At 34.9% G+C, this 72,089-nt stretch overlaps 3 protein-coding genes, 1 long non-coding RNA gene and 2 pseudogenes across 4 annotated transcripts in view; 5 read left to right on the top strand and 1 right to left on the bottom strand.

The window, feature by feature from the left end:
- Nucleotides 1–5,555: 5,555 nt before the first annotated feature.
- LOC145612125 (CBL-interacting protein kinase 23-like) lies at nt 5,556–26,261 on the top strand. The gene is made up of 15 exons (XM_081667497.1): nt 5,556–6,263; nt 7,345–7,407; nt 10,996–11,067; nt 11,204–11,311; nt 11,493–11,573; nt 11,687–11,740; nt 11,901–12,026; nt 23,210–23,299; nt 23,386–23,505; nt 23,596–23,730; nt 24,065–24,181; nt 24,436–24,492; nt 24,857–24,931; nt 25,634–25,730; nt 25,924–26,261. The coding sequence occupies exons 1-14, from the start codon at nt 6,054–6,056 to the stop codon at nt 25,715–25,717; spliced, it is 1,392 nt and encodes a 463-aa protein (XP_081523623.1). The 5' UTR covers nt 5,556–6,053; the 3' UTR covers nt 25,718–25,730; nt 25,924–26,261.
- Nucleotides 26,262–27,018: 757 nt separating this feature from the next.
- LOC145612393 (transcription termination factor MTEF1, chloroplastic pseudogene) lies at nt 27,019–28,378 on the top strand (annotated as a pseudogene).
- Nucleotides 28,379–41,533: 13,155 nt separating this feature from the next.
- Nucleotides 41,534–44,515, top strand: LOC145610683 (uncharacterized). Its single transcript, XM_081665983.1, has one exon. It carries the CDS (start codon nt 41,534–41,536, stop codon nt 44,513–44,515), a length of 2,982 nt encoding a protein of 993 aa, XP_081522109.1.
- Nucleotides 44,516–45,393: 878 nt separating this feature from the next.
- LOC145612850 (small nucleolar RNA R71) lies at nt 45,394–45,491 on the bottom strand (annotated as a pseudogene).
- Nucleotides 45,492–47,661: 2,170 nt separating this feature from the next.
- On the top strand, nt 47,662–50,089 carry LOC145612152 (uncharacterized). The gene is made up of 2 exons (XR_014106545.1): nt 47,662–48,115; nt 49,702–50,089. It is a non-coding gene; the product is annotated as an uncharacterized LOC145612152 (long non-coding RNA).
- Nucleotides 50,090–68,920: 18,831 nt separating this feature from the next.
- The window catches only part of LOC145610684 (putative disease resistance protein RGA4), a 7,370-nt gene continuing 4,201 nt past the window's right edge, over nt 68,921–72,089 (top strand). Inside the window, exon 1 of the mRNA XM_081665984.1 lies at nt 68,921–69,560. Within this exon, the coding sequence (XP_081522110.1) occupies nt 68,921–69,560 (640 nt within the window). The remainder of the gene's footprint in view (nt 69,561–72,089) is intronic.

Here is a 72,089-nt window from a genome sequence, read left to right on the forward strand (position 1 = left end):
CATATCTTATAAAAGTCGTATAACTTCTTTTGATATATGATATTTTGACATAGAATATCGTTGCTTTGTACAGTTATAACACTATTAGTAGAAATCAATCCCAACATGTTACAACTTCCTCATAAGGCCATGTTCTCTTCAACTTATTTTTTATGAACTGCAATTATATTACTGGATTGAAAATATATTTGCTAAACTTAGATTAGTTTTACCGAACTAACATTAATTTTACTAAACTAAATTTATTTTTTTTTACAGATTTTCTATTAAAACTATTTACAGATTTTTATTCTATTTGCATTTTCAAATTATCGGTTTATACATACTAAATTTGTATTTTGACACAACTTAAATTTTTTTTATAGAACTGAACTTTTATTCTTCAAGATATACTTGAAATTTTACATTTTTCATATTTTACAATTGACCTTGTTTATTGTTTTTTGTGTTTGGTGCGGTGTTGAACTGACTTGCTAAAATTGTAGATAACAATGGCATTGTCACAATAAACAATAGTAGTTTGACGTAGAAGACAATGTAGTTCAAGTAAGAGTCCCTCCAAAAAAAAAGTTCAAGTAAGAGATCACGAAGCCAACAAGCCTCATATATATATCTATCGTTTGTGATGCCTCGATATTCTGTTTATGCCTCGAACGAGACAAAGTAGATTGACGCTTAGATGACCAGGAAGCGAGGTTGTCCACTAGAAAGCAACAATAACTCGATGTTGAACATTGAGTGTTGGGACAACCTCCTCAATCAGTGTTAGTATAAGTAATAATCAATCGAGTACGAGCAGATGGGCATAATATTTATCAATATATTACAATTTTACTTATCTATAATTAGAGATATAAAGAATTAAAATTATGCATTGGCAATATATGTAAGGGTGTGTTCACATTGACTGAACTGAACTGATTGGAGCTGAATTGAATTGAACTGAATTGAATAGAGCTGAAATGAAAATTTTATGAGAAAAGAAAATTAGGAGCTGAGCTGAACTGAACTGAACTGAACTGAACTGATAGGAGCTGAACTAAACTGGACTGGAACTGAAATTAAGCTAAAGTGAACAGGCCCTGAGTGTAACATCAAAGTGTTACAACTAAAAATAAATGCATAAAGTATATAAAAAAAAAAATTAAATTGTTGCAATTATTATAAAACATTATACGTGATATTAAAATTTTGGATTGTTTTCCTATTGTGTTAGGCATGTTTTCTTCACCTTAAAAAAACACTATTAAGTAAAAATAATTTCAGTTCAGTAAAAATAAGTTCCGTTCAGTAAAATTAATTTCAGTTCAGTAAAAATAATTTCAGTTCTGTAAAAATAAGTTCAGTCCAGTAAAATTCAGTTTTCTTAAAGAAGAATTATAATAGAAAATCACTAAAAAAATTCCAGTTCAGCAAAAATAATTTCAGTTAAGTAAAATTAATTTCAATTCAGTAAAAATAATTTAAGTTCAGCAAAAATAATTTCAGTTAAGTAAAAATAATTTCAGTTCAGTAAAATTAAGGTGAAGTTCGGAGCCTTATTATTACAAAGTACATTCTAAGGGCCTGTTCATATTTACTGAATTGAGCTGAACTGAACTGATTGGAACTGAACTGAACTGATTGGAACTGAACTGAACTGAACTGAACTGAATTGAGCTGAAATGAATATTTTATGTGAGAGGGAAATTAAGAGCTGAACTGAACTGAACTGAACTGATTGGAGCTGAACTGAACTAAAATTAAGTAAATGTGAACAGACCCTAATTCTACCATTACTCGTAGCCAAGTAGGCTCCACCACCCCATGATCCATCCATTTTCTATTTTCATCTATGAACCTATGTGACTACGTTTACCAAAACAAGCAAAAAAAAGTAAACCCAAAAAACCAAAATAGTAATACGTAGTACTCCCTCCGTCCCTTTATTACATGCTTGTATTCGTTTTTTGGGTGATCAAAATTAAATGCCTGTTTTCATTTATAGGTTGTACTTTTTCCCAATATTATTCTTGTTTTGATGATTTGTCATCATTTTTATTTTTCTTTTTTGTACTTTACATCAATTCCCAATACTTTCTCTCTCTTAATTCTCAACCACCTTTTTCTCTCTCTATCTCTCTTTAACCCTACATGCATATTTGTACTCCCAATTTTTAGTTTTAAGGAATCTTTAACTTTCTTAATTCCCGTGCAAAATGAGAAATAAACATGTAATAAAGGGACGGGGGAGTAATAAAAAGCCAACTAAGAAAGCGGTCCATTGGTGAGAATAGAACATGGTGGGACCTTTAAACTACAACATTGGAAAAAATTTAGCAAGAATAAAAGGGAATATTTTACAAGTCAACTTCAACTTAGAATGAATAACACCTTCCTCGGACACTACCGGACCAAAATCTACCAACGTCACTACCGAATACAGTCATCGACGACCAAATGTAACAATTTTTGAATTATTTAATTTAATCAAACATGATGACTTTAGAAAAATTAAATTTATCTAAAATATTTTTTAATATCCGGACATGTAACACGTAAACAATTTTTTATTTTTTTTTTAACCAAAACAACAAATTATTTGACGGAGTTCCATTACTCATTTACTTTTTCAGCGTTTTAAATAAATTTCACATTTATGTTTTACTTTTTTTATGTGTTACTTATATGGCCTTAATTAGCTTATTCATTAATTATTGTGAAATGACACTTATAACCTCATTTAATTTAAAATACTATCTAAACTACTTACCCCACAATTAGCTTATTGGTTATTTCACATACTCAATCACCTTTAAACTATCAGCTATTTACCAAACACTTTTATATAATCAGTTAATACAATAAGTTAGTCAAATCAGTTAATAAAATCAGCTAGTCAAAAATCAGCTTCAGCTTTCTCCCAAACAAGGCCTATTACTTGACTGAATAAAATTTTATGTAGTTAAGTTGAATTTATCAAACTATTATGGAGTATGTAGGTGGAAATGAATTTATTGGAGAATAAATTAATGATATAAAAAAGTGATATTTTGAGAATTTATATCTAGATGAATCCAACAATTTCCAACAAAGTACATGATATGGTCTTCACAAACTTTTACAAAATCGGGTGTACAATAATTATTGTACATCTATTATAAATATATACTAAAGTGATCAAAAGTTACCCTTGAAATGAATAAAAGTTACCATGATATGCATAAAATTAATCCAATACAAATAAAAATTATTAGTAAAAAATCATATTTTAAATGACTAAAAATCAATTATTAGTGATTGAATGTAATTAAATTACCATTATAAAACTTTTCTTGTTGTCTATTTATATAAAAATTGTATTATGTTTAAAGTTAACCAAAAAAAGACAATAAGTTACCTTAAAATTAGGTAAAAGTTACCCTTATACTACTCGATGTACATTAATATTAGTGTAAATTTGGTGTAATACAAAAGTTTTGTCTGATCTTTATAGTAGTATAATTTTATAGTTAAAGTTTTTAAACATTGACCACTAAAGTCTGAATATAACCATAAAAAAGTGATGAAGAGAGTGTATACATTTGTGGGTAAAATTTATATATTGAAGCTAGCCTTCTGGCCTGTGCAATGCACGGGTTATTCATATAAAATTGTAGTAAGAGATCAGTGAGGAAATATCGGTAAGTCATTAAGGATATAAAATTTTGGAACTTTAATCGAAAAAGAGGCTTAAATAGAAGGTGGAAGGACTAAAATTAAAGAGAGAATAAGAAAAGGTTGAATTAAAGGGGAGAGATGAAGTGTGTATGAAAGATGAAGTATAAGTTTAATGAAAGAATTTAAAAAATGGTGTAATAAAAAATTAATAGTGTAAGATAACATGTGGCACTATGGTTAGAGAAGTGTAATAGGATGGATGGGGACATGTGTCTTTCTTAATTTCTTGGTTATAGTTTTTAAATACTAAAGTATAGATATAGATATAGATTGGTGTCCAAATGGTTGTAACTTGTAAGTAATGCGTATAAAATGTCAATATACCACGTTGGCATTAATTAGTATAGAGTATGTATTGCCAATTTTGTTTGCATTATACCATAACCCTTTTATCTCATACGAATACTCAGTATTTATACATTTTCAATTACTTTTTCTTACATTTCATCTTTTTGTACTTACTAGGGCAGCTAACGCGCGCGATGCGCGCGTCATACCTAGCCATATCTTGAAGGTTTTTTTGGTTTGGCTTTTAAATCACAAAATTAGTTAAATTAACAATAAGAGAAATTTTTTCTAAAAAAAAAAAACAATAAGAGAAAATATGTATTCAACTATATTTAGGTGGTATAAATGTTCAAGACAACTAACATTTATGAAAGCATAAAAGTACATAAATATTTTAGAGGGTATAGTTGTCTAAACAATATTCATTAAAATAGCATCTACATATTAATGAGGGTATGTATGTAAATATATATTTTGAAGGGTATAATTGACATTACACTATTCATAAGAGTATGATTTAGCATCTACATATTAATGAGGGTATGTATGTAAATATATATTTTGAAGGGTATAATTGACATTACACTATTCATAAGAGTATGATTCTACTTTTTATAAGGTAGGGATATATATTTTGACACTTAATTGATCTTATACTTTATCCGCTTTTTCTTTGACAAAAACACCCAATTATCAAGTCAACATTCTCTTTTCAATTGCCTAATTTATGTGCATTATACAATTTCTTATAAACAACATTCAAAATTGAGATATATTTTATAATTTAAGTCCACATTAATATGATAATTTTATACTATAATATACCCATCATTTATTTTTTTAATTAACCATACTTTACATCTTTACTTTATATGCTTTTATTTGATGTACTCATTTACATTTCCCATTTTTCATTCTTATTTTTTACGGAGTAGTAACAATATATGTGATGATTTATACAATTATACTCATTTGATACCTAGAATTATGACAATCTGACAAGATCAAACTGAGTACTCCTTAATATTTTTGTCATATTCATAATTAATTTATTGTTTTTCAAAAGAGATATTTCAAATCTATAATAATTTATATATTTTTTTTGTTTATGTTAATTTATATCTTTATTTATATTACAACGTAATCAATAATTAAATTTTTTATTCTCTATAACTCTATGAATAATGTTTGGACAATTATACCCTTAAAATGTATTTACTTATTTGCCCTCTTTATGATTAATTGCCTTTTTTTTACACTTAAAAATAGTGTACGGACATTTATATCTCTACATATATTTGTTTATTAGTTTTCTTTATTAATGCCACCAATAACTAAAGTTGTTATACCCGTCAAAAAAAAAAAAGTTGTTATAAGACCAAACCGAAACATCGAACCTCTAAATATGGCTAAATATGATGCACGCATCGCATGCATTAACCACCCTAATGTTGACTCAAACTAGGGCTAAAAACTAGAGTGTATACATTGCTTTTCCTCCTCTCCGAATAACTAGTCAAAGAAAGAAAAAAAGAGAGTTCTATTATAAAAACCCAGAAATTTGTTGCCATATTCATCAATTTCACAAACATAATTTTTATCCAATTTAAGCTAAACCCATAAAGCTTAGTGAATATTGATCAACTTATTTATAACAATTGCCGACATATCTTGATATTTGTCCTTGTTTAGTGAAATTTTATTTCTTAATTTTAACCCAAATATCAATTACACCCAAAAAAAACTCACACGGGTTTTAATTATTTCTATACTTCATTATTCCATTTCCTTTTCTTTTCCTCTCTAATCTAGACTCATAAACTCCATGAATTTCTTTGTTGCAACCTTATAATCAATATAATCCCAAAATTATTAACTTTTTCTTGTTTGGATCCTTTATTTGGTTAATATTTTTGGGTAAGATGAGGGTATCAAAGAGTCAGATTTGGCAGCCTTGTAAAAAGAAGAGGTTTTTGCTGTAAAATTTACCTCCATTATAATTATATATATATTGAATAAATAAATAATTAATAATTGTAGGAGAGAGAAAGAAGAAGGTGGTGAAAATGGCGGCGAAGGTGGCAAAGGGATCAGGGAGCGTTGGAGGGAGTAGTAATGGAGGAAGAACAAGAGTTGGGAAGTATGAACTTGGAAGAACTTTAGGTGAAGGAACTTTTGCTAAGGTCAAATTTGCTAAAAATATTGAAAGTGGTGAAAATGTTGCAATCAAGATTCTTGACAAGGAGAAGGTTCTTAAGCATAAAATGATCGGTCAGGTAGTTTTTTTTTGCTTGTCTTGTAATCTAATTTTTGATAAATTTGATAGAAATAGTTGACTTTGTTGTTGGGTTGATTTGGGTTTTGCTTATTTTTTGAAGTATTTGATTGATTGGTTATTTCTGTGTATCTTATGAAATGGAATTCTGTTTATTCAATAGTTAAAGTATTTGGTATGACTTTTGCTTTGTTTGACTATCAATTATGATAGACTTAGATAAAATAGTTAAACCATTTTCATGATTGAATGTTTTTTGAGGATTTATATTTTTTGTGAAATGACTTGTTCTATTGAATTTATTTGGTATGTTGATTCTAGTTCCTCACTAGTGTTGTAGATTAGTGACTTTTGGGATTGTAATGTTGATGAAAAGACAACTGCTGCATGACTTTCTGGTTTCCGAGTAAAAAAAAGGGGTGGGGGTTGGGTTATGTGTGTTGGTTGATGGTGCCTGGTGGTGTGTTTTAAAACCGGCGTTGAAATTAGCTCTCTTTAGGGTTGTAATGGCAAGGAAAGAAATCTGTTCACTGGTTTTTAGTGAAAGGGTGCGCGTATTTTGTGGGGGGTGTTTTGGGGGGGGGGGGGGGGTGGGTGGGTGGGTGGGTGTCTTGAGTTCATAACTTTCTAGTGCTTTACTAGCATTGAAGTTCTTAGACATTTTGGGGTTGTAATGCCGTTAAAATTGCATCTGTTGTATGGCATTCTGGTTTTAAGTGAATGTATTTGAATATTTCTGGAATTTCTTGGTTGGAGCAATGATGCCGCTGAGATAGCAACTTTGTATGGGATGGTTTGACAGCCTAAGCACATTGTCCAAGATTTTTTCTGCAGAACCAATTTTCCCTTTGAAGCTTTGACCAATTTATTTGCAAGCTGAGAACTTATATACTTTTTACTTTGTAATTATAATTTTTTGATTATACTTTGTAATTCTTGTTGATATAAGATAGCCTCCCCCTCCCCTATAGGTTCTGTGGTTGCTCTTTGTTACCTTAATTGCATAATCGAATGATGTTGTGTTTGACTCCCTTCTCTTTAGCTCTATCTGTTCATGACTTATTATTGAGTTTTCTTTGCAGATAAAACGTGAAATCTCGACCATGAAGTTAATTCGTCACCCAAATGTTATCCGTTTGTTTGAGGTTCGAAGCAAATAAATATTATTTTGTGGAGTTTTTTTTCTTATGTTATTTTGTGGGTTTTTGGTCTTATTCGCTGTAGATTCTTCAAAAGTGCTTATTGAAGAACTAGTTAAAAATTGTTTAAAATGACGTAGACCGTTTAGGTTTTGCCTATATCTTATCCTAGTTGCGATTCGTGGATACTAATGACTAAAATTTCATTTTTCTTCTCTTTTTGCGATCGATTTATGTTCTAGTGATACTTGTAGGTGATGGCTAATCAATCAATCAATCAATCAATCAAAGCCTTAATCCCAAAAGTGGGGTCGGCTAACATGAACCAAATTTGATTATTCCGTGTAGTCATCAACATAAATCTTTCTCCTCCATCCCTTACGATCCAAAACTTCATCCTCACGTAAATCCATGCACTTCATATCCTTCCTCACTCCTTCCAACCAAGTCATCTTTGGTCTCCCTCTTCCTCGTTTAATCCCTCCATGGTCCCACTCTTCCACTCTTCGCACCGGTGCACCCTCGGGTCTCCGTCTTACATGTCCAAACCAACGCAGACGATTTTCCCTTAATTTATCTACAATGCCCGCCACACCTACTTTCTTGCGAATAACCTCATTTCTGATTCTATCTCTTAAAGTGTTTCCACACATCCACCTTAACATGCGCATTTCCGTAACCTCCATCTTTTTAATATGCTCTTTCTTAGAAGCCCAACATTCTGTACCATAGAGCAACACTGGTCTTATGGCAGTCCTGTAGAATTTTCCCTTCAACTTTAAGGGAATGCTGCGGTCGCATAGCACTCCCGTGGCCGCTCTCCATTTAAGCCACCCTGACTTAATCCTGTGGGTCACGTCTTGATCAATGTCACCATTCTTCTGGATGATCGACCCTAGGTACTTAAAACATTCACTCATGGTCAAATCCTTTCCATCCAAACTCACCACTTCATTGCTTGTCCCCCTCTGAGTGCCAAAACGACATACCAAATATTCAGTCTTACTCCGACTTAGCTTAAACCCTCTAGATTCCAACCTTTGCCTCCATTGCTCCAACTTGACATTAACCCCATCCTTAGTCTCATCCACCAAAACGATATCATCTGCGAACAGCATACACCATGGAACCTCATCTTGAATTGGTCTAGTTAATTCGTCTAGAACCGTTGCAAAAAGAAAAGGGCTTAATGCAGACCCTTGATGCAATCCGATTGTAATAGGGAAATCTTTTGTCAACCCTCCGCATGTCCTCACATTTGTTGACACATCCCGATACATATCCTTAACTAGGTCTACATACCTTCGTGGGATACCTTTCTTCAACATTGCCCACCAAAGTATCTCTCTTGGCACCTTGTCATATGCCTTCTCTAAATCAATAAAGACCATATGAAGATCTTTCTTCTTTACCCTATAAAACTCCATCATTTGTCTTATCAAATGGATTGCCTCCATAGTAGATCTCCCAGGCATAAAACCAAATTGGTTATCTGAAATGCTTGTGCATGCCCTCAACCTTTGTTCAATCACCCTTTCCCACAACTTCATAGTATGGCTCATAAGCTTAATTCCTCGATAGTTAGAACAATCTTGAGCGTCTCCTTTGTTTTTATAAACCGGGACCAAGGTGCTCTTCCTCCAATCTTGTGGGATCCTTGTAGCCGTCCATATCTTGTTGAAAAGGTTTGTTAACCAATCAATACCAATCTTACCCAAACACCTCCACACCTCTATCGGTACCCCATCAGGGCCAACCGCCTTCTTAGGTTTCATCTTCCTCAGTGCAATCTCCACCTCTACTCTCCTAATCCTTCGCACATACTCCATGTTGATTTCTTCATCACTCATAGAGGTATCTCCTATCACAACTCCATTACTTCCATTAAATAATTCATCGAAGTACCCCTTCCACCTGTCCTTGATGCCCTCCTCTTGCACTAGGACCATTTGGTTCTTATCTTTGACACACTTCACCATGCCAATATCCTTCCTTGCCTCTTGTCTTCTCTTTGCCATCTTATAAATGATCCTTTCTCCCTCCTTGGAATCAAGCTTTTCATAAACCTCCTGATATGCCTTTTCTTTTGCTTGGCGAACAGCTGCCTTTGCCTTACTCTTAGCCTCCTTATACGCTGCAAAGGTTTCATCACTCCTACATTTTCCTAAGGCTTGATAGCATTCCCTTTTTTGCTTAATTACTGCTTTCACCTCTTCATTCCACCACGAAGTATCTCTCTGTACCGAAGTTCTTCCCCTTACTTCCCCTAAGACCTCTTTGGCCACTCTTAGGAAACAGTTCTTCATTCGTAACCAGGTCATGTCCGGATCCACCTCTCCATCCCAATCCGCTTCTTCAATTACCTTTTCTGTAAAAACCTTAGCTTTTGCATCCCTTAGGGTCCACCATCTTATCCTTGGTTCTTCTTGTCTAACTTTTTTCTTCGCCTTCTCTTTCAGACGAATAGTCATTACCAATAGCCGGTGTTGGGTGACCACACTCTCCCCTGGGATAACCTTACAGTTTATGCAACTTTGTCTATCTATGCTCCTTGTGAGCAGGAAGTCTATTTGAGTTGCATTTGCTCCATTCCGAAAAGTTATCAAGTGTGAATCCCTCTTCTTAAACCAAGTATTAGCCAAAATTAAATCATATGATTGGGCAAAATCCATAATAGCTTCACCACCGGCGTCCCTCTGCCCATACCCAAAGCCTCCATGGACACTCTCATAGCCATCTCGGCTCGCCCCAACGTGCCCATTTAGATCCCCTCCAATATATAACTTCTCTGAGTGGTGGACACCCTGCACCACCTCGTCTAGGTCCTCCCAAAATTGTCGTTTCTCTTCTGCATCTAAACCCACTTGGGGAGCATAAGCACTGATAACATTCACAATCTCCTTGCCACATAGCAACTTCAGCCTTATCAACCTATCGTTCTTCCGATAGACCTCGATCACCTCTTTTGCCAACCTCTCATCGAGAACCACACCAACTCCGTTCCTAGCTCCACCATTCCTTGTTCTGTGGCTCGTTTCTTGCCCAACATACCATACCTTATACCCCAAAACCAAGCCTCGAGCTCCTTCTCCTGTCCATCTTGTCTCTTGGAGGCACATGATGTTCACGCGTCGTCTTTTCATTACTTCTACCAATTCTGCTGATTTTCCCGTAAGAGACCCCACATTCCAAGAACCAATCCGCAAACTAAATTCTTTTCTCCCACACTCCCTCCTGATCCCAACTCCAAGTCCTTGATTATTTGACACCACAATTGGGCAATATGGCGCGTCGCTTCTGGGCGACGACCTAGCAACCCTTACATACTTATCACTGCACCCGGGTCTGGGAAGTGCAGCGCGTCGCTCAGTAGGGAACGCCCCAATGGCACGCCCTTGCTCATTTGACACCACACTCGGGCAATGTGGCGCGTCGCTTCTGGGCGACGACCTAGCAACCCTTGCATACTTATCACTACACCCGGGTCTAGGAAGTGCAGCGCGTCGCTGAGTAGGGAACGCCCCCACGAAAATATCTGTTTGGCTCATGTCATGGGATGTGACGAAGTTTTATACTGGCTGTCACTGGTTGTAGGTGATGGCTAGCAGGACAAAAATCTACATTGTTTTGGAATTTATCACTGGTGGAGAACTTTTTGACAAAATTGTAAGTTGTCTATGCTATTTACTTATTTATTGACACTTTACTGACACATAATTTTGCTCTGTCACTCTGATTTAATGAATTACTGCAAATAGCTTTTCTGTCTTTTGATTTTTCAAAATCTGATTCTTTGAACTAGGCAAGCAAGGGAAGATTGAAGGAGGATGAAGCAAGAAAATATTTCCAACAGCTGATAAATGCTGTTGATTATTGCCATAGCAGAGGCGTCTTCCACAGAGACTTGAAGGTGAGGACTTAATGATTTTTTATTTTTTATTTTTATTTTTTCTGTAAATTTATTTGTTTTGGTGGTAGGAGGCAGAGCTGTTAGCAGCTATTACTCTGTATGTGGGAACTCAGTTACAATAGGGATAACTGACAACTGTACTATGTAACAAGTTTAATTTTAGTTACCTACTTGTAAACAGCCAGAGAACCTGCTGCTGGATACAAAGGGCGTTCTTAAAGTCTCGGATTTTGGTTTGAGTGCTTTAGCTCAGCAAGTTCGTGTAAGTGTGTAGTCTATTACTGTCTCCATTAGGATTATGAGAAGTGTTGCTTGGGCTTCTATATGCTTTATCTGCAGTGCACTTATGTGACTCTTTAATCATGCTTCTTTTAGGAAGATGGATTACTTCACACGACTTGTGGTACACCAAATTATGTGGCTCCTGAGGTATATGATGCTTTCTCGCAATACAAATATTTTGCTAATTCTGTCGGTCTGCAAATTAGTTCTGTCAGGATTTGGTTGTAGTATCATTATTAAAGTAACTATTTGTTCCAGACTGAGGGAATATTATTTACTGTTATTTTTATATCTTATTCTTTTGTAGGTTATCAACAACAAAGGCTATGATGGAGCTAAGGCTGATTTGTGGTCGTGTGGAGTCATTCTCTTTGTTCTTATGGCAGGTTATTTGCCTTTTGAAGATGCTAATCTCATGGCATTGTATAAAAAGGTATAGATTTGATGGAAAATTTTTCAAATTTACTTTTTTATTTAATGCTCGAATTCTTAATATCTGAACCTAGTGAACTATTACAAAACACGTTTCTTTTCCTTAAGTGACTAGAATACAACTCCCTCCAATTTTAAAGTATTCCCATTTAAAAATTGGCATGTTTGCCAACGTGTAACTTTGAGTCTTAACATTCTTTATTGTGTAATTTGTAATTATAAATAAAAAAAAGGAAAAATTGCTTTTAATAATCCCACCTTTAACCGGTTCGCTATTAATAATCGCACCTTTTGATTATTATCTAATAATCCTACATTTATATGACATTCTCTTCTACTGGTCACAAGTGACCGGTAACCTGTACGTTTGGTTTTTTTTTTTTTTTTTTTTGTTTAAATTTTTTTTTTTTTACTAAATGACATGTGCTCACTACACGATTGGAATAAAAAAAAAACCTAAAAATATAATAATAAAAAAAATATTCAAGCCCACAACACTTTACTTCGTTGTTCGCCACCTCCCTCCTCATGCACAACCCACACAACCGCAACAACCACCGCACTTTCTGAGGAGCAACCCACAAAACTTCACCTCCCTGTTCACCATTCTCCCCCTCACAGCCCGTACTCCCTCAACATCAACAAAGCAGAGCGGATAGCAGCAACCCAACCACCCCAATCACATATCGCAACCACCGTCGCGCCACCCATGCAACTCTTACGCACATCAATGCCAACCCAAATGCGATCACCCAGCAACTTGTGATTATTGATTCATCACAACCCCAATGTTCGCTCACCATTGCACCATAGTTATTGCCCATACTCCCTGCGATTAACCAGATGGTTTTCGTTGGGTGAGGGTGGGGAAGGAGGTTTTCGGAGGGTGGAGGGCGGGGGGGTGGGGGGCGATGGATGCCGGAGAGTTTAGGGTAGGGTGGCGTGGGGGTTTGGGGTTCGCTGGTGGGTTATTTTTTATTTTTATTTTTTTTTTCTTTAATAAAAAATTCTTTAATCTTTAGTTTTTTGTGTTTTTTTTTTTTAAAAACTTTTTTATTTTATAAATCTATCAACTTATCATAAAGTGACACGTAGCATTTTAACCTATTAAAACCGGTTACCAACGGGTAAGGGACCAATAAAAGAGAATGCACCATGAAGGTGGGATTATTAGATAATAATCAAAAGGTGGGATCATTAACAACGAACAAATTAAAGGTGGGATTATTCAAAACATATTTTCATAAAAAAAAATTTATTTTGAAGTGAGACTAATGTAATGGGATCCGACATAACTAGTTTTTATTTTTTATTTTATTTATTTATTTATTTTTTTGACATAACTGTGTTTTTATCATGGATAAATAGCAAATTTTTACTCAAAGTGAAGTGGATATCAAAAGTTAAAATGGAACATTTTTTTTCATAAGCCCGTAGGAATTATTATAATAATCAAGTATCATGCTCATTGCTCTTAAATGAGCTTAATCATTGTTAATACTACAAACCCTACAGTAATTTTAATTATCAAATTCATACAACTTATATTGCTAGAAAATCATATGAAAAGTGTGTTCCTACAAAATAGTGTGCCAAGTGTCAAATATGTGTAGTAGACTAGTAGCTATCATATAAACTGGTCAATTTACAGATTTGGAAGATATACAATAAAAAAAATGAGCAAATTATTTCTTGTTGAGTTTTACCTCTCAATGTTTTTGTGAATACAATGGTTTATTCTTATTTTCAATCAGAATATTGGTTATGGAACTTATTTTGGTTATATAATTTTAAATGTTTAGGTTAGTTGCAACTAGTCTACATAAAAATTGTTAAGGATTTATTTTTGATTAAGGTTTAGTTATTGTTTTCATATTCCGGGGGTGTTTGGTTTGGAAAATGGAAACGGAGTGGAAAGGAAACAAATAAGAGGGGGGAAAGGAATCATTTAGCTATTACCTTTTCATTTGTTTGGTTTAACCATGGAAAGGGTGTTTGTTAAGAGGAGGGTAAGGGTATTTGAGAGGTAACAAATAAGGGGTAATTATTACCCTTAATGGTAATTGTTATCATGCCTTCAAACCAAACACACGGTAACAATATCGGTTTAATCGAATCTGTTTCCAATCCAAAAAATACGCTAACCAAACGCCTCTTTCAGTGGCGGATACGGGTTGGGTTCAAGTGGGTTCATTGAACCCATTAAAAAAAAATAAAATAAATAAGAGTAAAATAAAATATTTTTGCAATACATAACAATATGTTAGTGTGGAGCCTAATGGTAGTTTTTGGTGCGCGTCGTTATATTCCCTTATAAGGAAGTTTGGGGTTCGAACCCTCTCCACCCCCTTTTTTTATTTAATTTTCTTTTTAAAGAGGGGATTAATCAATCAATTAATCAAAGCCTTGATCCCATAAGTGGGGTTGGCTAAAATGAACCAAAACTGATTATTTCGTGTAGTCATCTACATAAACCTCCTCCATCCCTTACGATCCAATGTTTCATCCTCATGCAAATCCATATAGTTCATATCCTTCTTAACTCTTTCCAACCAAGTCATTTTCGGTCTGACAATTCTGACCTGACACGATTGACCTGACTTGAATGACCCGACCCGTGACCAGAAAGTTGACCCGAAAATGACTCAAACTAACCAGACGCGACTCGAAAAGGAGTTGATCTGAATGTGACCCGATGACCAGACCTGAAATTGACCCGAAACCCGTACTTAACCCGACTCGAATTGACCTGAAACCCAAAGTGACTAGCCCCGATTTTAACTTGAATTGATTGACTCAAATCGACCCGACCTGAAGTGACCCGACCCAAAGTGACCCGACCTGAAGTGACCCGAATTCTGCAATGAATAGAGGTGAATGGTGAATTAGTTAGTTTAGGGCTTCTTTCTTTCGTTCCTAAGTATACGTAATCATCACGGTTTTTTTTTTTTTAATTTTTTTTTTAATGTTTTTTTCATGATTTTAATTAGTTTTTGTAACTCCATTTTTAAAGTGAATTTATTTTGGTGACCCTACACGAACTTGAGCCGACCCACATACCCGACCCGAATTGACCCGACCCTAAATGACCCGACCCGAAAATTGAACCTAAAAAATTGACTTGACCTGAACAAACCCAACCCGACCAAAATGAACTCGATCCGAACATGACCCGACCCGAACTTAACCTGAAGTGCCGACCCAAATTTGACCCGAAACCCGAATACACCCGACCCGACCCAACCCAAATATTTGCTAACCCGAAAGTGACCTAACTGGAATTGTTCGGACCTGAACCCGACTTGAATGACCCGTTTGCCAGGTCTAGTGGTACATAGCAAATCCATAGTCTTAGTGATGATATTTTCGCAATACATAACATGTTATCCCGTGTAGCCTACTGGTAATTTTTTGTGCCTGTCCTTATATTCCCTATCAAGGAGGTCTTGGGTTTGAACCCTCTCAACCCTTTTTTTTTATTTTTTTATTTTAATTTTTAAAATTTGTTACATTAAACTAAGGAGCGATTGTAAGATTGGTTTACTTGCTTGTACGACTAGCATTGATCCATCTTGATACTTGCTTGAGCGTGGAACTAGACCTGGCAAACAGGTCTTTTGGGTCGGGTCAATTCAGGTTGGGTCAAATTCGGATCAACAAATGTTTGAGTCGAGTCGGGTCGTTACAGGTTTCGGGTCAAATTCGGGTCAATACTTCAGGTCAAGTTCGGGTCGGGTCAAGTTCGGGACGTGTCAATTTGGGTCGGGTCTGTTCGAGTCGGGTCAATTTTTAAGATCAATTTTCGGGTCTATTCAATTCAGGTCGGGTTTATTCGGGTCAAGTTTGTGTTGGGTCACCAAAAAAATAGTTAGAAAAATAAAGTAAAATCGTTTAAAAAAAAATTCATGAGTACCTGTTACGTAGGAAGTATAGAAGCCCTAAACTAAATAATTCACCATTTCACTTAGGATTTGTGTCAATTCGGGTCTAATCACTATGGGTTGGGCCGATTCGGGTCAATCAATTTGAGTTAAAATCAGGTCGGGTCACTTCGGGTGTCTAGTCATTTCGGGTTGGGTCGGGTCAAATTCGGGTTTCGGGTCAGGTCATTTGGGTTGGGTCACTTCGGGTCATTAGATCAAGTTTTCGGGTTGGTTTAGTTCGGGTTTAGGTTATTTTCGGGTCAATGATTTTGGGTCAACTTTCGAGTTACGGGTCGGGTCAATCGGGTCGGGTAAGGATTGTCAGGTATACGTTAAACAAGTGTTTTCATCAATGACTGTTAAAAAATAGATTGCGGAATAATATGGGTGATCAACTACCGAATGATAGTTTAGTCACTTTTCTTATTGTTTAGGATTTGTTTTTGTTTAACGATTAGTTATTGTTTTCATATTTCGGGGGTGTTTGGAAAATGGAAACGGGGTGGAAAGGAAACAAGTAAGAGGGAGGAAATGAATCATTTAGTTATTACCTTTTTATTTGTTTGGTTTAACCATGGAAAAAGTATTTGTTAAGAGGAGGTTAAGGGTATTTGTTACCCAAAGTTTTTGAGAGGTAACAAATAAGGGGTAACTATTACCCTTCGGTAATGGTAATTGTTACCATGCCTTCATACCAAACACACGGTAATGATATTGGTTTAATCGAATCCGTTTCTAATCCAAAAAATACGCTAATCAAACTCCCCCTTCCAGTGGCATATACGGATTGGGTTCAAGTAGGTTCATTGAACACATTAAAAGTTTTTTTTTAAAAAAAAAAAAAATTAAAAAAGGGTTTAATAAGATATTTTCGCAATACATAACAATATGTTAGCGTTGACGTGGGGAAAACTAGGTCGCTGAACTAATCTCCCTAAGGTCAAACAAATTTATAATCACTCAACTAACCTAAATACAAGTATAGAGGTAAGTCAAGGGTCGAACCACTAGGAACGGTAATGTTCAAGTATTTCTAATTAGCGCCTAAGGTAGGTCGAAGTCCAAGGTGAAAGGTGACACTATTCTACGTCCTAAACCAAGAACCAAACAAACATATGAAACACTAGGGAATGGGGATCAACATGCATTCATGAACCAAGCTAATTAGGGAGTCAAGCAATCCAAGCAATGCAAAGACAAATAGTAGGAGCAATTAGGAGCATTCAACTAATTATCCTCATACTTTCTAACATAGATTTCTCTCGTGCTAAACAATAGGAAGAAATATAATCAAATGCTCAACCAATTATGATCAAATCGATATCAAGTGGTCATGTCAATCAATTCAATCATGCAATCAATGCTAGCAATCATGGTTAGCTACTCCAATTAAACTAAGCAACATGCAAACCTCTATGAATCAATTTAATCACAACACAAGATCTACTCAAATTCCCAAATCAATCTCAATCCATCAATTACACATGTCTACCCAAACCCTAGCAAGTAAACTACTCAAGAAACATGATCTAATCAACTATCAACAAAAGGAATCAAGAATCAACAAAATATCAAGAACAATTACTCTAATCAAATATTAAAATCAAACCAAACAAACATCAAATTAAACAAAGCAATTAAATGAGATAGAGTTTAGAAATGCTCATTGATAATAAAGAAGATCTCCAATGAATCTTCAATCTCTCAATCACCATTGAAATTCCTCACTTTCTCTCTCTAAAACTACTCCTAAACTAGCCTAATCTAGAGAGAGAACAACCCAGGAGAGAGAAAACTAATCTAAAACTAAGAATTACATGAATCAAGAATAAAGAAGACCGTACACTATATAAACAAAAGGAGAAAAGGAGCGAAAATCGTGAAATAAAACCCAGAAATCCGCGCCCGCGGAGAACAGGAAACCTCGGAAGCCGCGCCCACGGCCAAAGCCAGCGCCGGCGGGGGCAGATTTGGTGTGCAGCCGCCCGCGCTAGCAGACCCTGCGCCCGCGGCAGCGGCAGGGCTGCTGCTTGCTTGGGCTGCGAGGCTGCTCGGGTGTGCTGCTGCGGATGTGTGGCTGCTGATGCACATGGCTGCTATGGGTAGCTTGCTCGGGCAGCTTGCTTTGGCACTTGCGGAGCTTGCTTGGAAGGCTTGACTTGCATGCTTGGCTTCCCAAACTTAGCTCCGTTGATTTCCTTGAATGCACTTGAGCTTCCTCCTCGATAATTAAATCCCGGGATGCTCAACACACCTACAAAACAAGTCAAAGAAACGGAGAAGCGAGAAAAATAGCCGAGAAATGAAAGGAAAACCATTAAAAGCACGCATTTCTCTAAATTAACACACAAACACGCAAATCAAGCATTATTCCCTAAACACGACACAAAAGACTAAAAATGAGCATAAAAATACGAAGAAAACCTACTCTAAGAGTGCCAAAAATGGTACGCATCAAGCGTGCAGCCCAATTATCCTTAGATTCTCTTATAAGGAGGTATGGGGTTCGAATTCTCTCGATTCCCTTTTTATTTAAATTTATTTTTAATGAGGGGACCGATCAAATCCTCTCGACCCCCTTTTTATTTAAATTTATTTTTAATGAGGGGACTGATGAATCAATCAATTAAGGCCATAATCCCATAAGTGGGGTCGGCTAACAAGAACCAAAATTGATTATTTCGTGTAGTTATCGACATAAATCCTCCTCCTCCATCCCTTACGATCCAATGTTTCATCCTCACGAAAATCCATGTAGTTCATATCCTTCCTAACTCCTTCCAACCAAGTCATTTTCAGTCTTGTGATACATAGCGTGGCAATCCTGACCCAACACGATTGACCCGACCCGAATGACACGACTAGTGACTAGAAAGTTAACTGAAATCATTATCCAAAAATGACCTGAACTAACCCGACCCTACTCAAAACAGAGTTGACCTAAATGTGACCCGATGACCTGAACTGACGCGACCCGAAACTCGAACTTGACTCGACTCGAAATGGCAAAACCCGAAGTGACCTGCCCGATTTTAACTTGAATTTGATTGACCCGACTCGAAGTGACCTGACCCAAAGTGACCTGTACCGAAGTGACCCGACCTAAAGTAACCTGATTCCTGCAATGAATATGGTGAAATGGTGAATTAGTTTAGGGCTTCTTTCTTTCGTTCCTTAGTAATACAAAATCATCATGGTTATTTTTAATGATTTTAATTATTTTTTTTAACTTTATTTTTAAAGTGAATTTTGGTAACTCGACACAAAAACTTGAGCCGACCCGAATTGACCCGACCCTAAATAATCAGACACGAAAATTGATCCTAAAAATTGACTCGACTCAAACAAACCCGACCCGAATTGACCTTACCCAAACGGACTTGACCCGAACATGATCCGACTTGAACTTGACCCGAAGTAATGAATTTGACCCGAATAGACCTCACCTGACCCAAATATTTGCTGACCCGTAAGTGACCTGACTCGAATTGACCTGACCCGAATGACCCGTTTGCTAGGTCTAGTGGTACATAGCAAATCCATAGACTTAGTGATGACATTTTTTCAATACATAGCAACATGTTAGCGTGTAGCCTAGTGGTAATTTTTGGTGCGCGTCCTTACATTCCCTATCAAGGAGGTCTTCGGTTCGAACCCTCTCAACCCTTTTTTTTTTTTAATGTGTTACATTAACTAAGGAGTGATTGCAAGATTGATTTACTTGCTTATACGACTAGCATTGATCCATCTTGATACTTGCTTAAGCATAGAACGGGTCGGGTCAATTTAGGGCGCGTCAAGTTCGGATCAGCAAATGTTTGGGTCGAGTCAAGTCTATTCGGGTTTCGGGTCAAATTCGGGTTAGCACTTCGGGTCGTGTCAATTCGGGTCGGCTCTGTTCGAGTCAGGTCAATTTTTAAGATCAATTTTCGGGTCAATTTCGGATCGAGTCAATTCGGGTCGGGTCTATGCGGGTCAAGTTTGTGTCGGGTCACCAAAATAAATTCACTTAAAAAAATAGTTGGAAAAATAAAGTTCAATCGTTTAAAAAACAATCGTGAGTACCTATTACGTAGGAAATAAAGAAGCCCTAAATTAAGTAATTCACCATTTCTCTTTGGATTCGTGTTAATTCGGGTTGGGTCACTATGGGTCGGGTCGATTGTGGTCAATCAATTTGGGTTAAAATTGGGTCAGGTCACTTCGGGTTTCGGGTCATTTCGGGTCGCGTCAAGTCTGGGTTTCAGGTTAATTTCGGATCAGGTTATTCCGGTCGGGTCACTTCGGGTCATTGGGCCATGTTCGGGTAAACTCCATTTCGGTTCAAGTCATTTTCAGGTCAATGAGTTCGGGTGAACTTTTGGGTTATGGATCGGGTAAGGATTGTCCAGTCTACATGGAACAAGTGTTTTCACCAATTACCGTAATAAAATAAGTTGCGGAATAATATGGGCGATCAACTAACGAATGATAGTTTAGTCACTTTTCTTATTGTTTAGGATTTATTTTTGTTTAATGTTTAGTTATTGTTTTCATATTTCGGGAGTGTTTGGTTTGGAAAATGGAAACGGAGTGGAAAAGAAACAAATAAGAGGGGGGAAAGAAATCATCTAGCTATTACCTTTTCATTTGTTTGGTCTAACCATGGAAAGAGTATTTGTTAAGAGGAGGGTAAGGGTATTTGTTACCCCAAGTTTTTGAGAGGTAACAAATAAGGGGTAACTATTACCCTTAGGTAATGGTAATTGTTACCATGCCTTCAAACCAAACACACGGTAATGATATTGGTTTAATCGAATTCGTTTCTAATCCAAAAAATACGTTAACCAAACATCCCCTTCCAGTGGCGGATACGGGTTGGGTTCAAGTGGGTTAAATTTTATTTATTTTTTTTATTAAAAATATAAAATTTAAAAGAGTAAAATACATAACAATATGTTAGCGTGGAGCCTAATGGTAATTTTTGGTGCGCGTCCTTATATTCCCCAGTTAGGAAGTCTAGGGTTCGAACCCTCTCAACCCCCTTTTTTATTTAATTTTCTTTTTAAAGAAAGACTAATCAATCAATTAATCAAAGCCTTGATCCCCTAAGTAGGGTTGGCTAACATGAACCAAAATTGATTATTCTTTGTAGTCATCGACATAAATCCTCCTTCTCCATCCCTTACCATTTCACTTAGGATTCGTGTAAATTCGGGTCGGGTCACTATGGATCGAGGCGATTTGGGTCAATCAATTTGGGTTAAAATCGGGTTAGGTCACTTTGGGTCGAGTCAAGTTCGGAGGGTCCAGTCACTTCGGGTCTTGTTTGGGTCAACTCCATTTCGGGTAGGGTTCGGGTTGGGTCGGGTTAGTTGTTCAGGTTATTTTCGGGTAATGATTTCGGGTCAACTTTCGAGTCATTTGGGTCGGGTCAATTGGGTCGGGTAAGGATTGCCAGGTCTACGTGGAACAAGTGTTTTGTAAATAAATAAATTGCGGAATAGTATGGGCGATCAACTACCGCATGATAGTTTAGTCTCTTTTCTTATTGTTTAGGATTTGTTTTTGTTTAACGTTTAGTTATTGTTTTCATATTTCGGGGGTGTTTGGTTTGGAAAATGGAAACGGAGTGGAAAGGAAACAACTAAGAGGGAGGAAATGAATCATTTAGCTATTACCTTTTCATTTATTTGGTTTAACCATGGAAAGGGTATTTGTTAAGAGGGTAAGGGTATTTGTTACCCCAAGTTTTTGAAAGGTAACAAAATAAGGGGTAACTATTACTCGCAGGTAATGGTAATTGTTACTATGCCTTCATACCAAACACATGGTAATGATATTGGTTTAATTGAATCCGTTTCCAATCCAAAAAATACGCTAACCAAACGTCCCCTTCCAGTGGTGGGTTCAAGTGGGTCCATTGAACAAAGTTTTTTTTTATTAAAAAAAATTAAATGTAAAATTAAAAAGGGTAAAATAAAAAATTTTCGCAATACATAACAGTATGTTAGCGTGGAGCCTAATGGTAGTTTTTGGTGTGCGTCCTTATATTCCCTTATAAGGAAGTCTGTGGTTCGAACCCTCTCAACCCCCTTTTTAATTAATTTTCTTTTTAAAGAGGGGACTAATCAATCAAAGCCTTAATCCCATAAGTGGGGTCGGCTAACATGAACTAAATTTGATTATTCCGTGTAGTCATCGATATAAATCTTCCTCCTCCATTCTTTACGATCTAATATTTCATCCTCATGCAAATCTATATATACTTTATATCGTTCCTAACTCCTTCCAACCAAGTCATTTTCGGTCTAGTGGTACTTAGCAATTCCATAGACTTAGTGGTGATATTTGCGCAATACATAGCAACATGTTAGCGTGTAGCCTAGTGGTAATTTTTGGTGCGCGTCCTTATATTCCCTATTAAGGAAGTCTTGGGTTCTCAAACCCCCCCCCCCCCCCCCCCCCTCTTTTATAATTTATTTTTTTACTTTTACAATTTGTTACATTAACTAAGGAGAAATTGCAAGATTGGTTTACTTGCATATACGACTAGCATTGCAAGATTGGTTTACTTGCATATACGACTAGCATTGATTCATCTGGTGGCGACTTAGCATTGATACTTGCTTAAGCGTGGAACGAGTGTTTTAATTAATGACTTATGTAAAAAAATAAGTTGCGGAATAGTATGGGCGATCAACTACTGAATGATAGTTTAGTCACTTTTCTTGAGAGAGACTAATTTGCTAGACTTAGTGATGATAATGTAATGATACGCTTTTCCAAAGTATGAAAACTCGAAGAATGCTTTTGTGGGTTTTTTTCCCCCATTTTTTAAAGTGTAATCCATCTGTACTCCGAAATCTAAACTTAAGTATAGAATCTTTAATTAATGTATTTTCATTCTTTTTTTTTTTTTTTTTTTTTTTTTTTTTCCCGATTCCGAGCCCACTGTTCGGAAATCCTGGATACGGCACTGCCCCTTTCATCTATAGAGTAAAGGTTGATCTGGTTTTGAAGTAGATTTTATTGATGATTTTTCCAAGTGTTTCTATAAAATTTGTTGTTGTTCATATGAATGACTTAGTGGTGAAATTTATTGATGATTTTTCCAAGTGTTTCTATGAAATTTATTGTTGTTCATATGAACAGCTCATTCTCTTCTTAAAAATGTCAGTACATCTTGGATGCTTTTCACCGAGAAAATTCTCTCTTCTGTTTTTATTTTATTTAAATATGTTTTTCTCAGCTTATGCCTGTTTATGTCTCATGTTTGCAGATATACAAAGCTGATTTTGCCTGTCCACCTTGGTTTTCCTCGAGTGTGAAGAAATTGATCCAACGAATTCTAGATCCTAATCCTTCAACGGTTAGTTTAACTAATTATTTTGGTTTTTATTTACTTGATACATCTGTTGCTATTCTGATTCATTGGTGTTTGATGGTGTCAACCAGCGAATTACAATTGCTGAAGTGATTGAACATGAGTGGTTTAAGAAAGGTTACAAACCCCCTGTTTTCGAGGAGCCTGATATTTCAGTTGATGATATTGATGCTATTTTTGACCAGTCGATGGTAAGCCTCTTGTTTCTTTCATGTTGCTCTTTAATCTCTTTTACTTCTGTATGGCTCTTCTAGTGTACTCATCTTGGGCTCTGTCTGCAGCTCTCTGGAAACCTTGTGGTTGAGAGACGGGAAGAACGAACTGTGGTCCCTCAACCTCCTGCTGCCATGAATGCATTTGAGCTCATCTCCACATCTCAGGGTCTAAACCTGGGCTCACTCTTTGAAAAACAGATGGTAAGTCTTTATTTTTTAAAAAAACTAAAAAGTTATAGCAGCTGTTGTGATACTGAGAAAATGAGGAACATGTACTCTTAATAAGTGTGCATAACTTTTTGTACTTGAGTCTTGATTCTTCAATAATATCCTGGTTGATGCTTTTCCTTGACTTCCTATTGCGTATTGCCACCCTTAGCACTCACTTTCATTCTATATACTAGTATCTTATGGAAAATGATGTTGTAGTAAGCACTAAGCAGTAACAAGCTGAACGGTATCCTGAGTAGTAAATAAAGTTGAGGGGATCTTAAATACTTATGGTTTTATTTATTTATTTATTTTTTTATTGCAGGGGCTCGTGAAACGGGAAACACGATTTACATCTAAAATGCCAGCTAGTGAGATTATCTCAAAGATTGAGGAGACAGCTGTGCCTTTGGGTTTCGGTGTAAAAAAGAATAACTACAAGGTAGAATGGCCTCCTTTCTCATTTTCACTCTGCAATCTGAATATACTGTTGTAGTTTCCTGATTGTTTGTGTTCTGCCAATAATTGCTACGTTTGTTTTCTCTCGCTGTTCAATCATATACTTCATATAAGCTTAGGAGTTCATCGAATGCTTAATTCACAGCTTATCTGAGTTGTAGCTTTGACTCTTTATATATATCCCCCTTGTTGATGCTAAGTCACTTATGACAATACCTTACTTGTGGTGATTCTCAGATGAAACTTCAAGGAGAGAAAAGTGGACGCAAGGGTCAGCTAGCTGTTGCGACTGAGGTATCACTATGAAAGTGTCTTCGTCTTTGATAATACAAATATTACTGCCTTTTTTTTTTATTTATTTATTTTTTTTTTTAATTTTTTACAAATGGCAAGTTTCATGCTAATAAAAAAAATTAAATGGTTTTTAGTCCTTTGAGGAACATGTTAATTTGTTTAAAATAACATGTTTGCTCTTTGGAACATCCAATTATCCATTAAGCATTTTTAATTCAGCAATTTTCCTTAATCATTATGCTTTATGGGAACTGTTATTCGGAGTTTTAAAGTTGGAACAGTAGAAGTGCCATTTTTTTTCGAAAGTTATAGAACATTAATATCTAGCTATGTGTATCTTAGCACTTTTATTGTCTTTGTTCAGATTTTGGAAGTGGCTCCTTCTCTATATATGGTGGAACTTCGCAAGTCTCGTGGGGACACCCTGGAGTTTCACAAGGTCTGTATGTTAAAGTGTTTTTACTTCTAACTGTACACTTAAATGTTAAGAAATTTTAATCTTTGGAAATATGAGCCTTTTTTTCCCTGATAATAAGTATGAGTCTTCTCTTATTCTGACACAAATATCAGCAACTCATAGGCGATAGCTCTATGCTCGTGGGCAGATCTTGAGTAATTGTGCACTTTTGATTGTTGATTTAGAGCAATTCTAGCAAACTGTGTGAACCGTAAGTGCTTGTTTGGTTGCATTGGGAATTAAACTCTTATGACGGTTTACATTTCATAGAAAGTAACTTCTTATATTTCCTAGGAATTCGTTACACCTGTTTGGTTGACATAAGGGAATTATGTGAATTTTAAATGACCAAGGGGGAGTTAGGCAATTAACTTCAATACATGGAAACTCAAAATTCTTAGGAGTTAAGAAGTTGCAATTCTTCCATTTTGCAAATATCATGTTAACCAAACAAGGGATGTAGGTTCATTGCCTACGTCAAAGAAGAGCAACCAAACAAGCACTAAGAATCCATAAAGCACTACCACGAAAAGGACTTGACTCTATTTTCTGCATTATTGACCAATTCACAAGAGTTGTAACCATTTTTTGTTTGCTGTAGTTATGTGTTTCTTCATAGTTTTTTTTTTGGTTTGCTTTCATGCCTCGGTATCATTTGCACTGACTCTAATCTAATATTTATAGTTTTACAAGAGCCTTTCTACTGGGCTGAAAGACATTATCTGGAAGACAGGAGAACAGATCAAGGAGGAGGATGAAAAAAGCTAATTCCTGCTTCACGGTATAATTTCTTTTTAGTATTATTATTTTTTGTATATTAGAGTAACTTCTACCCCTGTACGGAGTGTTAAATCAGGGAAAACATAATTTAGCTGCTCTTCCTCTTCCCCAACATACTGTTGCCTTGCTTGGGAGACTTTATCTTGGATTAAAATCGTTTGTCCGATTTCTGATGCCTTCTTATCCTTTGACAGGCGCCGCTGTTATTCTAGATTTCATACTAAGTGAAAAGGATTATGATGTTGATGCTGGTATGAGCAGATGATCTCATTGCTTCATTGGTTTGTAAACTTAAGGGGTAGGCTTTGTTGGGATTTTTTTTTTCTTTTTTTATATATATATATATATATTTTTTTTTTCCGGTGTGTGGGTGGGCTTTAGTGAGAAAAGATTGTTGTACAACAATAGAGTTATGGAACTTGAATGTTTGAGATTGCTAACATTGTTATAGGGTCTGTATAATCTGCACATTTGCACATTCTTCTCTCTGAGTTACCATAGAAAAATGAGACCTCACAATTAAGTCATTTGACATCGAGTGTACAATTGTGCATAGTGTATTTTTTTCTCTTATCTCCTTTCCTACTGAATTTTCTCTGCTCCTTGAAAGAATGTATTGCTTCCATTTTTCACTTTATTAAAAGTTTTTTAACTAAACTGGAATTGGGGTAATTCTAGAAAACAGATTATATTACTTCTGTTTCTTTATTACTTGAAACATTTCTACAATGTACTCTATTAATTGTTTTATAATAATAATAAAAAAAATACTTCGTATATCATATATGAACTTTTTAGATTCGTTGTAGTTTATCAAAATTAAATTTTATTAATTTTACAAATGTATAAGATATTAATTGTTGACAATCATAAAAAACATAAATATTGCGAGTAAAAAAATAGACGAAGTATACTCTACTCTCTTTTTTTTTTTTTTAATTATTATTATTTTTATTTTTATACAAGTATACAACACTTGGAATTTTACATTGTCCTGCATTTATTTTATTCAACTAATACAAGTTATGACTTATCAAAATCATTTTATTAGGAGTTGGAAAAAAAGTTGCAGTTAATTATCACAGAACGAGGGAGAAAATAGAGCCAAACAAAATAGGAAAACGAACTAAGTTACAAAGAAGCAAGTTATAAAGATGCCCTACATAGCCACATACACTTGATCTTAAAATGATCTTCCACCAACCAATAACACATCCACAAAAAGCCATGTCACCATTACCAAATAAACTCAAAGATAAGAAACAACAATCACCAATAACCACCATTCTTTATTTTACATCCATTTCTTCATTCTTCCCTCCATTTTCCATCCAATTAACCAACCAACTTTCTTCTTCCAAATCTTTCATTATGAAAGCAATTGCATCAGCTCTTCATTCTTCTCTTTGTTTATCACCTCCTTTAATCCCACCTTCAAATCCAAATTTCGATCAATTAACCCCTAAATCCAAAAGCATTCTTGTTAATAACCCACTTTACTCCCAAACTCATCCCAATATCTCCCTCCAATTCAAAGAAAAAATCCTCTGCCTTGAAATCCTCGGTATCGATTCCGGTAAGGCGCTCGCTCTTAACCCGTCCCTCCACTCGACTTCTCTTGACTCGATACATGCCATTATATTATACCTTCAATCTAAAGGGATCCTACAAAAGGACTTACCCAAGATTTTTGGGATGTGCCCTTTAATTCTTACCTCCAATATAAAAACAGAGCTTAACCCTGTTTTCAATTTTCTATCTTTTGATCTTGGAGTTCCTGATCATAACTTTCGAAAAGTGATCAATAAATGTCCAAGACTTTTAGTTTCAAGTGTTAATGATCAACTTAAGCCTGCTCTTTCTTATCTTAGAAGACTTGGGTTTAAAAATTTTGAGGGGTTAGCTTATAATGATCCAATCTTGTTGGTATCAAATGTTGAGAAGACATTGATTCCGAAACTCGAGTATTTGATTGAGTTGGGTTTTAGTAGAAAAGAAGCTGTTAGTATGGTTTTGAGGTGTCCTGCTTTGTTTACTTTTAGTATTGAGAATAATTTTAATCCTAAGATTGAGTATTTTCTTGAAGAAATGAAGGGTAATTTGGAGGAATTGAAGGAATTTCCTCAATATTTTGCTTTTAGTTTGGAGAAGAGGATTAAGCCGAGACATTTGGAGGTTTTGGAGAGTGGATTAAAGATTCCTTTATCAACTATGCTCAAGGCTACTGATGAAGAATTCAATGAGTTGATAACACATGGAAACAAGGTAGAATTTTGCTCGATGTCTTGACTGTCGACTGGCTTAATTGGTTAAGGTTTTGGGTTGGTGTTAAAGACTTCCGATTAAAACCCGTCTACATCACAACCTTTTATGGTTTTCCATACACCAGAAGCCTATATTTGTCACGACGTTTTTTCCTTGATGTGCAAACTAGGCTAATTATCTTCACGTTCGTAAATCCAAAGAAGTAAGACCAATGTTCGGATATTGTTATAGGTTTAATTTATTTATTCCTTACAAATTTACAATGTTACTTTAGATGATTGTACATAGATCATAATCCTTTCTCCAATGGTAAAAAAAGCAACACTTAATATTATTGTACTCTTTGTTCTTTTGTCGTTTAGGCAAGTATTTTAATCTTCCCAATTCTTGTCTCAAGTAATTCCCTACATATTTGATAGTGTGTGTGTGAGAGAGAGTAATGTATCGTCATTTAAAAACCTTTTAGCCAAACACCTGATAATCATGCTAAACATTGGCTAGCACAACATAAGACACAATATGTATGGAGTTCTAATATGAATGAATCAAGATTATTTGGGTCTATTTTAAATAATTCTGAAAATTTTCTGATTTGACTTAACCTTCACTAAATTTTTACTTTGTTTAGTGGGATATTGTTAAATTCGTCTAATATTTGTTTTTTAAATACATTAAATTTTCATACTCTTCCGTTCTTGAATTCTCAACACTTTGATTGTGTGGTTATGAGTGAGACTGGTATTATAGACTTATAGTTATTGATTAGTGGACCATCTGTTTTTTTGTGGTGGCATGGTTTTTTTTTTTTTATTTTAAAAAAAAAAAAATTAAAATGATCCCAAAGTACTCGAAAGATATAATTTAAAAAAAAAAAAAAAAAAAAAAAATTAGAAAAGATAACCACAAAGACGCTAAATATTGTAAAACTACAAAAATTCTACATAATTAATGGTATTACAAGCAACTGCAATTGGAAAAAAAAGCCATTAATTTTGCTATGTTCTTACTCGTACAAATACGTAACCTTCCTCGATAATAAAGCAAGCTGCAGGTGCCTTCTACTGGCAAATTATACTAGTAAACTGAAAAGGACATGCAAGCAAGCGAAATCCTTATTATATACTAGTAAGTAGTAACTAGTATGAAAGAAATGAAAAGGAAAAAAAAAAAAAAAGGTTCCCTTTTGCAAAAGAACTATCTACATGCTTGTGTGATTACCCAAAACCTGATAAGGCAGATAGGTTAATTGGTATTTCAAGCAAATGGGTGTAAAAATTTGGACAACAATCTACCAAAAAATTACTTCCATGACAAAAAAAAAAAAAAAAAAAAAAAAAAAAAAAGCTAAGGACTAAACCGCTTTTATGATGTTTTCTTTGGAATTAAATCTTGCAAGGAAATGGTAAGTACTTCCCTTATTATACCATGGTATGAAGAGGTTCATCCATCAACATTGTGTCAGAGGATAACAAGAGCTATCTTTGAATTAGTTTGTCCCCATTTGCAACTTTGTGCGTAATAATGGTGTAAACAAAATTCAATCAAACTTATCAAAGGTTATAGACTCTTAGGTACCACCGGTCTTAAGCGACACGAGAAAAGCTTTTTCCATTCTTTTAGTAATCGATTTATGTATCGGATTTCATTCGCCCCAAGGTTGGGAACTACTGATTAGCTCTATCTATAAAGATTTTGGATTTTCCCATCTTGATCAAATTATATCGAGTCTTGTTTCCACTTTTTCGGTCATTCTAAATACATTTTTTAAATATTGGATTTTTCGCTCTTTAAATCGCGTATCCCCATCACTTGTAGTGATTTATCATTCAATGAATGATTGAAAAAAAGAAAAGGGGTATATGGAGAGAAATCCAATTAGAGTTTTTAATTCGAATGTTGCTTAATCAACCTACTCTCGATACTTCTAAATTAACTTTCACAGACTTGCACGACAAGCATTAATCCTAGACAAGACATCCTAAACCATATTATTGAAACATCGTTAATAAAAAACGAATTAAATCAAGGCTCCACTAAAAATTAGAACTCTGCCAGAGGGTTTGTCGCTGCCAGTCCCAAGCTTGGATAAAGGAGGAGGGTTATGGTAAGCTAGTGACAACCAGTGTAAAACTTTGTCACATCACTTGATAAGAGCCACAATGATTGAGAGTAGTACTAGGATGGGTGTCCTACTGGGACGTCCTCGTGTTGGTTTATGTAGTTGACCCCACTTATAGGATTAAGGCGTGCAAGCAAGCATAGAAAATGACCATTCCTTCACGCACCATAGATGCATAACGTTGGGCACACTAGCACAACCCAAAACCCCAATCTCTTACCAGTTTCAAGTACTTTTCTTGCATAAGCCAATCTCTTTACATCCTTCTTTATATTAAGGTCACTAGAACCCCTTTCAATTTTGGAAAATAGAGCTCTGACATACTTGAAATTGACTCTTGAACCTCAAAATATACCAAGCTAATATTGCACAAGAGTCAGGTCACTCAACATCATTCCTAAGAGATAGACCAATCAGAATATAAAGACAGGAAAAAAAACAGTCTTTTGCTGAATAATATTCAAAAGCTTCTTTAACCAACAATGTATACTAAATATGCAATGAGAGATTCAAGGATGTTTTTTCAGCCAACGCTTAAAATTTCAGGATACTATCAAATGACTTGATAGTTGATACTTGATAGCTTGCTATTTGGTATGATTTTAGAGCGGTCTTCAGTTTCGAATTTGTGAGAAATTGATGTCTTAGTTCACTAATCACTCTATATTTATGCATTTTTGTGTATTACGTGCTTCACGGGATTGTTATTGTTTTTGATGACATTTTAGGTCCAAGAATGGACTATGGAGCGCCCCGAGAAATAAGCAAGGAATTTAGAGCAATGAGAAAAAGAAGCTAAGCAAGAATGAAGAAGAAATAAGCAAAATCGAGAAAGAAGGACGAAAGAGGCCAAGAAGGCGGTGAGGGCCGTGCACGTGCGTGCAGGGCAAGTCAGATTGTTAGTTTGTTGCCAACACGACCCGTGCCTGATTCTTGCACGTCCGTGTAGAGTGCCCTTACCCCAAACAGTAGCTACTGCCTCAGCTCTACATGCTTTGCACGACCATGCACAATATGGCACATTTGTGCAAGAAGCTGCACGTCCATGCCAGACCTTGGCACGTTTGTGCGGAGCCCGATTCTTGTTTTCTCTGTCCTTTTTATTTGGGGGTTGATTTGGGTATTTTATACCCCGTCAAGTGACCTAATCAGAGTGTGACACGTGTCACTGGAAGGGGCGCCAAAGTGGACCTTCCATATGATGACACGTGTCGCGCGGATATCGCCCCCTGGGAATGGCGGCCTTTAAGAGGCCCAAATCCCAAGGGTCCCTTAAAAAACGGCGTTGCCCTAATCCCTAGGTAATCAAACCCTAGGGAGGGCACACCTTTCAAGAACCCTATAATAGGGAGATTCCCCCATTTATTGGGGCACGTTCCAATCATTACTGATCTATCACTCTCAAGAAACAGAGAACACCTGAGCTCGGAATCCGAGCAAATAACGTTTTACTCTGGTCCGTACTAACTTAATATTCGGAGGCGGATCTCCGACCATAAGGAGTTCCGTTGGTTTTGCAGGTACAGGCGTCCTTGTCGTATCCACTCTTTGAGTTATAACTCTCCCAAGGGACATAAAAACACTCGAAATATTTGGCATCGTCTGTGAGGAGAGTACCTCTATGATGGCTTCACAAGATCAACTTGTACCAACCGGCCTCCAGAGACCAATCGGCCTTTGGAGACCAATCGACCTCTGGAAGAAGCAATGGTCCAGTCGTACCATGATTCTGGTGACGATGGAGACATCGAAACCTATGTGGCCCACGTCGATCCTTCATCTCAAAGCGCATCCGTCATAAAGACAGGCGAGAGCGCAATGCTAACCCAGCGGGTTCAAGCAGGCCCCCTAGACGATTAAGTAAGCCTTCGGGGCAGCCGACTGATCCATCCCACGCGGCGGGAATAGCCCTAGTCACCCGAGATGAGCTCATGAAATTTATAAGCAGGTTTAAGGGTGAAATCAAAGATTTGATTACCAAGCGGTCGACTACTCCAAGAAAGGAGCAGTCGGCCAAGAAACCAACTCAGTTTGGAAAGCAGAAGTCGGTCAAGGACCATTAGCCGACTCCTCACCCTGCTCCAAATAAGAAGGCTCGATCCCATATCGACCCCTCAAGACTTCGTTTCCCAGAATCGATGACAAGAAAACCCATCCGACATATACAGCCGGATGGTAGCAAGAAAACCTTTTCTGATGCTCGACATTACATCAAGCAATAGAAAACCTGGCAGCTCTCAAAGTCGGCATCTACGTCGACATATCTTGAAAGCTTTCAGAATACCTCTGTGAGGCATTCTCAATCTGTACATGGGACCCCGTCCAGTGGCCCTTTCGTCCAATCGTGACCCCATGTAATCAATTCGGCTCAGTACATGGCACAACCATCGTACCGACCTCCTACTTTACCCTACATCCAGCCTGCCCTCTTCGGGGGACAGGCGACATATAACTATTAGCCTATGCACTGGCAGCTTCGGCTGCAAAACCTTGGGGACCAGCCCTCTGCCTTCTCCAGGGAAATAGCCGAGGCCGAACAGCCGGCCAAGGTTAAAAATGTGTTGGTTGGGACCTATGATAGAACCACCAACCCGAAAGATCACCTTCGGGCATACACCCACCTCATGTAGTTGCAGGGGTTGGATGATGCCGCATGGTGTCGCTGTTTTCCAGCCACCCAGAAGGGCATAGCCCAACAGTGGTTTGACAATCTGCCGGCTGGTTGCATTAATAGCTTCAAGACGCTCGCGTTCTTGTTTGCTTCAAACTTCTCTAAGAACATCCCTGCAAAGAAAACGAGCCTTGATTTAGGCAATGTCTAATAGGGGGATAGAGAAGGGCTGCGCTCCTACGTCAAGCGGTTCAATTTGGTGAGAATCCAGATCCAAGGACTATCTGACGAGGTCGCTTATTCAGACTTTTTTAAAGGTGTGAAGGACGGGTAAACTTTCAAGTATGAACTTGTCTGCAAGCAAATATTCACCCTCCAAGGAGCTCTGCGGGAGGCGGAAGCCTATATACAGGCGACCGAACTCTGCTCCTCAAATAAGCAGTCGAACTCAAAGAAGTATGACCGACAGAAGAAGAGTCAGCCTGCTCAGCCGTCTCTAAAGCCTGAAGAGAGTAAAAAGAAAACACAGATATGGGCAGTTGATAACTTCGATCAGCCGGCCCAGAAGAAGAAAAAAGAGTGGAAGCCGTACGTTCCAAGGTACGAGTTCCACAAGGACAGCTACTCCATCCTCATGGAGATAAAGGATCGGCTGACTCTCGAGAAGCCGACTCCTATGAAAGGTTCCGCTGAAAATCGAAACAAAAACAAGCACTGCCATTACCATGAGGATGTCGGCCATGACACCAACGACTGTTTCAGCCTCAAGCGGACGCTTGACCGTCTCGCCGACAAAGGGGCACTAAAGTAGTGAAGTCCTATGTGAAGTCCAAAGTGAATGAATTGTGTCTTCGATATGTGCAATTACTAGATATATCAAGGATCACTATTTTGGAGATAATAAGTTCGTTCTCTTGGGTCGTCATCATGTGTTGCTAGACTATGAGCAATGATCTTTGGACTAGTCACATAGTCCAAAGCCCACTAGAATGGATCCCATGAGGTCACACACAAGGGTATTGGGTTAAGAAAGTTAAAGGCCCATTAATGGGCCTTATGAGCAATTGACTAATCATGAAATGGATTGGGCTAACATAGTTAGATTACAATTAGCTTTTGGGATTTTAACATGGGCTCTTATTTAAAGATAAGATCTATAAATAAGATCCATGCCTAGGGTTGCAAGTAATCAGTCATAATCAACTTACAGTAGATTTTGACATCCAGGTAACCAATCTCAAAACCCTAATCCTCTCTCTAACTCACGGCCCTTTATTCCCTTTCATCCGTACGGCCGTCCACCCCTAGGTGGCGCGTGTGGTGTTCGTGGTGATTCATGGTTGGTTCGTTGTTCGCTCTTCTCCGTAGAAGGTCAATTGAAGGGTTCAATTGCAACTAAATAGCATTAGTGCAGGTCTTAATTCGTGCCCGTGGACCAAGTAGAGGAATCACGCTTGGGGTTCTTTATCTCCCATTGTTCTTGCTCGATCGCACGTGGAATCAAGTTTCAAAGGTACAATTATATGTTCTTTATGTGTTATGCATTAGATTTTGGGATTAGGTACTGTATGAATATGATTCATGTTTTTCCGCAATTAGTACCTATAAACTCCTACTGTGGTATCAGTTAGCCTATTGTATTTACGCATATTGCTAGTAAATCTTTGATGTCCACATATTTTAATTCAAATAAGGGGAGAATAATTTAATTATGGGTCAATTATTATATTAAATGTGATTTAACTTTTGGAATTGATTAAATGTGATTTAATTTGCTCAAAATAGCCAAGCCCTAAACTCTGAATTTTATGCTTGTTTTGTTCAAGTTCGTTTTAAATATGCTTCATGATTTTAATACCATTGATCTCATGTATAAATTATGAATTTTGCATGATCAATGATTTAATTTAAGAGTTCAATTAAATTGGGGATTATTTTTCATGAAGAACCCTAGTTTTAAAATCAGATTGTGAATTTAATTTTAATAGGATGAATTAGCATAAAAGTTATGTTTTAATTGATCATGGACCACACTAGTTTTATTTAACAAAAGTTGTTAATTAAAATTGAAAACAAAAAAGGGGGGGGGGGGTTTATTGCAGCAGCAACCGTGGCTGGGTGGCGCGGCCACGGCGGCTGCCGCTGCAGGTGGTCTGGAGGGAGTGGCTAGGTAGTGCAGTAGGAAGATCAGAAAGGTGCAGCAACAGCAGCACTGTGCAACAGTTGCGTGGCACTGCTGCTGCTGTGCGTAGCTGCCTAGAGCAGCGTACACCTCACGGTGTACGGCCACCGTGGCTAGCTTCGGCTGGCCACACCATGGTGGCTGGCGCATATTTTCAAATAATAATAATAATAAATAAAAAATAAATAAATCTGTTTTTTGAAAAATTATTTCAAAATAATTACAAATTATTTTGGGATAAAATCGGTTTTATTTTAGACAAACTCTTTTATTTGGGATAAAATCAAATATTTTAAAAGTTGTTATATTCGATAATATCCATATTTAAAGTTGTTAAATTGGTAATTATCCATAATTAAAGTATTAAATTTAAGATAAGATTGATTAAGATATTCTGAGCATTTTTTCAAAAGGATAATAATTGATTTAAATAATGTGATTATCGCATAATTAAATTTGGATATAATTGATTTAAAATTTTGTGATTGGCTAATAATTAGGATAGAATTTCCTAAATTTGTTAGGAAAGTCTTTGAGGATAAATATGATTTATCTTTTAAGATTAAAATAAGATTTGATTCTATCTCATGCTTAACTTAAAATATACGATATTTTATTGATGGTCATGAATAATATATGATATTATCTAATTGCATTAATTAAAATATGAGATGTTTAGATGCCATGTTTCCTTAATTGCATTATTGATGTAGCTTTTGTCAAAAAAAAAAAGAACATTCGATGTTGTAGTTTAGGAAAGCATGATGAGTGAGTTATTATGTGGCAATTTTATAATATATGATGTTGTTTATTGCTATACAATGACTAGTATGGCCCAGTAGATTGCTAAATACGATCTGCGCATCGTGATATATTTTTGTAATCTAAGTACGGTCTACGAACCGATAAAGTATTTTTGTAATTTTATTTAAGTAGTAGATAACATAGAGTAGAATTAGAGGTTGTAGATAATCCAAGAAGCCCATGAAGTGAAGGCCCAAAAGAGCAAGGTAGACGAGATCCATGATGATTCATGTGGGAGCATTTACTTTATTAGTTTTCTTAGGATTAGGGGCCATGCTATGTCTTGTTTATGCATTCGGTATATTATTGATGTTTTGTGATGATGCGTATAGTTCACTATTTAATCACAACATAATGAATCTAGGTCCTGGTAATATTGAGGTTGCTTTTTGATGAGTCTATTTTATATATATTTTATTCCCCGTCCCACGGTCATATTTGTGCTTATTTGAGCTCTACGGAGCTATTTTTATTACTAATATCCGTTTTCCAGTGTTTTTGTAGAGTTTGTATTATTTTGTAGGAATTTGCTGATTTATGATAATTCCTGAACTTATTGAGCCACTACGAAGACATTGGAGCCATATCGTATTTTATGACCGTATTATAAGCCCAAGGCCGAGCTACATAAATTTAGTTTGGTGATTAAGGGCTTGATTGAATAAGCAAGCTACAAAGTTCATGTTACTAGAACGGACCAAACAAGTATCACGATATTTTACTAGATGAGCTAAGTAGTGATTAGAGAGAGGTTTGGGCCTAAAGAAAACGGAAGCCCAACCCCAAGTGATCAACTAAGTTGGCGTGAGAATAGGCGGGCCCGATTGGGCGTCTTAATAATCGATCACGACTTTGAGTTTGCTAAGTTGGTCTTCATATTCGGTGGGTTATAAAAGCCCGTAAATTGGGGAACAAGGCAGAGCTTTTCATTATTTTGGCAGTAGCTTGGTTTTAGTAGTGGGATTTATTGGTTTTAAGTTGACTTTTCTTTTTAGATTTTACGCACTTTCACTGCTTCCTTTAGTAATTTAGTTTTGTTTTCTCTAAGCAGCTTTATAAGATTCATTAGTTTTATTTCGCTTTTCGTCAATTTTATTTGTTTCCTACATCTTGTTCGTTCTTTAGTAGTAGTTAATTTCATCTTTTATGATCATAAGTTGAAGTATATTATTATTTTCTTTAAGTTCTTATTCTTTCTTTCATCATGATTTGTTTAATTATTTTGATTAGTTTAAATTTAATTATGCACGAATAGTTTAATTCTAGGGTTCTTGGGAATCCATGATTAATATGAAGGGTTAATTTATTATTGTTGAGTGTCAATGCTAGATTAATTTCCTATTGATTGATTTAATGCTCTACAACTAGATTAGAGCTGGTCTTTTATGTATGAGTTTAACAATATTAATTCGAGATTCGAGAGATGAGAATTGATATTTAGGCCTAGTTTCAATAGGCAGGTTAATTTATAAATGATTAAGTCGAGATTCGAGAGATGAGATTTAATACCAGTAGATTAATTATGTGATTGTAATACGTAGCGAAAGCCCTTTTTAATCTAGTTAATTTAACTTCTCTCTCTAAACTTTAGTGAGAGGAAATTTTCTCTCTAGACAAGCACTAGAGACGCATCACTTGTTTCTTTCTCTGAATCAATTTCCCCTTATTTCTTCCTCCTACAACCATCTGTGTGCCTTTTAACTAAATGCCTCTTCAAGATACCCCTCAATACCTTAATAGAATGGGAATTGGTATTCCCAAACTCCCCCAAGATGTCCCAGATGATGTCGATAAATACAACCTCGCTGTTGTTGCAAAAGTAATTGATGACAGGGTGTTCACGGAAATACAAATTCAGAATTGGGTGGATTATTATTGGAAAACAAACACAGAAGTCACTGTCCAGAAAGTAAGTCAGGTAAAGGATCTTTTTGTTTTCTTCTGTCGATCATGGGAAGATAGACACAATCTAATGTCTTTTGGATCAGCAGCATATAAAGGAGCACTTATAGTGTTCAAAGGCTGGGTGATGGGATCAAAAATTGATGAAATGGATTTCTCAGAATCTGTATTTTGGGTAAGAGTTGAGGGCATTCCTACGGAGGAGTGTCAACCCCAAGTGGCAAGAAGGATTTTAGACAGGGTGGGTAGAATTGTACGTTTTGATCAAGCTTCCCAGGAAGATAGACCACATAGCATTCTGAGGGCGAAAGTTTCAGTTACAATCTCGAAACCGTTAGTACCTGGTTTCTTCTATGAAGCTACACCGAACAAAGCTTACTGGGTTCATTTAAGATATGAGAATGCTTTCATTGTATGCCATGGATGTGGGAAAGTCGGTCATAGACAACCACACTGTAGACTCTCTCCGCACTTGGCTCAAAGAGAAGTCACTAGCAGAATCAGATCATTGTGTGGTACTCAGTTTGACTTACTATTGGCTAGATCACCCACTCCTCTGTATTCGAAAAGAATCATGGGCTTGAAAGACATAGAAAGGTTTAGAACTACCAGAGTAAACCTTCGAATTTACCCTCACCCAAGTCCAAATTCACAGTCATCTGAGCACACTTCCCCCTATCATCAATCTAACAATAGTTTCCAGAGCGAGGGGGGAAGCAATGATAATCAGGAAACTGGGACTAGTGGAGATAACGAAACTCAGGACTCAGGAAACAGTGGAGATAATGAATCTCAGAATTCTTCAAATCAGGATGGTAATTCTTCTTCTGATGGTGATCACCCACCGCAGGATCCAGGCCCAAGCAATCAAAATCGTAAGAGATCATTGCAGGAGTCCAGTCAGGGGAGGTTATCAGAATCAAGTCATTCGAAACAGAGGAGATTGGATCATAATCAACCCCAGCCTGCTGTAGTTACGCAATCCTCTTCTAATCCCCTGTTCTTGAGGAGAGGATTTTCTCAAATTCCACAAGTGATTATACCATCATTGCAATCCAAAGTGAGTGTGTTAGAATCATGGAAGCAGTGCTTACAACAAGCAGTCCCATCCCAAACACAACCCTCAGGCTATGCTAGAACATGGTGTAAAAGATCAGGGCCAAGTACCACCTCAAATTCAAGGGAACTCTATAAGAGAAGAATGATAACAGCAATTCACCACCCATTTTCTGTTAAAGAGACCAATGCGCGCCAAATTATTAGGGAAAGACGAGGTTTATTTCCGATTCAGCCATTAACCATTCCAATTTCAGGGATTGAAGGTGAGAATTACGCTGAGAGATGGGATTCAACGGATTCAAGTTACGGATACTGCTCAAAACGGAGTCAGACTCACTGTACAGTTGAGTCAAGCAATTCAGAAGAGTTCTTCCAGCTAAGTCCTCCTGCTAAATCTCATTTATTTGTTTCGCTCAACTCCCTCCCCCATCTCAGTAATTCCAGTTTGAATAGAGCGACTCACTCTTCTGAAGGGTTAATGACTTTGCCACGTGTCCTTCCCCGAGACACAAAATCAATTAATGGTTTTTACCCGGAGAAGTTTTCATCTAATGGTGTAGTATCTTTCATTCATTGCTCGTATCCTTCGTAGTATAGCTTTTACTCTTCCTTGAACAACCCAACCACCCTCATTTATGATCATTCCAGTTTAAACTCTTCATATTCTCTGTGTCAATATGCTTATCCCCCGTTTATTTTGTTCAAGAGACCCACCACACAATCAAACTCACTGTCACTTTCCTCTTTTAATCACTACCCAACCACCCTTTTCTGGTCAACTATGTCTACTACAAAAGTAGAAATAGAAGAGGATTTCATTGTTTCTTTACTCCCTACTGACAGGACAAACACAAAAAACCCTTTGTTAGATCCTTTTCGACCTAGATCTGTTCTAGTTGACCCTTTAATTAGGGAAGTTGAATTTTCTTTTCCTTTAGTCATGATCAACAAGGACGAAATCGATACCTACCGTAACTCTCAAGCTACTCACTCTTACGTTTCTCTCAATTCACTCATTGCAAGTGCTGTCTCCCATGCAACTCCTGCTACAGCTAACTCACACAACCTACCTGCTCACGGTTGGCCAAAGCTTAAAGGTCCTATGGTAGGTTCATCAGCTTCTAGCTCTTCAAAATTCTCAATTGAGGCTGGAGAAACATCTGTTACTTCACCTAATTCACCAAATTCAGTGGAGTCTTTCAACACAGCCCCTTCCTCTATCTCTTCAGCTTCCATGGAGGGTGCTTTAAAGATATGGAGCTTGGAGTTAGCCAAGAGTGAGGAATCTTCGGATTTTGAGCAGCAATACTACTCGCATGAAGAAAGGAAAATGTATTATAAGAAGAGAAAAGGAAGGAGATTTTCTGAGAGTGGTTCTCGAAGGAAAAGATGGAGTTCTGGAGTACTGAGAGATGTTCAAAGAAAAACTAGTGGAGGAAGCTGTTCTCAGAAAAGGAATGGAGAGGGTCTGTCTGTTTGTAAGCAAGGAGCAGGGTATGATAAGAAGGAGGAGCTACGTGAAGTGGTTAAGAAAGTCAAGTTTGGAATTGACAATGATGATGATCTTTGGGAAAATATGAGGGTGGATGATTCTGGAGAAGATTTGCCAAGGAGGATTCAAGTGCTGAAGATTTCAGTCAGGGAGGACACCATCGAATCGGAAGATGAAGTTACAAGCAAGTGCTCTGCACCATCCCCACTGAAAGGCGTGGCTGGCCTACAGCCTTGGGGGGGAAAATGAGTGCTTTGTGTTGGAACTGTAGGGGAGCTAATGATCTAAGTTCCCCAATTTTCCCCCTAATTAGATATTTAGCGGACAGGTTTAATGTTGACTTTATTTTTCTAAGTGAAACTAAGTGTAGCGTAGATTCTCTGACCCCAATTTTTAGCAGGATGGGTTTTAAGGGGTGTACTGGGTTTAATGCATTAGCTAACAAAGGTGGTCTGTATCTTTGTTGGTCGGATAGGCTCACCGTAGATGTGGTGGAAGTATTTCCTTTTGTCATCCTCTGTAAAATAATTCTAGTTAATGATGTTGACTACTATTTTGCGTGTGTGTATGGTAGCCCGTATCCATCCTGCAGGGCTGAGATATGGACTATTCTTGAACAACTCATGAAAACTTACAAAGGGAGTTATGTCTTGGTGGGGGATTTTAACCAACTTGAATCCAATTCTCAGAAACTGGGAGGAAGAGATTATGTTCAAGGGTCATCTAACTTCATTAATTGGAAAATCTCTAATAATCTGATTCATATCCGTAGCATAGGCTCACCATTCACTTGGTGTAACAATCGAACAGAGAATACAATTTATGAACTATTGGATAGAGCCTATGCTAACGATGGATGGATGAATTCTTTTCCAGATGCTCGAGTTTGGAATCTCCCTATCATGATCTCTGATCATGCTCCCATTGTCCTAGAAATTTCACCTTCTCGAGGGAAAAGGAGAGGCACTTACAAGATGGAAGCTTGGTGCCTTAAAATGAATGAAGTGAAAGATCTTATTTCTTCCAGTTGGTTGAAACATTTCCAAGGATCTCCCCTATACTCTTCTCATAAGAAAGTGAATTGGTGTCTGAAAATGGTAAAGGAATGGTGTCTCAAAAGGAAGGATAATAAAGATTATCCAAACTGGCAACAGTTCATTGGTTACCTAGAGAAAGATCAGACTATGCTAAACCAGGAAGAGGTGCAGGATGTTGAGATTGGTAGAAGGAAAGAGTTAGAATAAGGAATCATAGCAAGGTGGTATTACTGGAAGCAACGTGCAAAATCAAGGTGGGATGCTTTTGGAGACCAATCCACAAGGTTTTTCTTTAAGAGTGTTAAGGAAAGGGCGTCAAAGTCTCATATTAGCATGATCCAAAATGGGAAAGGGGAGTGGATCACAGACAGAGTTCAGATAAAGGCCCAATTTTTTGATTATTTTAGTGGACTATTTAATCCAGCCCAATACCAGGATGAGACTCCAATTTGTGAACAAGGAGATAGTGATAGCTGGATCAGTAGTATGCCAAAGCTATCTCAGGCCCACAAAGACTTTTTATCAAGCCCATTTACGGATATTGAGATAAAGAATGCAGCATTCTCTCCTCACCCCCTAAAGTCTCCAGGTCCTGATGGTACTCCACCCCTTTTCTTCCAGGAAAATTGGGATTGCATAGAAAAGGATGTGATCAGAGGAGTCAATCATTTCTTCAGGTCGGATTTCATGCTCTCAGAAACAAACAGAACCTTCATCACCCTGATCCCCAAAGTGAAGCAACCAAAAAAAGTGGAGGATTTCAGACCAATCAGCCTTTGTAATTCACTATACAAGATCATCTCAAAGTGCCTTGTCAATAGATTAAAATCTATCCTACCTGATCTTGTTGGTGATTATCAGAATGCTTTCATTCCAGGGAGATTGATGGCTGATAACTGCTTTATTGCTCATGAGATTCTCAACAAGGTTAAGTCACTGAAGAAAGGAGGGAGATTCGAAGGGATCCTGAAAATTGACTTAAGCAAAGCTTATGATAGAGTGAGTTGGCAGTTTGTGCAATCTATTTTAACTTACATGGAATTCCCCCCAAAATGGATTGGATGGATCATGCAATGTATTTCTACAGTTACATATGCTGTCTTGGTTAATAGGGAGCCATCCTCTTTTTTTGCTCCAAAGGCAGGGCTAAGACAGGGAGACCCTTTGTCCCCATACCTGTTCATCCTGGTGATGGAAACTCTATCTAAAAGGCTTTCTCGATTGCAAGAGCAAAAACTCCTTCAAGGTATCAAGGTTTTAAGACAGGCCCCAACTATTAACCACCTCTTTTTTGCAGATGATGCATTGCTTTGCTTTAAGGCAACTCCTAAATCATGCAGACTTATAAAAACTATATTAGACGAGTTTTGCCTAGTGTCAGGGGAAATGATCAATTCCAATAAATCAAGCATCCTTTTCAGTCCAAATACTCCTTCTAGATTTGTCAGACTGCTGAGACAACCACTCAAGGTAAAGAGCACTTCTAATCTAGGCAAGTACCTTGGCTGCCCGATGGATGTAGATGGAAGATCAAGTATGAAATTCACTAGTATTGTAGATAAAATTCAGAATAAGATATCCTCATGGAAGTTCACTAATCTATCTCAAAGTGGAAAGCTGATTCTAATTAACAGTGTCCTCATCTCCCTGGCATATCATATTCTTTCTATCTTCTGGTGCCCAAGTAAGACTATCAAGCAGATTGATAGCATCCTGTATAATTTCTTCTGGAGTAAGAAAACAGGACAACAAGCTTTGCATTGGAGAAGAAAGGAGATCTTGCAGTTGCACAAGAAGGAGGGTGGCCTGGGTTTAAAAAATGTCAGAAATATTAATCCCAGCCTCCTAATGAAGCAGAGTTGGAGACTCTATGCAAATCCTTCACTCTTAGCAAGCAAAATTTTTAGAGCCAAATATGGAGCTGACCCAATTTCAGTAGGTGTCTCCGGAAGGAATATCACGAAAGGCTCATGGGCTGCAAAGAGTATGTTAAGGGCGGTGAAATTATTCAAAGAAGGACTAGGAAGAAGAATTGGAGATGGAAGAAATACTTTAGTATTTAAAGACATTTGGATTAAAGCAGGGAGGACACATGAAAATTCTTCTACAGGCCTGAGTCAACAACTAAAGGTCGCAGACCTAATTAACCTAGAGAAAAGATGGAATGCAAATCTCATTTGGAAGCATTTTGAAGCACCTATAGCCAGAGAGATTTTAGCTGTGCACCTTCCTCTAGAGGAGTCTACTGATGAATTCTTTTGGACAAGGGATAATTCGGGTGTCTTTTCGTTCAAATCAGGTTATTGGTTCCTGTCACAACAAGCAAGTCATCTCCCTCAACTGCCAAATGAGAATAGGATGTGGAAGATTTTCTGGAATCTGAAGTTGCTGCCAAGGTGGAAGATGTTTCTGTGGAAAATTTTACAGAACATCCTGCCAACAAAAGATAACTTAATCAGGAGAGGAATTAGAGTAGATGACTATTGTCCATTGTGCAACCACAGCAAAGAGGACTTGAATCACTTGCTCAGAGAGTGTGAAGTTTCCCAAAGAATCTGGAAGTGCTCATCTTTAGGAATTGCCTCAACTAACCCCGTGCATATTTCTTGCAGGTCTTGGATGATTAATTGGATATGCTATTTATCGCGTCTTGCAGATGACAATTACGATCCCCTTGTTGGGTTTGTGGCTACTCTATGGAGTATCTGGACTCATAGAAATCAGATTTTGTTTGAAGGCGTGAGTGTCAATCTATCAAATCTGATGGAGTTGACACAGATGCACGCTTCTAGACAGTGGCAAGCAAGATTAATATCCCAGTTGCAAAATCAACCTGTTCCTCAAGTCCATCAACGCCCCACATTGCCAAAAATCTGGTTCTGCGGGAAAGCAATCAGGGGGCCTCACCTGTCGTTATGTGTTGATGCAGCTTGGAAAACCAGGAAAAGTGCCTTGGGGAGTGATTGGGAAGCAGCTGTGGCATTTGTAGCAGATTCAATTGGACACCAGCATATCTTCCATGCAGAGAGGGTGTTTGCAACCTCAGCACTACAAGCAGAAGCTCTTGCAATTCTTACTGCAATTCAGCTGGCTCCTGCGCACTTCCCAAATCTTATTATCAAATCTGACTCGCTACAACTGCTACAAGGACTCATTACACCAGTACAGGCACTGGAAGAGATCAAATCTATTATTCAGAGCATTAGGCACAAGGCTAGGGAGCGTGCGTTTGTTGTATGCATTAAGTCAAGTAGGAGAGCGATCCATAAAGCCCATCTCTTGGCCACTCAATGCAGGAGATTTGGGCATTGTTAGTGTTCTTCTTATAACCGTTGTGTAAAAAAAAAAAAAAAAAAAATGATTGATTATTATGTTTCACCCTAGAATATTGTTTATTGGTGAACCTATGCCATAGGTCTTTTATTCATTGATTTCCTCCTACTTTTATTTCTCCCTACTTTTATTCTTCGTAGTAGTTTCCCTTTCACAACAATAATTGGTTAATTTAATTTTGATTATAATAATTGATTAGAAATAAAAAAAACATTGTTTCCCTGTGGATTCGACCCTACTTTGCTATCTATTTTAGTTAGTGGTTTTAGGAATTACTTTTGATTAGGTGATACGACTTTAGCCTGTCAAAATTTGGCGTCGTTGCCGGGGAAATGGTTTTATTTTTATTTCTAATTATTTTTGTAGTCTAGATTATTTTCTTTCATTTCAGAGAACACAAGTTCATTGAAACAGTTTCTCATATTGGTTTGTTTAGTACAGATCAAGAATCAGGCATGACTTCACCGCCACCACCTCCACCTCGCAAGCTCAACGATTATTCGCAGCCGTTCCTGACGGATTTTCCACATCTTACCCCTACTCCAGATCTCGAGGGTGTACAATTCGAGATCAAACCCCAGATTATCACGATGATCGAAAGCAAGCAATTTAGCGGAGCTAAGGGTTGAAGACCCAAATCTTCATATTGCAGATTTCTGTCAATATTGCAACACCATTAGGCAAGCTGGGGTCACTCATGACCAAATCACGGAGATTCTTTTTCCTTTTTCTTTGTGTGGTAAAGCTAAATTATGGTATAATGGATTGAATAGAACTGCACTTGGTATTACTAACTGGGATACTCTTGTTTTGAATTACTATAATAAATATTACCTTGCAGAGAGGACAGCTTTGTTAAGAAGTTCAAACCTAAATTTTCCCAAGAAGCGGATGAGTCTTAATATGAAGCTTGGGAAAGATTGAAGGATTTGCAAAGAGAATGTCCCCATCATAAACTAGAATAGTGGCAAATAATCCAAGCTTTCTACAATGGGCTTGGATATAATTCAAGAATGATCTTGGACTCTGCAGCTAACGGAAGATTTATGAATTTGGATGTGAATATGTCGAGCAATGTTGTTGAAGAGATGGCTATTCATAATTCCCAATATGGGAATCTCAGAAGATTTGCTGTAGACACCAAAAAATGTCTCTCCAAAACCAAACCCGCTGGCTTCTTAAAAAAAATATTCAACAATGGCGGATGATTATTCAAGAATTCATGACTGATCGAAATTAAACTAAAAATCATTTCAATTCTAAAAAATTTATCCCGAAAGATATAATCCGTAATTTTTCAATCAAATACTTTATACACACTTTGAAATAAAAAAAAATATAATGTGATTATTAAATGTTAATCTTATTGATTCCATATGTAATTTGGTAATTTTTGGATAACTAATTAATGTTGGAGGTTGAAGATGGAGTGCCCTATTAAAATAGATCAAATTGATAAAAAAAAAAAGCCATTAAAGATGGATGAAGCTATCAAAATGGGGATGAAGGTATACAAATGAATTTTGTCAATTGTTTATTTTGTACTATTTAATTTTCTTCAATCTTATACCTTTGAATGATTATTTATAAACTATAATGTTAACATTGAAATAAAATAATTTACCCTCTAAAAGTAATGAACCAAACAACCCTTTGTTGACAGGGCGCTGGCTAGTCGCTGACTAGTCGCTGACTTGTCATGACTTAAATGATGTGTAACTTTGATTTTTTAAATTTTTTTAAAAAAAACATTACTAAAAGGCTAAGATTAAGCAATAAAAAACATCAAAGGTTCATATTTAATTTCTTATTGTAGTCGACTATAGACATCTGTAGTCGTTCATAGTCGACGACTACGCTAGAATCATCCTAAAATGGAAATGGTTTTAGAACAATCAAAATAACATCTTTTTTATATTTTTCGAGACTTTGTCAAAAAATAATTTTATCATTATCATTAGTATTTGTGTACTTTAATTGTGGCACTTTTGCCATTGCAGAGTAATCGATTCGTTTAATTTGAACTTTTCATCATTTATATCATAACTTTGGTCATAGATGTTTTCTGTTTTCATAACTTATTAATTAGAAATTAGATCATGAAATATTTTGTTAAATACATATTGAAAAGGTTTTTGTGTGAGTTCGTTTCACGTGAGTCCGGTTTATATTGCATACTCCCATCCCCTACCCACTGTCACTGCCCAACCATTGCCGGCGGTCGGCGAACTTCTCCCTCCTATTCCCCCTGTGCCAGCGACCCTCCCCCACCCATACCCCGGCGTCAGCGACCCTGCCTATGTTAAAGCACAGAGAAGTTGAGCGGATGTCAAGAGATCGAACATGGTGAGCACCTCGTCGGAGAGTTTCCTACTCGTATTATCTATTTGAAAGAGTATGTAGTTTTTGTAGACATTGTAGTATACTAGTAATACAAGCATATCTATGAGACCATGAATCAGCACTGCACGTTACAACATGATTTTTATTTTTCGAAAGAAGATAAAAATATCATTAATTGAATGTCACACGGCATCTACAATAAGCAATATAGAAAAGTAAAATACAATCTAAATTAATCAAGTAAAAATCCTCTTTAAAGAAACTATAATGATGAGAAACTAGATCTGACGATGATGCACAGTCCCCAATTGTTCGCTGAATTATGCAGCCTTCTGTGAGGGAGTCCATCTTCTTGACATAGTTTCGGGAAAATTCATTACTTGACCATGTCGATCGCATCCTCAATTTCAATGCCAATTGCAAAATTGTACGAATAACAACCCATGAATCTAATCTTTCATACACTACTACATTTTTGATATATTGCGACGGTTAAAAAATAGCTAATGCAACGATCCTTATATTACCGTGGCATTAGATGAGCCTAATGCCACGGATTATACTCTATATATAAAAAATGGTGTGGCTAATGCCACAGCTTGATGAAGCCGTTACAATATAGGTGCTAATACAACGACTTGAAAAGGCTATTGCAACGGGTGAGATATTATATTGGGTAAATTGATAATGGGCCTAAGTTTTAAATTCCCTCAGCTCCTTTATCGTTTTCCAAGTATTTTTAGGTTTGAGTTGCGTCAATTAGATCAGATCCCGTCGCCGCATTTTTTACTTTCACGGTTCATTTTTTTTTGTTGAGAAAATCATTTTCTCTCTTTGAATCCATGGGAAAGTAGCCATATTTTTATCTCTGAAAATCATTTTCTCTCTCTGAATCCATGGCCGATCCTTTTCTCTTCTTGAACTTGATTTTCAATTTCTGGGTTTTTTGTATAAAATTTTTATTGCCCAGAAATTCTCCAAAAACCCGTAAAATACCAGAATGTTTAGACTTTAGAGAGAGAAGGGGCGGCGGAGAAGGCGGAGGCAGAGGAAGCGGATCTGAGTAATAAAGATTATTGGTATATTCCTCCATCAGCCCAGATCGATTTTTGATCTGTCCAGATTGTTAGCAATTTGATGTTGGCTGGGTTTCCTACTTCTTATTAAGAAGACCCTAGTCAGGCGCTTCGTAATTGGGATCTTAGTGACCCTTTTACTTTGTTATCTTCTGTTAAGAAGGTAGTCATCATTTCTCATTTCTCTTTGAATTTTGTTGTATTTGACTATTTATTTTGCATTTTAATTATGGGTGATTTATGTGCTCTGGGGTTCAGTTGATTGTTGATTTTTATATAATGTGGTTGTTTGGATTGATAATGGCGATGCACAATTTATCTCTCAATATATATATAGAGCATATTAATATTTTTTATTATGGGGTTTTTGTGTTCTGATTTGACAATGTGCAAAAGTGATCAGAGATTTATTAAAATTGTGTTAACTTTCTTTGATTTTTAGCAAATTTGGTCACCTTCATTGACCTTGGCCAATAAACATCAAATCACTAATATGAATTATGTACTCCATTATTGTTATTGCTCCATGGGTCTCTTGTTTTGGTTTTGTTTCGGCTGGCTATATTAGTGATTGGTCATTGTAATCATTTAGTGCTTGGTCCTTGTTATCATGAGCTATATGATTGAATTGATAGTTTGAACTATGCGAAAGCATATCGAAATTTCCCTCAATTGGGTTTCTTTAATTTATCCATCTTATTATCTTTAACATTCCAATAATATCAATATTTGGCTACTTCTGTATATATCAATTTGATTTTGACTCTTTAATACAATATGGAGTACAATTTGAGGTCTTTCATTAACGTATATTTTTTTTTATTTACGAAGGCAATTATATGATTATTACATTATAGAAAATTTCGTTTGTATAATTTTGATTAAAAAGTAATGATTGATTGGTAAAAAAGTTTTTACGACCTTCAATTTCCTAGTTTTTTTCTTCCTATGTATGCCGTTAAGTTGTTGCTGCCCTGTTGTTTCATTATTGTTCATGGCCTTATTTGGTGTCGATTGTAGGTATAAGTATGCGTCATATCTGTTTATATATTGAGTAATTGAAGATTGAAGATGGACTTATTCCTTGTCATTAGTTTTGAGTGCAATATCTTGTAAATACTACATGCATGTTTAATTGTACACTTTAATTCTTTCCTTTTTGTTTAAATTTGACATTCTCTTATATTCTTTTCTCATACTCTATGGTAGTGAAGGATTCTTGTACATGGATAAACTTTTGGACTACTAAGAGTTTATTTTCATTAACCTTGATACAACTGCTTACTTTTATGTTATGAGCTTTTGAACAATGTCCCTATGTATTGCACGCCTCTCATGCAGAGTGCCACAGACTGCAGAGTAGTTCTTAGAGAATAGTGAAAATGCATAAAGTTACTTATTTTTACATTTGCACATGTAATTGTAGGGTGTGAGGCACATGAAAGGTTTTTGATCTGGACTTTATTGTTTGTTGTAGCCACTATATCCTCCGGGTATTTTTTACGTTACTTTTTCTGATTGAATTATATATGAGAAAAGAGGAATGTTGGATGTTTATCTTCTTTTTTGTTCTGAATTCTTTAAATTGGATTGTGTTTTTATAAGGTTTTTTGGGTTTTATTTGATATATGCAGGTTGTAGAGAATTGACTACACTGATTTTTGACTATTTTTTTATCGGTTTAGCTTGCAATTAGTATTCATGAGCTAATTAGTTTTCGACGATAAGAATGAACTGACCTATATTTAGGATGATGTAGGTGTAAACAATTGCATGAGCACATCAACGATTGCTATGATAGGAGTTGGACTCCATTGAGGAAACTTTGAACACCGAGTTGCAAAGATCTCAAGCAGGATCAAGTACTAGTAAAAGAGGTGGATACCTAAGCTAAAGAAGGTGCTTCCCGAATTGGTGTACTTGAGAATTTGGAGAAGCTAGAGAAAGAAATAAATGATAATGTAGTCCATAACATTGCTGAACAAATGGTTTCGGGGACAAAATGATTTAGTTTTAACTTTATAATTGTTTTCTTTCTTAGTTATCTAGTGATAATGTAAATTTGTAATTTTTCTTATAGATAACAATGTACAAACTTTTTATTTATATTAATAAATTCTGATTTGTTTTTGGAAAATTCTTATTATTATATGTGTAATAATAATAATAATAATAATAATAATAATAATAATAATAATAATAATAATAAAAATTAGGGTATAGGGAACCGTGACATTAGGTGTAGGAAACCGTGGCATTAGGTATAAGAAACCGTGGCATTAGGTATTATAGCTAATGCCACGGCAAATAATGTTGCCGTTGCATCAGGTGTTTATCTAACGCAACGGATCATTGATGCCGTGGCATTAGGTGTCATATGTTGTTGCATTAGACCTATTGCAACGCCAGCAGATGCCACGGTACATGGCCGTCGCATTAGGCCTAATGCCACGGATTTTGATATCTAATGCAACGGATTTGAGGGTTGCAACAGGTCAAAAATGTAGTAGTGATATTTGACCCTAAAAATAAATTCCAATCTTCCACAAGGGAAGATTAGAAAGACAAACACCAAACTCTCACAAAAGGAGAGAACAAACCCAAAAATTGGGAAGAAAACTCTCATAAAGAAAGAGCAAGGAGGATTATTAATAACTAGAAAACAAAGGAAATAAAGAAAGAATTGGGGCTTACCATCATCAAAGAGATGATGATGGTAGTCCCTTGCGGCTGCCGGAGATTTTAGGGATTTTTAGAGAGGGAGAGAGGAAGAGGCGACAGAAAAAGTATACAAATTTATTTTAGAACAACATGATATGACAACTTAGCAGTAACATGAATTTTGAGTTTTTCCCATATACTATGTATATAAATTAATGTCTGACCACTATAAAATTTCTGACAATTAAGACCTTATATCTAATATTTATAATCTAATACATGATAAGTATAATTTAATATTCGAATATTGTTATCCAATTTATGATACTTATAAGTTGATATATGATTTTATTATAATCATAAATCTGATAAGTTTATTATAATTTCTGACTATTATTATCTAAATTCTGATACTTATAATCTAATATCTGATATTTATAATCTAATATCTGATTATTATTATCTAATTTCTGATAATTTTTTTCCTTAAATTTTTTTTTATAATTATATGACTAAATTCACGTGAGTCCGTTCTATACAATACTTAATTAATAAAGCTTCATACTCCCTTCGTGTTTTTTTTTTAAGTGTTATAGTTTGACAGGCACATAATTTTAGGCAGTTTAGCTGACTTAAATAAAATAAGAGGTAAGTAGGATAGTTGGAGTATTAAAAATGCAAAAGAAATATAGTACTCCCTCCGTCCCTAAATTACATTCCTCCTTTCGATTTTTGGTATTCCAAAATTACATTCCTCCTTTCTATTTTTGGTAAGTTTTTTTTAATAAATCAACTCTCTTTTTCTATTTTATATTTAATGTTTTCTCACTCATCCTTTCCTAATCTCACTCATAATCCTTGTGCCAAATTACAATGAATATGATTGGTTAAAAATTTTCAATAAGAAGCATGTGATTGGTCCTTTTTTTTTGCAAAGGATTGATGACATGTCATGAGTAATAACTATTCTATATTTGTACTTCCAATTGCATTATCTAATTATTGTTATTTGTCTTATTCTTCCCTCCTTAATACCTGTGTAAATTTTCAAAGAGGACTGTAATTTAGGGACGGAGGTGTAGGGTTAATAGTTTATTGAAAAGTAATAAATGTGAAAGGAAAGATATAATAAAAAAATATAGTAGTGGGTTTGGGTAGGGACCATGAGAGGAGAGATAATTAATATTTTAATGTATCTTTTTGTCAAAAAAGGAAGTGTAACACTAATTAAAATACGACCGAATTTGATAAGTGTAACACTTATTTAAACACGGAGGGAGTAATAATATTGATTTTGTTAAATGTAATCTACTCGATATGTAATATTTAAAAGTAATTATCAACACAAATTTTCAAATGTAGTTGACTACGTAGTGTGAGCGGGGTTACTCGGTCAAAAATCAGAGGTTACTTGATGAGAGACCATGAGATACTCGAATAGTCAGGGGTTACTTGGTCAAGTGTTATATAATTAGGGTTAGTTGATCAGTCAAGGACTCAAGGATCACTTTTTCAATCAACAATTACTCGATGAATGTTTTGGTGTATATTATCTTGCTATATGGTAGGCCACACCATAAGCGCTAATTATGAAAACTAATAGGAATTTCCTAAGTTGAATATCAATAACTATATACTAAAAGACACACCAGCAATGACACGTGTCATCTCCTGGTGTGTCTTTAGTTATTTTTCTTTTTTTTTTTAAAAAAAAATATTGATTAATTAAATCAAATTATTTACAAAAATAACATTATTTTATATACATATTCCATATTAATAAGTAGTACTTATAATATTTACAATAAAAAGATTTCACAAATCTTTCTAAAATATAAACCAAAAATCATACTCGCAGTAATTTGTAACCTACTTATAGCAAGAAAATATATAGCTTTGATTTTTTGCCTACTTTTGTTTCAGTTGTGTATTAGAAGCTACAATTAAAAAATCGATATATCACATACTTTTATTATTTCTCGTATAATAAAATACTTATAAATCAATAATATATAATTATATATAACTGTAGATCACCGTGCATTGCACGGGAGCTAACCTAGTTAGAATAATATATGTCTCGACTTGATTTTACTTTAGCTATCCATGTACTCTGTATGAATTTAAATTTGAATATACACGCATCACTCAGACAGTCAGACATTAATAAGTGCTTAACTGCTTATACATACTTTTCAAAAAAAAAAAAATAGTGCTTATATATTTTATTGGACTTATGGGTTTTTAAAAATACATTAAAAAGTGGCCATCCAAGTTAAAAAATAAAATGCGTCAAAAAAAAAAAATTAAAAAATAAAAAGCACATTCAAAATTAGTACTGGTATTTTATTTTGTTTTTGCTTTTGAGTGGCCTGGGGGCATTTTGTCTAAACCGCGTGCAAAAAGGGGATATATTGGTTAAAGCAACGCGCAAAAAGAGAAAAGCCGTGTGTAATGGAGCAGGTAGCCAACTCTGTTAATAATTAAGGAGTACAAAGAATTAGAATAGTCTAATTACTCCCTCCGTGGGCTCCGTCTTTTTATTTTTGATCCATTGCTATTTTTGTGGTCAAACTTTAAAAGCTTTGACCATAAATTACCGTTAATATATAAAAAATAATTTACTCATGAGTGTTCTTGTTAGATTCGTCTCGTATATTTTATTAATATCACGTTTTTATAATTTTTACGTGTATAAAAATAAAGATAGACGTTTTAATACATGTCTTGGAGACTGTCCCCAGTCAAATGGGACAAAAAAATAGAGACAGAGGGAGTATTAGCCTAACACTTTCGTTTACAAAATTACTCGTATTATATTTTAGCCTAAACCCTACATGAGTCTATGCAGTCTGCGTGAAGGTGCAAAGGAGCATGGTACAAATAGCTCATTTGCTAGCAAAAGAGAGCAGAGTTTCTGGAAGCAAGAGTTAACAGTTGTTCTTATTTACCTAATGTCAATCAAAACAAAAAAAAAAAAACCTACATGAGAAAACTAATGAGTAATCCTATAATAATAATGAATCAACCCCTTTAACATAGCCCAAGTAACTCTTATAATACTAACGAAATAACCTTTATGGTAACTAAGTATATGGTGTGGTCAGCCACACATAAAAATTATGCTTATTAAATTTATCACAATAAACTTGTCGAATATTGAGTGTAGATTGTAGGTGATGTAAGTAATTGTGTTGGTGATATAATTCATTGGTTGGATGATGTGATTAATTTGTTTTGATGATATCTTTGAGTATCTAGACTAAATTATATTTTCTCTGTTTTTTTAGTTAACGCAATTTGACTTTTACACTTATTTACATTTACACTTTGACTAGCTTTTGTGATATATAACTACGATTAAATATAGTCAAGTGAGAGTTTGTTTGAATGTCTCAATGTATATATTATTAATATCCATTTTTTTTTTTATAATTTTACAATGTCGAAAATTAGAGATATTAATCGTTAAAATAGCACGTTGGCAAGCGTGAAAAGAGAAAGATGTCAACTAAAAAAAACAAAGGTAGTATGTGTTCAACTGACTACATGATATCATTTAACTTATTGTTTGGAGATATGATTAATCTTGTAGTTGATACGAAGTACTTTTTAATTTATTGTCTAGGCCAGGTTGGATAATATGATTAATTGACTAAATGGTCAATAATTGTTTTGATGATATGATTAATTAATTGTTTGGGTGATATCTTTTGTTGCCCAGGCTGTATGATATGCTTGATTGCCTAGATTTTTTGTTAATAAGAGTGATGATTAATTGCATGGATGATACCTTTTAGTGCGTAGGTTGGATGATAGGATAAATTGGTTAGCTGGTATTGTTCATTGTTTAGATGATATGTTTAAATTATATTTTTTTTTTTAGTAATAATTTAACAATATAATGAGTAATTGACTAGATAATATCATTCATTGTTTCGATGATATGCTTAATTGTATTAAAATAGTTTAACCTAAACACTATATATATATATATAAATATATAAATATATATATATATATATATATATATATATATATATATATATATATATATATATATATATATATGATGACATATTTTCTGGATGATTTTATCATTCATCGTTAGTATATAATGATTAATTGACCGAATGATATGGTTAATTATCTGGATGATATCTTTATTTTTAGGTTATTGGATGATTTAATTCATTATATTGTTGAATGATATGGTCAATTTTTTGGATGATATCTTTAAGTTTATAAGCTAGAATATATTATTAATTTGTTGGATGAAATGATTGATTGTCTAGATGATATCATATATTGCTTGGATAATATCTTTGAATGTCTGGACTAGATGATATACTCCCTCTGTTTTTTTTAAATGCATCACTTTAATTTTTGCACTATTCACATATCATAGTTGATTTGATTATTTCACCTCTATGAAATAAATATATATTATTATATAATATAGCATTAGATTGGTCATAATGTCTAGTTTCATAATATAATTTTGTTAAAATTTTTACTTATTAACAATCAAATACATTATTGGTCAAAGTTACGTCTCGGTAAATATGCCGATCAAACTGAAGCAAATAAAAGAAAACAGAGGGAATATATGATTTTTTTGGTTGGAAGACATGATGAGTAGTTGAGTACAATTGATTTACGGTTTGTAAGGGTTGGACTATTCTTAATTTGAGTTCGTCTCACGAAACCTCACCCAATAGCTTCATTCTCTACTTTTTATTAACATCTTATTTGCTGCCTTTCCAAGCTTGACTAGATGGTGAGTGAGGTTTAAAATTTTTATTCAACCACTAGTGTGTGGCCTAACCAATACATGAGCCTGTCACATATGTTTTGGACAAATTTTAGAAAGGGAATTTCTAGGAATTTGTTAAAGGTTTTAACTTTTAAGGGTATTAAATTAATAATCAAATTTGCTACAAAAAATTAAACACAATCTTCAAATGAATGAAACAAGAACAATAAAATTATAAAACTATAGTTATAATTATAAATTAAAGAACAAATATAAAAGTAAGAGAGATATATCTGACTAAGGACAAAATGATGTCAGTAAGGATGACATAAATAAGAGATTTTAGTATAAAAGTGTAGTAAATTATATTAGACGATGTATGAATGAATTCTATTATAAAGAGTCTCCTATTTAATTATAATGATTTGTAAGTCTAATAAAGCTAAATATCGAAGAATCCTCTTTATTACAGTATTGTTGACAATACTGATTGGCATCTTCATCTTTTAGGAAGTGTTGAATTGGTGATTGATATTTCCTTGATTTGCTCCCTCAATCTTGGGATGTAATAATTGTGCTTGCTGTCCAAACCTTTGTCACATGTCATCAAGTGGTTGGTAAAGACTAGAATAGACCCAGTTTACAATAGTTTATTGTAGACCCAACCTTCTAGTATACCATACGAATGTGATTATATCATGCGAAATGTGATTATATTACTACAAAAGTAATTATATCATCTTGAAACTGTTATGTAAATGTATCACTCAAAAAGTGAATTTATCATTATAAAAAGTATCAAATAGTAAATTACATCATTCAAAAGATGATTTTTAAATTTTATCATCCTAAAGATAATTATATAATCTCATTAAATGGTTTAATATGAGATTATATAATTCAAAATATGACTCACAAAAAGATAATTATATCATCTAAAAAAGTGACTATATCATCCAGAATGTGATTATATTATTTGAAAGTGTCAAATTTTGGGTCTACAATAATTTATTGTAGACCGGGTCCATACAAGACCAATTGCAAATGGTTAACCTTTGAAGTGAAGCTATCTTTTTTAGAAAATCTCTGAGAGGCGGTTGACTTAGGCCCTGTTTGATTCACCTTAATTTTGCTGAACTGAAATTATTTTTACTGAACTGAACTTATTTTTACTGAACTGAACTTAATTTTACTGAACTGAAATTATTTTTACAGAAATTAAATTATTTTTACTGAACTGAAATTATTTTTACTGATTTTCTATTACAATTCTTCTTTAAGAAAACTGAATTTTACTGAACAGAACTTATTTTTACTGAACTGAAATTAATTTCACTGAACTGAACTTATTTTTACTGAACTAAAATTATTTTTACTTAATATTATTTTTTTAAGGTGAAAAGAACAGGGCCTTACTCAGAAAAGGTATAGCTAATTTCGTATTGTCCGTGCTTAGGCCATCTTCGCTTCACCTTAATTTTGCTTAACTGAAATTATTTTTACTGAACTGAAATTATTTTTGTTGAATTTAAATTATTTTTACTGAACTTAAATTAATTTTACTGAACTTAAATTATTTTTGCTGAGCTGAAATTATTTTTACTGATTTTCTATTATAATTCTTCTTTAAGAAAACTGAATTTTACTAAAGTGAACTTATTTTTACTAAACTGAAATTAATTTTACTGAACAGAACTTATTTTTACTGAACTGAAATTATTTTTACTTAGGGCCTGTTCACATTTATTGAACCGAGCTGAACTGAACTGAACTGAACTGATTGGAGCTGAACTGAACTGAACAGAACTGATTGGAACTGAACTGAACTGAACTGAATTGAGCTGAAATGAATCTTTTATGTGAGAGGGAAATTAAGAGCCGAACTGAACTGAACTGAATTGAACTGAACTGATTGGAGCTGAACTGAAATGAACTGAAATTAAGTAAATATGAACAGACCCTTAATATTTTTTTTAAGGTGAAGAGAACAGGGCCTTACTTTGGACCACTGCGTGAATAATCTTTTACCAATAAAGTTATTCCTTTCATGATTTAGCTTTATTTTCATTGATTCTATAGTCTTGATTGATTTCATAAGATCTTTGATTAATTGTTTAGTTCTTGATTGGATCAATCAAATCTTTTGATTAATGAGCTATGATTTTGTTATTATCTTTGACCATGCATATTTTCCTTTTTCAACTTGTTTCTTTGTAATGCTTAACAGCATAAGTGAAGACGTGCAGTCAAATGTTTTTTTTTGGTGTTTAGAGAGCCACAAGGGCGGGGGTGAGAATCGATCCCAGGATCTTCTGGAATCGGGATGGAAGCTCTAACAACTTGAGTTGTCCTTCACTCTCGACGTGAAGTCAAATATGGTTCAAATATGGTATTGTATAATTGATCATTTGATTGATTTTTTCCTAATTTGTCAGGTTGCTAAAAACCACTCCCAACAACATAGAACACTTCTAATTGCATAGTGTGGTTCATGTTTTATTGTATGATTTTGAGTAACACATACATAATGTACTTTATTCTTTTTGGATTTTTATGTGTATGGAAGCTATATATATTCATTGTTTTGTATGTAATATAATCCAAGAACATCAACGATCTTTACATATATATATATATATATATATATATATACATACATTCATATACATATACATATATATACATATATATATATACATACATATACACACATATATATATTTTCACACACATATATATAAGAGAACTTGTTATATGAGAAGGTATTGGGTGCGGCAAGCCACACAAAACAATTCGTGCGTCAAGTATGTATGATATGCAGTATTTGATAGAATATGTATTATTTGATAGAGGATATTTACAATTTGTTGGAGAATATGTGTTATTTAATAAAGGGTACGTATAATTTTGTTGTAGGATATGTATTGTTCATTTGTTTTTATATGATATATAATATTTGACAGAGGATATGTACAATTTATCTTTAGAGGATACTACAGTTTGTTAGAGTTATCATCATATAGCCAATAGAAGATATCGTCCAGCCCATACACGATATCATAGACACAACTATAAATTATATCATATAGCCACTAGAGGATATCGTTTAGCCTATAGATGATATCAAAGACACAATTATAAATGCTTACATGTAGCTAATAGAGGATATCATTAACACAACTATAAATGATATCATGTCGCTAATAGAGGATATACACAGTAGATGATATCATCTAGCTTATATCATAGAACCAATAGAGGATATCATCCAACTTACTTATGGCAGATATCATTAAAATAATAGAAAATATCATCAAAAAAATAGAGGATATCATCCAACTCATCATAAATAGAAGATACTCGTATCATAAAAACAATAGAGGAAATGAAAACAACAATAGAGAAGATATCATCCATCATATAGATAATATTGTAGACACAATACATGATATCATCTAGCCTTTAGATGATTTATCTAGACAATGAATGAATAATTTTTTCATATTTTATATTTATTAATCTTTATTTTTAAAATAAACAAATACAATAATTGTCTTCCTACCATTGAAGGTCAACAACCATTGAAGGTCCTGTACTAAGCTTATGTGTATAAGCTAACATGTTCATTTCTCAACCAAAATATATGCATTTGTTATCAAAACGCTCACAATTCAGCATACAATCACAGAGCAAAATCAATTCAACAATAATACATCACACAAGAAAGCCCCAATTAAATTGATTTTTTCGGGCATTTTTGAAATACCTGAGAATCTCAAGCAATTATCAAGCTAATTCAAGCATAAATCATGGACAAATAACAACAATCTACGAGTTTCTCGTCATCGACGATGCCAAATAACAATGCCGTCGATAGGAGCGATCATTGGTATAAGCATAAACCTGCTGGATTAACGAAATATTTGGTCATTCCGAACTAATGCAATAGTATTACAAATTAAAACTTATTTTTACTAATTCTCTATTAATTATTTAAATAAATTGAATATATTATAAATGATCTTATTTTGAAGAACTTTTTAAGAGAAATTTACGGTGGAAAATAAAACTAAGTTATTGAATATGTATTAAAAGTTAAGATTAATCTTGTATCCCTATCTCTCTCTTATAAAAAGTGTGAGATTGCACTTATGAATAGTGCATGAACGGTTATAACCTTCAAAATGTTTGTTTATGTTTTTACCCCCATATTTTAGTTTTACTTATTTTAAATGCCAAAACACCCTTAAACAAAAGAAAAATTTGGTTGAAGAACTTGAAACATCTACTCAATTAATGAGAAAATAAAAGGAATAATAAAGCTTGAAATGTTTGATATGTATGATGAAATGGGTATGAATTTTAGTTTTTTACCTTTACAAAATTTCAGGTATATACTTCATATGGAATTGTATATTACCATACAGCAACCAAAATCATATTCTTACGGATTAATTATGTATACTGTAATTTATGCTATATGGCTGTTTAATTTTTTTTTTAATGCTATTTCTTTCCAGAGGCATTTATGGATGAGTTGTATTTGTACCTTTTTTTTTTTTTTTGACAAAAGTTGTATTTGTACCTTCAAAGAGGTATTAGACAGCTTTAAATTTCTGAGGTGAAGGGCATCTTTAGCATTATTTCCTATCAATTTCAGTTCTCATTGGTGATTATATATATTGTGCTAACAAAGGATATCAAGTTCACTCTGAGCATGTTTGGTAGTTCTTTTATAATTGATGTAAATAAAATTAATAAACTATTTCAATTACTAATTCTCTATACTATATATTAAAAGGCGTTCCTTCTAAAGGAACGATGCCACGTGGCACTCTTCAAAGTATGTGTGCCTATGTCACAATGCCAAATCATCATCCAAAGTATATTCGCCACGTAAACTAGCCACTTCATTTAACAATAATTTGCCGCGTGGGCTACTTTAGTATATGAAATAGTAGAAATTTATCAATAATAAAACTCTATACAACAATTTTATTATAAAAAAGTTATCCAAAATTTGATTACTCATCGTCATTTGTCACAATAATATCTATTTGTCACCTACATGGCTCGACATTTGGCGAAAAATTGGAATGTCAAGTGTCGATGTCTCGTGGCCTGGCCACAAGACTAGCTTCATTTCTTAATGACTAGTTTTGTGCCCGGGCGATGCCCAGGTTGTTGATAGTATTTTAGGATAATTTTTTTGCTTGAAAGTTAACTACGATCCTATAATCCCTTTTGATAAGATGATGCATGATATTTGGACATACAATATTATATCGCTTATTTATATAACATTTTACTTTTATAGTTTTGCTTATAATTATAAATTGATATCAATGTTATTATTTAATTAAACTTAAAATATTTTTTACTGATTAAAACTTATTTTTACCGATTCCCTGTTTATAGATTATTCCCAATCACTATTTTTTTTTTGTTAAAAATAATTATACCTTTAAGTTTTGACAAAGAACAATCACATTTTAATACTGAGTATTAGAGATCTCCCTTGTCTTATAGTACGTGATAGAGTATAAAACATATTCCTGGGCCTCAACCATCAGCTTAAGCTTTTGGTTGAGTTGGTCCTCTAACATGGTATCAAGAGCCAGCGTGACACAAAGGTCACGGGTTCGAATCTCATCCACCCTTCCTTTAAAGTGGAATTAATTCGCACCAGGTATGGGTGGGCCTGTGTTGCTTCCACATTTCAAGCCTAAAGGGCCTTTCATGTGAGGGGAGTGATAGAGTATAAAACATATTCCTGGGCCTCAACCATCAGCTTAAGCTTTTGGTTGAGTTGGTCCTCTAACAGTACCATTCAAAGCCAGCACTAATTTCTATTACATCCCTTGTTTGTAGTAAAATATCAACTAACGACCAACTTAACCAAAAACTTTAGCTGATGGTTGAGACCCTAGAATATGATTTATATTCTATCAATAAGGATGAAAGAGCTATTCTGAATGATACTTCTGACTTTTTCGTTCTTGGAGCATTTTTCCCACCTTTTATTGAATCATCTCTTTAACCCAATCAATGCTGAAACAATGATACTACCTCCGATTTCTATTATTTGCAACTTTGGAATATTTTATATCTCACAAATAATAACAAAAAATTGCATGGCATAATAATCGGAGGAATCGAAGTAGTAGTAGTAGCAGCAGTAGTAGCAGTAGCAGTAGCAGCAGCAGCAGCAGTAGCAACAGCAGTAGTAGCAATAGCAGCAGTAGTAGTAGCAGTAGCAGCAGTAGCAGTAGTAGCAGTAGCAACAGTAGCAGCAGAAGTAGCAGTAGCAGTAGTAGTAGCAGCAGCAGCAACAGTAGTAGTATGTAGTAGTAGTAGTCGCAGTAGTAGCAGCAGTAGTAGTAGCAGCAGCAGCAGTAGTAGTAGGAGTAGTAGTAGCAGTAGTAGTAGTAGTAGCAGCAGCAGCAGTAGTAGGAGTAGTAGTAGCAGTAGTAGCAGTATTAGCAGTAGTAGTAATAGTAGCAGGAGTAGCAGTAGCAGCAGTAGCAGCAGCAGCAGCAATAGTAGTAGTAGTAGTAGTAGTAGTAGTAGCAGCAGCAGCAGTAGTAGCTGTTGGGGTTTGGTGAGTCCGACTCACCGCGGAAACAACCCCGACCCAAGAACCACTTGCAATTAATAAAACCATAAATCATAACAAAAACCACAAAAGGATAAAACCAGAATTTGCCTCTGAAGCGTGCTTTGCCCTCATACACGGGCTCGTACTTGAAAGCTTCTAGCTCCGAAAAAACCGAGCCTCTAATGGTATCCACCCGCAAGGACGAACACCAACTTTTTAGGTCCGCTACCTTGGAGTTAGTGTAGGGAATATTTCAAGCACTATAATCCCAAACTTGAACCCCACTGTGATCATACACTAAAGTATGGTGGCGTTCCAAAGGGAAGAAAAAGAGAGCAAAAGAGTCGCCAACAAGTTTTAGGAACTTGTAAACCCAAAAACGATCCAAGGGACCGTCCACTCCATAAGGTCTTGAGCCAAATAGGGTTCGGGGATGAGGGTACGAATCCAATCTACAAAAGAAAGGACCGCCCTATAAAATAGGCCTCTACTTTGTTCTACTCGTATTCATGTGCGCTCTCTGACTAACATGCAAACATTAGATTTAGCCCTAAACCTGTTTATATTAGTTGAATATTAATGCACAAATAATACTATTATTGGCGATCACTTGAATTAAAATCACATTAGCCTAAACCAAATTATGAATTATCTTATTAAGCGTGATTTCAAGTACAAATTCCCTTTAAACAAGCATAAAAGGTGTGATCAAGCAATAACAATAATATATATCAAGCAACATAATGATAATCATAAATATAATCATAATAATAACAATAATAGCATAATCATAATAATAATAATAATCAAAATCATGTTAAGGCATAATAAAGCTTAATAATAATAGCAAAATCCTAGGCATGATACTAACAAGATTAATAACAAATCCTAGCATGTCACTAAACAATAAAGATCAAAGCTTTAAACCTAACATGGTACTAACATGCTATTAGAAAAGAGTAAAAGGCACCCTAAACATGATACTAGAAAGCATTAAAAACATCCTAACATGATACTAGGAATTAATCAAATCTAAACATGCTTTCTACATTGAAAGAGAGTAATAAGATTACATACTTTGATGCCTCGTACCTCTTTCTAATAACAAAATACACAAGTTAGTAAATTTCAATGAAAATAATAAAATTAAAGAATTAAATTAAATTATTGAAAGAAAGTGTTAAAAAGTTTAGACTGGATTTGGGACCAAACCCTCAGAAAAGTATAAACCTTTCACGTCTAGGGCGAAGGCAACTTCGAACTTGATTAGGTGTTTCTAAATCTTGTGTATGCGGAATATTGTTTGTAAAAGGCTAGCTTAGAAAGAGAGAGAAAAAGAAAGCATGTATTGCTCAAGAGAGAATAGAGAGAATTGGGTGAATTAATAATTGTGAATGAGAGTTGATGAAAGTTGATTGATAGAATTGGTGAAAGTTGATGATTAAAAAAGGGGAGATATGACCTCTATTTATAAGAAAAAAGAGGGTCGAAGAATTAAGAAAAGAAATCCGAATTCAAATCGAAATAAATTAAAACTCGTAGACAACAGTTTTTGCGAATTTTGTTTTTATCATATCTTTTGATCCAGAAGTCCAAATAAGGAATATAATATGTCGTTGGAAAGCTCTTGAAGTCTAGTTTCTAATTCAATTAGAATAAGATTAAAATATTTTGTAGATAAAAAGATATGGCCAAAATAGTAAAAGGGTGTCAGTTTTGGATAGAGTTTCGTATTCCTATCATATCTTTTTCGTTATAACTCGGAATTATTATTATAATATATCATTGGAAAGATAATTTCAAGATCTATCCAACCATATAAAATTTGGATAAAAAATATGAGGCACAAAAATAATATCTGACTGCATTTGAACATCTTTAAATCCGAATAGAATTAGGACTTTAAAAAGGAAAGTTTTTAAAAAGGAAAATTTATATTCAAAATCAAACTCTATGATCTTATCTTTTCAAAAAAGGATAATTAAGATATTTAAGAAACTTTATAGAAGATTCTAATAAATCCTAATTAGTTTATGAATAGGATTAAACCTTTGGACCCTCCACATGATCATTGGGTCGTAGGTAAAATCCGGTTTGGGCCCAGTTTAGTATTTTGGCCATAACTTCCTCATTATTCATCGGAATTGGGCTTATAAAATATCGTTGGAAAGGTCTTTTCAAGCCCCATCCAACTACACCATTATTGGACCCTTATCATGGACCAAACTAAACTGGATTGGACGTTTTTATAAAATAGGGTTGGTTTTCGAAAACAGAAAGAAGGATTTTAATAAAAACTAACCGCAACACAAGACTTTTCACACTTTTACCTTATTCGATTATTTTTCGACGCGAAAGGCATTCATCCCTGGGTTTGATTTTGGGGAGACACAAATGGGTGTCTATAGTTAGCAAGGTCTGACCAAAACCTGAGTGTTAAAGGAGTTTAAGAGTTTTTGCCAAAATGCAATGCTCTTTCTAACTCCCACTCAAGCAAAGAATTCTCAAGCCATGCTGTGACTATTTATAAGGAAGGATGCTTTGTAAATCTCACTCATATTTCAATGTGGGACTTTTCACAAAAAGATCCCACATGGAAAGATTGGTGAATTCAACCCTTAGTTAAATAAACCAAAGAACAAGTAACAAGTGTCACATGGTTAGGAGTGGACTACTTTCTCACTTGGTCCCCAAGGCATTTCACATGCAATGTGAATTAACCATGTGTCACCCAACCTTGAGCCCCAAGTTGGGTTCGGTTGGCCCATTTTATTTTGGCCCGTGTCCATGATCTATCAACCCGGATTAACGGCCCTTGCCACATGTGTCGCCACCGTGGCGCACCGCCACCATGGCACGCTGCCAATGTGGCAAGCTGCAACTTGGTGGCTGCCACTAAGTGGCTGCCAACGTGGCGGCTGCCACATGGCGTTTTGCATGGGGTGCTGCCACATGGCACGCTCCTATTGGGCACGCTTTCGTAGCCTTTTGCGTGGCTAGGATTTTACTAGTTACTTGAAGCATTTTCACGTCTTGCCAAATCCTAAATTTTGGCTCGACATTTGAGATTCTCCGACGCTCGGTTTCGACGCTCCAAGCTAGAAATTCCGACGTCTAAATATTTAATACTTGGGCGATGAATTAATTTCTTTCGGATTAATTCGTCGAGTCGGTTCGTCCATTGCTATGGGTGTGACCCGAAGGGTTTAGTCAAGATTAAGCTGTAATATTAATTATGCATTAATATTACTGATCAGAAGCGGCCTCCACCTAGGCATTCCGATCACTTGACCTTACTGAATATATTAGCTTTCTAATACTTCTGAACCCACTATCAGAATAATACACTTGTTCGAAGGACACCATTCCTTTCAGTAGCAGCAGCAGCATCAGTAGTAGCAGCAGCAACAGCGGCAGCGCAGCAGCAGCAGTAGTAGTAGCAGTATCAGTAGTAGCAGTATTAGTAGTAGTAGCAGTAGCAGTAGCAGGAGTAGAAATAGCAGTAGCAGAAGTAGCCGTAGCAGCAGCAACAACAACAGTAGGAGTTGTTGTTGTTGTAGTAGTAGTAGTAGTAGTAGTAGTAGTAGTAGTAGTATTAGTAGGGCTTGTTCACATTTACTGAATTGAGCTGAATTGAACTGTACTGAACTGAACTTAACTGATTTGAGCTGAACTGAACTGAACTGAACTGAACGAACTGGAGCTGAAATAAACTGAACTGAAATTAAGTAAATGTGAACAGGCCCATAATAATAATAATAATAATAATAATAATAATAATAATAATAATAATAATAATAATAATAATAATAATAATAATAATAATATTAGTAGTAGTAGTAGTAGTAGTAGTAGTAGTAGTAGTAGTAGTAGTAGTAGTAGTAGTAATAATAATAATAATAATGATAATAATAATAATAATAGTAATTATTATTACAATAATAATAGTAATAACAAAATTAATAATAATAATTAAAATTATAATAATAAATTGTTTGATATAAGCATATAACAATGTACTTGTGTTCCAAAAAAAAAAAAATGTACTTATATAAAAAGTTATTCCCTTTCCTCTAAGTATTCTTCTTGCAAAATTGGAAATGGCCTTTGGCCCTACTCTTTTGAGTTTCTGGCAGAGCAGATTTCATCATCATTATTATTATTACTATTATTATTACTATTATTTTTAATTATTATTGTTATTGTCATTGTTATTGTTATTGTTGTTGTTATTATTATTATTATTATTATTATTATTATTATTATTATTTGATTTTTAAAGATTATTATTGTTATTATTATTATTATTATTATTATTATTTTTACGCTTTTTGTAACATTAGAAAATGTGTTAAGAAATATAAAATATTAATTATTATTGTTAAATATAAGTTATTATTATCAATTAATAATAAGTATTACTTCATATTAAAATACTCTTCATATAAAATATTTTACTGTAATAGGTATTACTTCATATTAAAATACTCTTAATTTTTCATATTGTACTAATTTGATTTTTTACGGAGTACTGTATAATTTTTCATATTGTACGGATTAGATAAAAAAAAAATAGTTAATAATTAATAAAAATAAAAATAATATTAATTATTATTATTATTTTCTATGAATCTTAGTTATTATAAATATTATTTTTATTTTATCTTTATTTTTATTTTTATTAAATATAAATTATTATTTTTTTTAGTAGAGAAGATCAGAACAGAGCAGAGTAGATCAGATAGAGCAGATTTCAGTTCAAAAGAACAAGCCCTTAGAACAATCAAAGTTACAACTTCGTTTTTAATGTAACATCAATATCAAGACATTTGTAATGAAAGAATTTTATCAATATTGTTAGCATTTGTATTCTTGGTACTATTTTTGCCTTCTTAGGGCCTGTTCACATTTACTGAACTGAACTGAACTGATTAGAGTTGAACTAAACTGAACTGATTGGAGCTGAACTGAACTGAACTGAACTGAGATGAAATGAATATTTTATGAGAGAAGGAAATTAGGAGCTGAACTGAACTGAACTGATTGGAGCTAAACTGAACTGAATTGAACTAAAATTAAGTAAATATAAACAGACCCTTACTCCCTCCGTCCCCTTTTGATAGTCCCTTATGGGCGTTTTCCACGGGAATTAATAAACACAAATAAGAATAGTAAAAGTACATTATATTGAAAAAGAAATCGACATTGGGTATGCAAAAAATTAGAAAGAGAAAGTAATAAAATTATATGAAAAAACAAAATTTACATGGAAACATGGGAAATTTAAATTTGCACAAGTATTGTTGCAAATTGGAGGGAATTTTGGTAAAACAAAACTAATATTAATGGTTGTTGGAAAAAAAAAATGGGGTGAATACTTTGGAATTAAAATTTGCCCATAAGGGACTATCAAAAGGGGACGGAGGGAGTATAATAATTGATTTGGTATTACTTTTGCCTTCTTTATAATAATATTAAGAACGCAAATAAATTTATTAATATAAACTTTATAATTTTTATTTTATTAAATTTTTACTATTTGTACTTCCAACTTATCATATACGGACTTGTTTTATAAGTGTTACATTTCTGCGTTTGGAAAAAGTTTTTTTGAGGGATGTGTTTGGAAAAAGTTACATTTTAAAATTACCTCTCTCTCCTCTCATGGTGCCAGTCCCCACACAAACCCACTAGCTACTACTTTTTTTTGTAATTTTTTTTTCCTTGCACACATTATTTTTCAATAAATTATTAACCACAATATCTTTCTTTTACATTTTTTAATACTCTAAATACCCAACTTACATTTTATTTTATTTAAGTCAACTACTTTGCCTAAAACTATATATGTGTTGGTCAAAATGTAACACTTATTAAATCATAGAGGGAGTAATAATATTTACAAGTAATTATGAACATAAATTTTTTATATGCGGTTGGTCATCACACGATGTGATCAGGGCTACTCGATGAGGGTTTACCCAATCAAGGGTTTACTCAGTCAGTTAGAGATAATTCGATCAAGTGTTGTGTGTATACAGGCGATCAGGGGTTATTTGGTTAGTCATGGTTTACCCGATCAGTATTTTAGCGTGTCATTTGGTTGTACGTCAAAAAAGCGTTGAATTATGAGAGTGAGAAATTGTAGAAGTACCTTGTAAAAATAAACGCTCATCAATTGCGTGGCAGATTTGTTATGCATTTGCAAGCGCATAACAAAAACAAGTACTAAAATATTGAAAAGCAAAGGAGAAAGATGGGTAAGTGGGACTAATTTTAAATGTACTACTAAAACCTTATGTAATACAACAAACTATTTAGTGATACTATTTTTACACGTAGTTAGGGCCTGTTCTCTTACGTTGAAATTCAGTTCAGTCAGTCCAGCTCAATTCAGTAAGTTTAGTTTAGTTCAATTCAGCCCAGCTCAACTCAGTTCAGTTCAGTTCACCTCCTAATTTCCTTCTTTTATAAAATATTCCATTTCAGTTCAATTCAGTTCAGTTCAATGCAGTTTAGCTGAGTTCAGCCAATGAGAACAGGCCCTTAGTACTAAATAAATATATAGTACCGCTACATATATATATATATATATATATATATATATATATATATATATATATATATATATATATATATATATATATATATATATATATATATATATATATATATATATATATAATGTCTCTGAATGTTCAATAGTAATATTTGATTATTGAGTGATACTATTGGTTACTCAATGGTACTACTTTAAATACATAAATGAATTCATGTGAAATGACCCCGTGTCCCTCGTTATGCATTTACTCATACCTCACTAACCTCCCTTTAGAAGGCTCCGTCCTCATCAAATATTTATATAAAGCCTCACCATAGCACTTCATTGCTCACGCGTCTTTGCTTACAAACACAACACCTTACTCACACACATCGCAGCAGCCACTTCATCCATGGCGGAAGCTTTTTTAGCAGGCCTAGCGTTAGACACAGCGAAAACTGTGACGAATTTGGTGAAAGCTCGGGTGTTGGAGGAGATTAAAATTGCCTGGGATTTTAAGGGTAATCTTAAAAAACTTGATAAAAAGTTGTTTAGCGTCCAGGCATTTCTGAATGATCTGGGAAGTGCCAGATACGACATTAAGAGCAGCTTTGTGAATGAATGGCTTCAAAGATTCACAGATGTAGTCCGTTCTGCTGATGAATTCATGGACGACTATAAATATGAGTTACTCTGTAGGGAAGTCGAACGACAGAAAAAGTCTGGAAGCTTATTTCGTGCTGCTACCCAACCTGTTGTCTTCCATTTTCTAATGAGTCATCGGATTAAAGATATCCTTTCTCAGTTCGACGACTTAGACAAGGAGGCTTCCGACGCGGGTATAAAGAAGGCGAAGCTAGCCACACAAGCAGTAGCATCATCCTCTGCTATTGATGAATCATTTCATCAAAATCGGAAATCAGCTGCAGCAAATGGTGCGGAATATATTGGGAGGAAGTCTGATGAGGAGAAGTTGCTATCAAAGATTCTTGATTCATCCAGCGAGGAAGTTCATCATCATCTGTCCATTGTCGCCATTGTTGGAATTGGAGGTATAACTGTCTTCTTTTATTCTCTTTATTTATTCTATAATATTGTCTAGGATTTTTTATGTTTTATTTTTAAATAATAACACTAGCTATTGATCTGCTACTTTCGATACATTCTAAATTTCTAATATCGATAAAATAAATAAATCGGAGTTTGATTTTTTTTTTTTTTTTTTTTTTTTGCATGTTGTTGATGTAACAAATATTGTTTAGTAGATGTTTCGTTCACTTATTTTTGCTATAGATCAGGTCCGATCTGGTTATATTGAGTGGTAATTTTGTTAGATTCGTAATAATACGTATTTTATAAGTATGTAAATTTTATATTTTTTCCATTACGAATTTAAAGATATTTATTGATAAAAAACTATATAGGTAATCTGATCTGAACTTATTTTTTCCTAAGCTTTTTTTTTCTCCTTTTTTTTGAAGTAAGAAAAAATCTTTGAGAAGGTTTTGTGTGAGACCGTTTCATGTGAGTCCAGTTTATAATTCACACACTCATCCTCACCCACTGCTACTACTTAACCACTTGTCAGCGACCGGCGACCATCCTCCCCCTCCCATCCCCCGGCGCCGGCGACCCCACCCCCCAAACCACAGATTTTCTGGGCAACTTGCCCTGTCACAGGACTCAAAACCACATATTTTGTGCACTCAGATCTGAATGCTGGCGCTACACGCCTTATGACTTCATGTACGATGTACTAGTAAACAAAACAACTAATGAAATTCATACTTGGTAGCTGCCCCGGATTCGAATCTCACCGCCGCGAGGAGGAAGAAGGTTACGCGTACAAGGGGAATTCTGAATAGGTTGGCTATGTATCCAGATAGGTAGGTGATAAAAAATCATCACTAGGATAAAGAATTAAACCACTGCTTTTTACATATATTCTCTTCTCTTTTCCATCATTCGTGATCGAACTGATACAAACTGATGAGTGGAGGGAATTTATAACTACTCTTGTCAGGAAGAACTATGCCAAAAGAGGTTGCCAGAAGCATCTCATCAACCAGCATAAGCATAATCTAATTTCTGATATATTTAACTTATTTTCTGATATATATAGCCTATTTTCTGATGTATAGAACTTATTTTCTGACAATTATAATATAGTATCTGATTTATATAATCTAATATCTGACCATTATAATCTAATTTCTGACCATTATAATCTAATATCTGACTATTATTTTCTATTTTCTGACCATTAAAATTTTTTTTCCTCAATTTTTTTTTTGATTGTATGACCGGACTCACGTGAGTCCGTTCTACACAAAACTTTACCAAAATGTTTAGTAAAAAATCATACAACATCTACAAAAGAGATTTGACTTTAACAAATACATAAAAAAATTGAATCGAATAGAATTTTCCACTCGCTTATATCACTGGATTAATGAGCTAAATTTTTTATTAATTTCCTAAATAAGAAAACTAAATAAATTGAATAAGAAAACCGTTCAAAAATTAAGTAAAAAAAAAAACCAAACAAACAGTAAATTGCATCTTGATCTTGATAGCTTGGACATCTTGCCTTTTTACGAGTTGAACCAAATATTCATTCACATTTTTTTCAATTCTTGGTAACTGAATAGAGTTTGAGGTTGACCCACCATAAGTCATGCCTATTTGATGAAGGTTACCCTTTCTTGTTTAGGGTCGAGTCAATTTTTAATAGGATCAAATTCGAATCAAGATCTATCGAGTTAAGGTTAGACTGGGATGAGGTCAACTTTAAATCGGCTCATATTTATTTTCGATAAATTTGTATTAGATTCAAAATGGGTTTATTCAAGTTAACCTTGAGTTTGATAATCTGGTTCGGTTAATTTCAGTTCACCTAAGTTCGATTGAGTTTATTCTTTTATTTCTGTAAAATATTTGATTTAAAAAAAAAAAAAAAAACTAAGGGACACACCTGAAAATGACACATGTCATTTCTGGTGTGTCTTTTAGTGTAAAGTTATTAATTGATTGATTGATGACTATTGATTGATGATGGATTGATTACAGCAATAATAAACTACTTGTAACTTTGAGTTTTGACATAAAACATCAGTTTTTTTTATCCATTTTGCTAATTTACCAATCTAGCCAAAAGACAAAATTTCCAATCTATCTAAGCTTTACAACTGTAGGACTTTCTAGCATCTTAAATCTGAAAATCACGGGGCAATATAAATAAATCGATATAAATAAATCAACTTAATAATGTGTAAACATCATAAAAATTATGTATTAATTTAAAAGCTTCAAATCAATTTCAAAGAAAAGAAAGGACATAAAATATATTTATACACAAACCAACTCACGCGCGGAGAGAGGAGGGGGAGAGAGTGCCGGTCGCCAATGTTGCTGCTCGCCGAGGCGGGGGGGGGGGGGGGGGGGGGGGGCTGTGCAGTGGAGCCGTGGAGGTACCGAGAGATCTAGAGAATTTTGGTTTTTCTTAAAATTTGCTCTTTGAAAAATTGAGGCTTTGTACTTGTTTAATAATAAAGGGTTTGTATACTCCATCTTAAGTTCAG

Source organism: Chenopodium album, chromosome 24 (assembly GCF_948465745.1).
Source record: "Chenopodium album chromosome 24, dcCheAlbu1.1, whole genome shotgun sequence".
Taxonomy (NCBI): Eukaryota; Viridiplantae; Streptophyta; class Magnoliopsida; order Caryophyllales; family Amaranthaceae; genus Chenopodium; species Chenopodium album.

Coding starts and splice junctions, on each gene's coding strand:
- LOC145612125 (XM_081667497.1), top strand. CDS start 6,054: ATGGCGGCGAAGGTGGCAAAGGGATCAGGGAGCGTTGGAGGGAGTAGT. Junction 7,408..10,995: donor ATGTTATCCGTTTGTTTGAG/GTTCGAAGCAAA, acceptor CACTGGTTGTAG/GTGATGGCTAGCAGGACAAA. Junction 12,027..23,209: donor TCATGGCATTGTATAAAAAG/GTATAGATTTGA, acceptor TCATGTTTGCAG/ATATACAAAGCTGATTTTGC.
- LOC145610683 (XM_081665983.1), top strand. CDS start 41,534: ATGATCCAAAATGGGAAAGGGGAGTGGATCACAGACAGAGTTCAGATA.